The sequence below is a fragment of the Mustela nigripes genome, chromosome 3 (genome assembly GCF_022355385.1).
Source record: "Mustela nigripes isolate SB6536 chromosome 3, MUSNIG.SB6536, whole genome shotgun sequence".
Taxonomy (NCBI): Eukaryota; Metazoa; Chordata; class Mammalia; order Carnivora; family Mustelidae; genus Mustela; species Mustela nigripes.
Window position 1 is genome coordinate 189436380 of NC_081559.1, and position 72089 is coordinate 189508468.

Sequence of the window (72089 nt, forward strand, 5' to 3'; positions counted from 1 at the left end):
ACAAACTTTATGAATTAAGTGTTATAGTTTCCAGTTATAAAATAAGGAACCTGAATCTCAGAGACACCAACAGACTTGCTCAAGATCAGACCATTGGAATACACCGCTGCCTGCCCTGAGAACGTGCATCCTTTGCAAAGTCAGAGGGTCTGAATATGTACTTTTCTCCCATGATGACAGGATGACGAATGGATGGACCCCACCAGTTGTCCATCAGACTTTTGCTTTCTAAGACCAAGATGGCATTAGTGAAATGACAGTTTCCAAATACTAAAACAATGTCAGAAGATCAGTTGTTGATCTATTTAGGAAGGCAGAACCTGGGTGAGATACTGGTGATGGGAATGAGGGTTCAAGGAAGGAACTTCGGACTTGTTTGCACCCAAGGATGACATCTACAACCTTTTCAGAGGGATATGTCCTCTTCCATCTGCAGGTCAGAAGGGCCTCCACATCCCTTGGCACTGGCTCAGGGTAGATGTTCAACAGAAGTCTCCCTCCCACCTCCTGGACCCACCAGTCCTATAAAGTGCTAGTTAATATACCTGAAAATTCCCATGGCCACGGCCCGTTTCAGCCTCATTTCTCTTCTCCCTAGTCCTCTGCTTCCAGGACATCTCCACTGGAATTGGTCCCCCATGTTGCTGCCAGGCTAATCTATATCTAAATTTTTAATCTATCCATATCTATCTATCTTTATTTGTATATATTTTATATATATCTGTGTATATTATATATATTTATATGTATTTTATTCATTTATGCATATGTATATATATAAAGTCTTATTTATTAAATACATACTCATTCTGGAATAGCTGGAAGATACAAAAAATTATGTCAGAGAAAAAGTAAAATTAGATTTTAGACTATCTTCTTCTAATTTTCATGATGTGAACATTCTTATGCTAGCTGGAATTGTTGTTACCAGGGTCCCTGGTGTCCAATGAGATAAACACCAAAGGACAGAGCCAAATGATGAAACCAGGTTTTCCTCCCACTTCCCCCGCCCGGAGGGAATCAGTACCTGAGACATTAAAGTTAAATGTCTTCCTGCGTGTCCATCCAGAGAGTCCCTAAACCAGGCAGAGAAAGACTATTATTTGTTCAAAATATTTTCTTGAATTCATCCATGCAGGAAAATTGTATTTCCCACCGATAGAAGGTTTGGCCTGCTGGTTTGCTTTGGCCAATAAAATGTCAGTGGAAGTGGTGTGCACTGACTCTCTTGAATGCTTTAAGATATTTTCCTTTCTCTCTTTTCCTTCTGCTATAAGTTGGGTTTGTCCTGAACAGGGACTGCTTTTTAGCTCTGGAATGAAGAGGCGTGGAGCGAGAGGTACTGCATTCGTGGGCTGACACGAACACGACTTGTAAGCTAGAAATGAATCTTTGCGGTTGTTATCCACCCAAGTTTGGGAGAGAATGTTTGTTCCTACAGCCTAAGTGTAAGCTGACTGATACCCTTCTACTGTGTTGCACAAAACCTGCACGCTCTGGGAAGCTTGTGCAACTCAAGGAGATGTGGTAGTTACGGGGGTATAGGAGTAAGGCATGTTCTTGTGAAAGTGGAAATTAAGGAAGGAACCAAGAAGATGAGAGATGTTATTGACAAGGTGAGCCATTCTTTATGGCCTTTGGTGCACCAGGAACCCTGCTGAATGAGATCACAGGCACTAAGTCATTGGATCTCCTGTCAAGTTCTAGAAGGCAGATGTCCATTATTTGCAACATTTTAGATCAGGACATTAAGGGTATAGAAGTTAGTAATATATACACTCACTAGTCCAGATGGAGTAGAGGTGGGAATCACATCCAGACTTCTCAAACCTGCTCTGAACCTGCTAACTCGGGGCTAACTCATAGGGTGGACCCCTGGCTGTGTTCCCCTCATGGTTGCCCATCCAAAGGTGGGTCCTGGTAGAGACTGTGTGGGAAAGCAGGTGATGGTGGCAAGATCTGTTCGAGCGAGTCGCCCCACTGGTAGATCAGAAAGCACTGGTCTTCCTTCTTTCATTCTAAGGGAAATCCCTCCAAGAAAGGCTTGGTGAGTTAGTCACAGCTGCAAAAGTATAGATCTGCAATTAGAGGTGAGGCTGGAATGTGCAGAAATTTAAATGATATGTCATCATATTCTCAAGATTTTTTTTTCTGAATTTCAAAGGAAAGCAACTGCTATTAATTATAATTAGCTGGAGTGCAGCCGGAGGGAATCCCACTGGATCCAGCTTATGCAAGAGAGACAATTATGGATCCTGGGGTAGCTCCCAGAACCAGGAGACAGGAACTTGGTAGGGCCTCATGGGGTTTGGAAGCCAGAGCCTGCAACCCAGCAGGATTCTTTCTGGCCCCACTCTTGGCTCTGTCCCTCTTTGGGAAACGGTTCTTTCTTCTCTGTTCCAGCCCCATCCACCTGCCTCAGTTCTCAAGCTCCCACACCTTCTGTTTCAGCCACCTGGAGAGAGACAGCTTAGTTTCATTTCCAAAAAGCTGGGGAAGGACTTTGATTGGGTGCATTTTATCCCAGGGTCCGCATCAATCCACTGCAGCCCGTGCTGTGGTCGTGCTACACGGACGTGGAAGCTTGTGTGTTACTGGATTGATTACATGGGAGGTTCCAGGCGAGGTGCTGAGGGGTGGGGCAGGCAATTCTAGAAAGTCTCAGGACACATGCACAAGAGAGAAAATCTAGACAAAACACAAAATTATAATGGAAGCGGAGAACCTGCCTCTCAGAGGCAGCCAGTTGACATCTCTTAGCATATTTCTCTACTACATTTTTTCAAAATTATGAAAATACATTTCTACTACATGGTCGAAGCCAGATCACATATCCTAAGTGAAAGCAAGTTAACAGATACAAATTCTAGGTCTTCAGTGGAAGATAATACAGAAAGACGTTTAAGGTCAAAGTGTATTCAGCATTGATGGATTCATTAGTTTTCCCATTGAAAACCAAACCCAGGGGCGCCTGGGTGGCTCAGTGGGTTAAGCGTCTGCCTTCAGCTCAGGTCATGATCCCAGGGCCCTGGGATGGAGTCAGGCACCCTGTTCAGCTGGGAGTCCCTTCTCCCTCTCCTTCTGCCCCTCCCCGCTGCTTGTTTTCTCTCTCTTTGTCTCTCAAATAAATGAGTAAAATCTTAAAAAAGAAAACCAAACCCAAAGCAAAACACAAAAATTCAGAATGTTGGCTATGAATTTAAAAGTTGCAATGCATATACTTATACCAAAGAATCTTTTTAACACCCTAAACTTAACATACCGCCCCACCCCCGGTTAACTCTTTGTGACCTCTGGAATAAAACCCAAATCCTGACACAGCAAATGAGGTCTTCTGACAGCTGGCGCCTGTCCTTTTGCCCTGCCTCTCCCCTGAAACTCGAGGTGGGTTCTTTGTTGGTTCATTTATTTACTCACTCATTCATTACACATTTACTAAGACAGTCACTGGAGGTACAGAAATGAGTAAGACACCTTCTTTTGGCTCAGGGAGCTTGCAGCATAGCAGCAGGAGAGAATGAGTAATTAAGAAATATCTACAGGTCGGTGAATGCCAGGTAAAGGGAAGCCCCGTGGGCCTGTGACCCAACCTTTACAACCTTGTGGATTTCTGTAGGGCAAAAGTGGGGAAGGCCAGTAGTAATTTGATCTGGATCACAGAACCAAGAGCTGCTCAACCCCAGCCTCTTCCAATTCCAATTTTTCTAGCAAATCAGCTCCTAAAACTTTACACCACCTCGCCTGGGAATCTGGGCTTTTCATTGCTGTCCATCGCTTTAGACTCCTCCAGCTCCAGAGGAGACAGTGGTGTGGGAGATGGGGCAGAGCCTCTGCCTCGTGGCCCCTTCCTCCCCTGCCTTCCTGCACCTGTTCCAGCTCACACTGCTCCTGGAGCTGACCCCCTCCTCCCCCATTTCCTCCAGCCCCTCCACTCCTTGCTCACTGCCCACCAGCGTCACTAGCTTTAATGACACAGACCTGGCTGCCAGTCGGTCTGGGCCATTATGCAATTGTCAAATTGACATTTCACTTTTCCAGTTGTTGAGTTACCTTCTGCGTGTGTAATTACAAAAAGGATCTTTTTGCTTTTGGGTCCGCTGCTTATTTAATAATGGAGCCACAGTAGGAAAATGTGTCTAGTCAGTGAAATTAATTACAAGGAACGCTTAATGTCTCTGCGGAGGTGTCTGCACCCAGGTCACGCCGACTGTGGCCAAGCAAAGAGGCTCCTAATCCTCCTAAGGACAGGGGGCGGGGTGATCGTGTCGGGAGTGAGGCCGGTCCCTGGAATCTGGCATCAGATGGGAGTGTAGTGTGTATATGTGTCTGCATATGTGTGTGTGTATGTGTTTGCACGCCCATCTGGGTGTGTGCTCATCTGTGTGTCCATGCAGGTATGTGTGGATACGTTGCCTGAATGCTTATGGGCTTCAGGACATGGACATGTTTGCAGGCAGGTGATGGTGCATCGCAGATGTTTTAGGGAGGGAAGAATTCGTTCATTCTTCCCTCTATTCACCAACAGCAAAGCATATTGGATTCTGACTCTGTGCCAGGTTCTGAGCTGGTACTGGGGATCTGACAGTAAGTAAGGTGGAGATTTCCACCTTCAAGCAATGCACATGGTCGGGAGCAGGATTTCTCAACCTTGACCCAGTTGACATTGTGGGCCAGTTAATTCTTTGTCGGAGGACGGGGATGTTTTGAACAGGTTTAGCCTGGCCTCACCCAGTAGATGCTGGTAACAACCCCCCACTCCCAGCTTTGACAATCGAACATGTCCCCCGACCAACGTGAAATGTTACCTAGGAGGCACAACTCACTCCCGGCTGAGCAGCACTGGTCTAAATACGGCTGAAGCAGGTGCTTTTGCCAGGGTAAAGGGAGTACTTGATTCGAGATTGACACCGCTGCTTTGGAGCAGAGGCCAGCATGACATGTTCTGTTCTTGTCTGGGAGGGGTTGAGGAAGCATGAGGAGGAGGACAGGGAGGTCATATCCCCGTGACGTTGACCAGTTGGCAGGCCGTGCTCAGCATGCGGGCTCTCCCCTAGAAGGCAGCACTGGATGGCTCAGAGTGCGCAGAGCTTAGGTGCAAACCCAGCTCCCGGCTGCGCGCTACTTGGCGCAAGGTGCAGAGAGCACTTCCTGAGTGACTCAGAGAACCAGTGTCCCCCCTCGGGGGGAGCCTGGGGCGGGGGTACAGAGCCCAGGGAGAGAAGATCAACATCCCTGGGGTCCTGGGGGAGGGAAAGAAGGATGAAGGTGGGGGAGGGGAGCAAACCCTGGAGGTCCTGAAAGGGATTCTGATGTGGGTGACTTCACGGGGAGGGGAGGGCTGCTTGCAGCCACCATCTGGACAGCAGTTTCAGACAGTGGACTCTCCAGGCACACCCTCCTGTTTATTACAGAAAAGAGAAAAGCACACGGCTCATAGTAGGCGGCCACGAGATCAAGGCGGCTGTGCGTCTTCCAGCCCTCCCAGTCCTGCCTGCGTCCGGTGGCGGCTGTCCACGTCCGCTGCGAACCATGAGGTAAACTTGCCTAATGACAGACGACTGGAGAGTGGCCATACGCACCTTCCATTTCATTTCAGGCTCTCTTTCTGCCTCCCAGCCTGTCTCCACCATTAAGGGCTGCTATAGCCCTTCCCTTTTGCTTCGGTGACTCCTATTTTCTGCATACACAGGCGATGACATCACACCAGGAAAGTCTCCCCTCAGGCGTGTGAGCGACAAGGTCACCAACCGGGACCAGAAGTCAGGGGTCACCCTTCAGTCCTGGGAGCGGGGGAAGGATGGGTTCTCAAAGGGTGGGTTCTCTCCGGCAAAAAGGACTGGACTTCGTTTTTGTTTTCATTTTTACAACCCAAAGATGCCTGAGATTCCAAAAAGAAGTTGGGCCGAGCATCACTCACCGTGCCCTCACGGAGAACGGGCTCCTATCTAATCGAAATAACACTTTGGTTTTACATCTGGTAGGTGGATAGGGTGGGCGAGAGAGGATTTCTCAAGGAGACCCTCGGCTTGGCTTTCCATTTCTTTTTTTTTTTTCCCTTTCTTTTTTTTTTTTAAGAGAGAGAGAGAGAGAGGTAGAGGGAAGCAGGCTCCCTGCAGAGCAGAGAGCCCGATGTGGGACTCGATCCCAGGACCCTGAGACCATGACCCGAGCCAAAGGCAGCGGCTTTAACCCACTGAGCCACCCAGGCGCCCGACATTTCCATTTCTTCAAGTCCCTGTGCCTCTGTGGGGTCCCATGGGCATGGTGGTGGGCCATCCATCCTCCGTCGGGGGCAACAGCCCCTTTAGGGCTGCTGAGAGCCCAACAGGTCACTTGGCCCAGAACAAGGACAGGGAGACCCCGCAGGCCTGTGATAGCTGGTCTGTGCACGGTGACAGACCAGCCTGTACCACAGGGCTTCCTGTCTGCGCTGCCCAGGGACCAGCGCCAGAGGCAGGCATTCACTGGGCGCTTGGATAACGCCACCATAAGTGAAACACGCTCATCTAATCTAACCCACGCCACTAACTCTCCTTGTGATCTTGGGAGCACCCCACTGCTGCCCTCTGTAAAGTGGGGACTTAGTATAGACCTTGGAGCATTTTGAAGATTCAGACTTGAAAGGGACTCACAGATGAGAGAAGAAGATGTTAGGAAGCTGCCTCTCGGTTACTATTTCTCGAATATTCCGAACGTGAATGTGGAGGCTCAGAGTGCTGCATCCCCCACGGGCTTTGTTCAATTCTCTTAGTTAGCTATGCTGCCCGAACATACATTATCCCCCTGGGGCTCAGGAAAGCTATTTGCATCTTGAGTGAAAAAAGAAAACGCAGCTTGTAAATATTTTAATTTTCCCCAAACTGGCCTTTGTGCCCATAAATGTTGCTGAGAATGTCCTAGGGTGTCACGGCTTGGAGACAGTGTTTGGAGAGAGGGCAAGCTTGTGGAGCCGAAGTTTATCCTCTTTAAGTCAGATGTTTGCCGACCTCTGGTTCTCCATTCCTGGGTCTCCGTCTCTCGGGGTCATTCCCAGGGACCGGGCCCCTCCCATTCTACCCACCTGGGCAGAAGTCATGCACAGGCTGTGGGATGAACCCTCTGGGTTCCGATTTGGAATCTTAGGACTGGCCGCTCTCATTGTCAATGAGAGTCCTACCTGGCCCTTGACAGGTCTGCCTTTATGCATTTATCTTTTCAGTCCATGAATATTTATGAGGTGCCGATTCCATACTGGGTACTGTAGGGGGGGCATGTTAGTGAGCAAAACAGGTGAAAAATGAATGTCTGCGCAAGGAGAGCAAAGACTGGTGACAAGCCATCCTGGAAAGCCCTTCCTTCTTCACCATTTCTTTGTAGCCGTAGCCACGTACCCTCTCCTGGGCAAACGCAGCTTCCTTCCTTCTAGCCTGCCCCTAGCCCCAGCGCAGAGCTCCTTCTGGACCACTGATCTGACCCCGCCAGGCCTTGTTGCCATATTCCAAGAGCTCCTCCTGGAGGATGGTTCAAAGTCTGCATTCTTGGCATGCCAGTCAAGGCCCTCCATTATTGGGTTTCTGGGTCTGTCCTGCTGTTTCTCAGTCCTGGCTCCTTCCTCTATATTCCCGTGACACTTCCTATGTGTCTCTGTTCCTGGGTTCCTCTTCCTGTAGCAGCTGCCAACCTCCGACCTCGAGGACGGATACCAGTACCTTGGCTGACTCCAGGAGGCAGATATCTACTCCCCAGCTGCGGGGCTGTGGGTTTGTTGGGGTCCTGGTACGACATCATGGACTGGGTTTTGCTGGTGAGAAATACCTAATACAGGGGGTCAGGAGGCAGCATGACCTAGTACGTTGACCAGATTCCATTGCTGACTAGTTCTGGGGTGTCTGTGGATAAGCCAATTCAACTCCTTCGTCTGGGAGGAGGGGCTAATGACCCCCACCCGGAATGAACCTCAAGGACACCAAATTGAGTGACTTTCCCAGTGGGTCGGCAAAAGGGCTCATTTCTTCATCACTGCGATGGAAAACAGTATGGTTTTGAGGATGAATACAGCTAATGTGTAGTCTTCGGCTTATAGAAGGTATTCTATAAACAAGAATTAATATTGCATAATTTTGCATGCTGTCCTCAATGGCATTTTGCATTCTGCAAGATTTGTCTGAGCCTACACAAACCACCGGATCCTTTAGGAAAATCCTTAGCACTTCTCCACTCCCCACCAACTCCCCTGCCAAGATTTTTAAATTTATTTATTTGTCACAGAGAGAGAGAGAGAGAGGGAGAGAGAGGGAGCATGCGCACACAAGCTGGGAGAGCAACAGGCAGGGAGAAGCAGGCTAAATGATAGGCAAGCAGCCCGACTCAGGACTCGATCCCAGAACCCCAGGACCACGACCTGAGCTGAAGGCAGAGGTCCAGCTGACTGAGACACCCAGGTGTTGCTGTCCTTAGCACTTCTTTTGGGATCTCCTAGTGTGTCCAACACTCATAAGAGCCACCCTGATTGTGTCTGAAATAAGAAGACATGTCTTGTTACTCATTTACTGCAAGTCAGCCCTCGTCTGAGCTAGGACTGGTTCTGTGTGTGTGTGTGTGTGTCTTCTTACATTCTGGAAACCTCTGGTGGAGGGACAGATTTCTTTCCCTGGCTGCCTCTAGCCCACCACGGGGACCCCTGAAATTGACCCCATCCAAGTTCATTAAGTCAGCATATTCATTCCCAAGTTCCATTTAGATTTGAACTCAGCCAGGACTCACAGACCCCTCCAGGGCCCCAGGCTCTCTGAGGCTTATGCCTTGTGGGCTTAGTGGTCCCATCACCCACAGGTCCGAGGTTCTTTGTCCTCATCAGACGGAGGAGGAAATGGAGCGGAGCATAAATGTTCCGCTTAGAGCAGGCCTTGCTCTTCCAGAGAGGAGGCGGGGCAGACGGGAGCATCAGGGAAGGAGTAGTAGGGCCCCTGCCCCTTGGTCGGCAACCCAGGAGCACCCAGAAGGCTGGATTCGCAGCCAAACTGAGCGTATTTTCTGGGTGGGAATGACTCGGGTCTCTTCATTTCTGTAACCGAAAAAAATGCATTGGTTTTCTCACGGTGGTGATCACGGTTTTCATTTTTTCTTTGAAAAGGCTTCTGGAGCAATAGCCACTTGAGGAGATTTATTGCTAAAATGAAAACTCCAAGAAGGTGAAATTAGAAACTATCTGTTGGGTTTAGATGTCATTTCTCGCCAGGGAGCGGGTCTGCTGCTGGGTCTTATGGGTGGAGAAAAGGAAGGGGCTGAGGGGGGCACCCCAGCTCTGATGAGCACAGGTATTGGCAGAATCGTGGGGCCTTTCCCGGGCCCCCTGCACACACACAGGTGAGAAGTTACACATTTTTTCCTACCCCTATCCTCAGGCTTTTGTCCTGAAAGAGAATGGAAGGCTCAAACAAAGCCAGCAGGTGTCTTGAAATAGATATGCTATATAATCCTGAAAAGAGAGATAGTGGTTGGCCTTCAGGAGAAAGGGAGAGGCATGAGCAGAGAGAAGCTTCTGGAAAGTGGGTGGGGGGGGTTGGTGAGTAGGAAACAAGGATGAGTGATGGGGTCTGGGAGTAAAAGTCTTGGGGGCAGGGGCGGGGTTCTCCGAGGGAGTGCTTTCCCCTCCTGCCCAGAGGCGTGGCCTCAGAAATGTCACTTGCCGTGCCTCGGTTGACTCACCTGTCCAAAGGGGAAGCCATAATAACACTGACTCACCAAGTTATTATGAGGGCTCACGAAGAGGGTGTTTCAAAAACATAACCTGTTAGAACAATGAATGCCTGGCTTATGAAGTGTTCAAAAAACATTAACTGTTGTTTAAGTGAACCGTATATCTAAGTAAGGTTGATGAGAGTCACGAGTGCTTCAGTCCAGAATGGCTTGTCATTTGCAGATCGTCCCAAGATGACTATTTAAAGAATGTTTACTGCGTATGTCAAATTCTGGGAGCTCCTAGGAGAATGATAGGAGGGAAGACTTGTATCTGTTTGAAAGGTAGACGGATATAGTGTTATATTTTTAAAAAGTACTCTGAACTCCCCAAAATAGGGATCAAATCATGCCTTTTAGTAAAGGAGTGCCATTTAAATATAGCCAGGAGCGACCTTTGCCAGCTTTTAATCCAACCTCTGTCTTGTTTTCTGGTTACAGTTGAGGAAAGAGCCCCAGAGAGGCAAAGTGGCCATGTGGACACCAAGCCAGTGGGTGGCCGGCCCAGGACCAGGCCCTTGGCTCTCTCCCCTCTTAGAGTTTGGTAAATGGGGGATCTTTTCTGCCCCCTAATTACAAACATCAGGGAGACAAAAGGGAAGTGCCGGCTGGAAACCACACGGAAATCTATTCTCTTGATGTCTGTGTGGCTTGATATATAAAATAAATTAACCAAATGAAAATGAATTTAAAACACACACACACACACACACACACACACACATATAAGTAAGCTATTACTAAGTATATGAAAGTGCCCACACATAACACATACGAATGTGATAAGAAAGACTAAATTGTAAGTAACCAAAAGGTTAACGGTACTTATTATTCCTGAAAATAGCAAAAAAAATCAATCATACAATTAATATCCATTTAGCCACGACTGTTTCCTGGGCAGAGTTGGGAGCTTCCTTATGGGGTCCTGGAAGAGGTGTACTGAAGTGTGTTTTGCAGGAAATTGCATTCTTTGCCAGCCTTTTTCAGCTCTCTGCCCTCTGGTAAGGCTGCAATCCTAACTTCTCTAGTGCCGTCCTGTGACTGCCCTGGGTCAAGGTCACATGAGCAGAGGTGATGGTGCTTCTGTGCCAGGGAAGTCACATGCCATGTTTCCTTCCCACTGCCAATCAGTGGCCACAAGGGACAGGGGCTATCCCCTGCACTGGTGCTGGCATAAAGACAGTATGGAGCAGAACCCCAGGCCCACCCTCGAGGGACATCCTGCGTAAGAGAGAAGCAAAACTTGGGAGTTTTGAACTACCTAGACCGTGCATTGTTACACATCATGGCCGTGTCTGTTCTGACTCAGACACGGGCACTAGCCTTCTATTTTGTGTGTCTGGCCCTTGACCACATCTGTATCGACCTTGATGATGTTTCTCTCCTTCTCTCCCTCCCTGGGAACAATCCCAGGAGGGTTTGTCACCAAGGGTTTGTCACTTAAGGCTCATGGGCTTAAGGTGCCTCCTGCACATGTTCTCCCTGTCCCCATCCTAGAAGCTGAGGGGAAGCAGACGCAAAGCCTCGGTGTGCTTCGTGTCACTTCCTCACCAAGGTCATTGCAAATATCTCTACTCTGATCCTGCCAGCCCTGTCCTCAATCTCATTGTTCTTGTTGTCTGTTCTATAGGTACTGTAAGCATTTTCAAGTGTATTCTTCCCCATGCCCTTGACCTCAAGCACTGTTGAAAACAGAGAGGTAAAGGCATGCATATTGTAATTTCCCGCATGGGAGATAGAGTTTGTGAAGGGATTTCTGAGGTTTCTTAACTTTGCAGGAACCTGAATTTTCCAGGGATGTGTTGTGTTTCCATAGTCAAGTATATTGATGCATCTTCTTCATGGTCAAGGTTGCTCTATTTGAATCTGGGACACAGAGAGTTAGCACCGGCTGCTCAGGAAGGGTTGGGCCAACTGGGAACCATTAATGAGACAGCCCCCTTGGTTCCAGAGATGGTGTCCTGGTTAGGATGGCCCCCAAAGCAGAAGGACTGGGAGGAGGACTTATATTTATGTGATTCATTTGGACGATGATCACAAGGAGCCCTCAAGGAGTGAAGATCCAGAGGGAGACAGGTCAGAAGGAAAAGCTGCCCTGAGCTATGTCAGGACGTTGCTGCTATGGGCAAAGGGTCCCCTGCACCTCCTGGACCTTTGGAGAGGCAGACAACTGCTACTCCAAACTGTCTGCAGGGAGGGCAGGAGGCTCTTGGCTCCCACGTCTCCCCTTCCTTGAAGGTGCCCATCAGGGCTACTCACAAGCCTTGTGTACCCGCTAGGGAAGTGTCCCTGTAGGAGGGGTGCGCCTACAGTTCGGGACTCCCTTTGTAGCTCAAGGCCAGATTCTGCCACACGGAGTGAACTCTAGGCGAGGCTGGAATCGAGTGTCAGGGTGAAGCTGCATCTGCTGCGAGCTCTGCCCTGATTTGCCACAAAACATAAATGCCCGGGGTGCCTGGATGGCTCCCGGTGTTAAGTGTCTGCCCCCTGCTCAGGTCCTGATCCCAGGGTCCTGGGATCGAGACCCACATCAGGCTCCCTGCTCAGCGAGGAGCCTGCTTCTCCCTCTTCCTCTACCCCTCTCCACCTCCAGTAGTATTCTCACTAGCTCTGTTCTCTTCCCCCGCCTCAAATAAATAAATAAATAATCATAAAACAAACAAACAAACAAACTTACCTGCACAGTATTTTGATACAGCACCATCTTCCTGGAAAGGGGGGCTAGCTGTCAGCGCCTCACTGGTGTGGCTGGATGTGGGAGAAGCTGGGGTAGTGCTGGCTCTAGAAGGTGGTCCCTCACCAGATAAATCTCAGCTGCTCTCCACGGCTGCTCCCTCCACGCCCGAGGTATGGGGGTACACGACAAACACGCGGCAGACGTCTTGGGCACTATTTTCCTGGCATTTCTCTACCTCTTACCTGCAGCCCCCTGAGACCAAAGCCAGCTTCTGTACCCCCCGCACCCCAGGTGGGGGCCTGCTGCTCTGGTGCAGAAGTCACCCGTTGCCGGAAATGTGCTCTCCTTCCCAGGGAAGCGCTGGAGCCGCCCGGAGAGGGAGGATCCGAATGGCCGCGGCAGGGCCTCTGATGTGCTCGTGGTTCTTCCTGCAGTCTGCCGTCTGTAGGAGAGAAATGGATTTTTAAAATAAACAGGCTTTGTGTAAAATGTGTACAGAAGAGCTGTCAGAGCTCCTTGTCTGCAGAGATGCTGAGGCTCAGGACCAGGGTTCCCCTGCACCACCTGCAGGGGCCCTGCCAAGCCCCTCTCAAACTCTCTGAGTTCCTCTGCCTGGAGGAGGACATGACTCTGGGCGACCATTCTCCTTGAGAAGCATTGAATGAGGCTTTTCTGGGCAGGGGAAGGCCGTGGGTGCTTTTCTGCCCTTGGACAAGGGCAGCGATGACATCCCGTGAACATTTGGACGTGTGCGCTTGTGATACAAAGGGCGACAGTGCCCGGACCCGCGGGGGTCTTGGTTGATCACAACTGCAACGGGCTCGTCAGGGTGATCGCACTGTTCGCGAAAGTGGACTAGACGGAGCTCTAAGTTAACCCATGTAATTTAGTTTTCTGTGTCCACTCCTTGAAGCCTTAGAACCCACTTATGTAATTGCATCCAATGCAGGTATTGCTGTTAAGGTATTTTGCAGGTGACATTAACATCTCTAGTAGGCTGACTTTAAGTAAAAGACATTATTCTTAATAGTGTGGGTGGGCCTCAACCAATCAGTTGATGGCTTGAAGAGCAAAAACAGGTTTCCCAAAGCAAAAAATATGCCTCACGACTACAGGCAACTCACCCCTTGTCTGGTTTCCAGCCTGGTGACCTGTCCTATAGATCTCAGACTTGCTAGCCTCTGCAGCAGTGAGCCATTTCCCATATAAAATCATAATATCTATATATGTATATACATATATGTATATGTCTACTTATATCTTAATAGATGATATTTGTATCATCTATTGCTTCTCTTTCTGTGGAGAACTTTGATACAATAATCCCCGCTCTTGTATATTCTCCTCCCTTGAATTTGGGTGGTGTCTGGGTCATGATGATACATCTTTCCTAGGATTATGGCTAAAGGCTTTTGCCGACATAATTAGGGTTCCAGATTAGTTGACTTTAACATCCAGAGATTACTGGGTGGGCCTGACTTAATCCCACAAGCTCTTTAGCTCTTGGTTTGAAGGTCAGACACGGGCAGTCCAAGATTTGAGAAGGATTTGATGTACCATCATGGGCTTAAGGAAGGAAGGGGGCCCCATGGGGGAAAGTGGGTGGCCTCTTGGAGTTGAGAATGACCTTTGGCTGACAGATGGCAAGAGAGGGGGTCCTTAGTCCGCAACTAAGAGGTACTGGGTTCTGCCTTCAAGATGGAATTTAGAAGAAGACTTTTCCCCAGAACCCTTAGATTAGCATTTGGTCTGACAAATGCTTTCTTCTTAGCCTTGGGATGCCCTGAGCAGAGAACCCAGACACTCTGGGCCCAACTTGTGACTGGCAGAACCATGGGCTCATACATGGGCATTGGTCTAAGCTCCAAGGTTGTGGTTCTGTGTCACATGGCAACAGAAGGCTAAGCTAATACCAAAGCGGACACATCTTGGGTTATATTGGGAGAAGCAGACTTCTGATCTAGAGTGATGAGAGTAATCTGGGAGCTTTGTTTCAGCTCTGGGGGCCAGGCTTTTGGAAGGTCATGGCCAGATTAGAGAGTGAAGGGGCATGTTCTAGGAGGGATGGCTGGGGGACAGTGACCGCTAATGGTTGAGCAGGGTGTACTGGGGCATGCTCACTGGCTCACAATATCTATAGAACGGTGACGTGCAGAACCCCTTCCAGCTTGGGTGCCTGAGCAAACAGCAGCCAGGAGGAACATATCTATGGGCCTGAGAATAATGCAGCAAGTTCCTTCACATCTGACCCAAAGGCAACACTTGACTATGCAAGACTGTAACCCTTATAAAGTGCCCCACATACTTCTGTAAGCTTCCTGGGATCTGACAAATGATTCTGTTGTCCATATGTTGCCAATGTCCTTGGATTCTGGACTCTCTGTCCAACAGGCACTGCTACCTTTTCTGAGGTCCTGGCATCCCCCCTGTGCCGAGTGGACAAAGGCATGGGCAGGTCTTCATGCCCCCCTCCAATCGCCCCTCTCCTCACATCCTTCCCTCTCCCCCTCCTTCTTTTACAGGTCGGCAGCACTGAAGCACGTTATCCTCTGACTATACAACCTTTTACAATTTGTATCTGCTTAAGCAATTTAACTCAAATCAGTCGGTGCACTGAACCCCGGGCTGCCATTGTTGAGCCTCACACGTGTCAGGCATGTGCTAAGCACATGACACCCATTGTTTGAGCAACCCACCGTGTGCCTTTGAAGTGGGTATTATCACTTACAGATGAGCAAATGAGTCATGTGCGATTCAGTATGTACAAGGCACAGTGGAGAAAGAGAAGAAAAGATTTAATGCACGGTTGATTGCTCTCAAAGACACATAACCCAATGAGAGTTAAAAAAAAAAATCACAAAGTGGTAAGGCAGACTCTAAGGACAGGGATATATATGCCTTGAGTGCATTTCCTGTTGTTCCCTCCACATCCTACCTCCTCTCTCGTTTCTCCTAACGGTCATCGTGGGTCTTGCAACTTTGTGCGCCAGCCCTCCAGGAAACTTCCAGCATCTACCCTGCACCAGATACTTTGGGGAACACAATTGGCTTTCTATCCAGTTTTATTTAATCCCCGTAAGACTTCTGGAAAGAGGGGGCATACATAGATTACTAAGTGATTAAAACAATCATCCTGACGTCCAGTGGCCAAGCAGGACACCCAACTCGTAAGAGGCATTCTAGTGGAGAGGGATAGGCTGGGCTGGAGGACAGAAGTCCGTGCCTGTCACTTCTCAAGGTGAAAGCTTGACAGGTCATTTCACGTTTATAAAAGGGACCTGGTACTATTTTCCCCACAGGCTGGCCAGAGGATTAGGGACATGGTACTGACATGTGGTTAGTTTTCAGTTAACATGAGTGCCCCATAACAAGCATCTCATTAACAGTGTTCATTGAGTCTTGCTCTCTGGAAAATCTCAGTGAACCAAAGATGAGGGTAAGTTGAGGAAATCATGGTCACAGGTTAACATTTCCTCTCTTTCCAACAAACACCCTATTGAGGGTGAACTGACTCTGGGCGGTGCAGAAGGAGAAAGCAGCCTCCATCCCTGTCTGGTGGGTCTCTTTTCCACATCAGACAGACAGACTAAATTAGCAATTAGCATCGGACACCTCTGCGCTGCTGAGGATGGCTTTCAATTAGCAGGCAGCTGCTACACTCCCATTAGTTAATGTCACCATTCCTGCATTTCTTCTGAATGATAATTGCAGTATGTACCAATGCATATTTTTAACTGTTCCCTTTAAAAAAAAAATGGAAAGAATGTCATTCTCTTTCTATAAAAGCTCAGCTGCTGTATTGTTGCCCCTATAAAGAAAAAAAAAAAAAGGAAAAAACAACCTGGGACAATTCTACCCTAGCAAGTGGCTGCAGGAAACCCCAGGGCTCTCAGTCTGACAAGAGAGTGCTGTGCGTGTTTGGAACCGATTTTAGCAGCATGCAGTGTGTGTGTGTGTGTGGAGGGGGATGTTTATGAGGGCGCAGACATTCCAGGAATACCAGCTCTAAATCGTTTACGGCGAAGTGTTTCCCAAATATTATTCTGCACCCCTCTCCTTGCGGGGATCATAAGCTGTTATTAGGGAATGTCCACAAAATAGGGAGCATGGGCTTAGGAAACCTGTTTATTTTTGTTTTCATTTTATTTTAAGCTTTTTATTTCGGGATATTTTGGATTTACAAAAAACATTGTGAAGACACTGCAGCACATTCCTTTGTGCTCTGGCATACACCTATGGTACGTGGAACTGAGGGAGATAAACTATAGAGCCATTACCAGATCTAAGAAATTGATTTTTTTTAAAATTTTTTTTTAAGATTTTTATTTTTATTTATTTGACAGAGAGAGATCACAAGTAGGCAGAGAGGCAGGCAGAGAGAGAGGAAGGAAGCCAGCTCCCTGCTGAGCAGAGAGCCCGATGTGGGACTCGATCCCAGGACCCTGAGATCATGACCTGAGCCGAAGGCAGCGGCTTAACCCACTGAGCCACCCAGGCGCCCCTAAGAAATTGATATTGATGCCATGCTCTTAACTGACAGACATCATTTGGAGGTCAGCCATTTTTCCGCTCACGCCCTTCTTCTGCTCTCTGATGCAGTGCAGAAGCCCACATTGTGTTTAGTTGTCTTGGCTCTTTGGGCTCTTCTGATCTGAGGCGAGTTCCTGAGCTTTTTCTTCCATGTTCTGGACCATTTTGAAGGATACCAGGCAGGCATTTTGTAGAATGTCCCTCCACTTAATTCCATCTGATTAGAGTGTAGATTTATTGTAGATTTTTGAAAAGCTATCGCAGAGGTGAAGTGTCCTTCAGGCTTCATGGTGTCAGAGGAGCAGGATATCAATGTAAGTTGAAGGGAACTTCAACTTCCCAGTGAAGGGAACTGGTCAAAACGGCCAGGGTTCTCCGGCACAGAGACATAACTCTCCCTCCCCACTCCCCGTCTTACTCTTTGGAAACAAATCACTAAATAAAGCCCCAAATCAAGAGGAGAGGAATTTAGTCTCACTTCCCAGCAGGAGGATGTGATCCATTATTTGGAATCCTTCTGGAACAAAGATTTGGGTAGTGTGGCTTTAAGGGCAGATCTGTCTCTGTGTGATTTTTCGTTCCCTAACTCAAGCCCTCTCTGCACTCAAGCCCTCTCGGCCTCAGGTTTTCCTTCCACGAAATGAGAGGCTGCACAAAACCTGTTAAGGGGTTTGGTGAGCTCCAGCTCCACCACTAGCTACCAATAATGGTCTTTCAGAAGTTTCCTCAGCTCTGTCACCTTCAGCTGGCCCGTCTACAAAATGGAGTGTTTGGGATATTGAGAGAGCAGCCGGGAGGCGTTTAGCACAGAGCGTGTGTACGGGGACACGGAATAAATTCCAGCCATCATTTTGAGCAAACGGTGGCTCCATAATAGGCTAGTCCAATTTGCTCAATAATAGTATCAAAAGGGTTCACAGAATTATTTCCCCGCTACGTGCTTGAAAAATTGTCTCCCGTCCTTTCGAGCTCTGTTGCAACAGGAGACTGATAATAAGAGCGTGAGTGCATTGCCCACACCCAGCCTCGCCATTTGGTTGTGCACGGCTGCAGTTGTGGTGAAGAAAATAGAGCCCACGTTGAATGTCAGGTGGCTAAAGCTCTGAATCGGCTCTCCCCCTAGGCAGTGCTCCTCTGGGCACCTGGGTGGCTCAGTGGGTTGAAGCCTCTGCCTTCAGCTCAGGTCATGATCTCAGGGTCCTGGGATCGAGCCCCACATTGGGCTCTCTGCTCAGCAGGGAGCCTGCTTCTTCCACCCCACCTGCCTCTCTGCCTACTTGTGATCTCTGTCTCTGTCAAATAGATAAATAGTGCTCCTTTGTCTGTCTATGCCTAGTTTCCGTATCTGTTAAAATAAGCCTGACCATTGCAGCCCCTAGCTCAGGGATCACCGTCTGGCCAGCGTTCAACTCTTGAGCTATGTAGCTAGACTTACGCATCATAAATTGCTCGCTGCAAAGGAAGAGATGGGCATCCAACCCTCAACTCTGAAGAAGCATGAAGTACCGTGACATCCAAAGTGGGTAGCGGAGATCATAGGAGTAGCTTGGTTTCAGGTAATAGAAACAGTGTCCATACTAAGAGACAGTGAAGGTTCTGGAGGGTGATTAACATTTCCCTGTAAAAATTAAATAAATGTACGAATAGAAAGACGGAAGAGCTCATTAGGAAGGCATATATCTGTCGTTTGGTATTGGTGAAGTGGTGATAAAACTGGTATACTCTTTTTAAAGTATTTTAATTCCAGTGTAGTGAACATACAGCATTTAATCAGTTTCAGGTGTACAGTCTAGTGGTTCAGCACCTGCAGACATCCATCCCACACGTGCTCATCACAATAATCACGCTGCTTCATCCCCATCACCTCTTTCCCCCATCCCCCACCCACCTCCCCTCCGGTGACCATCAGTTTGTTCTCTCCAGTGAAGAGTCTGTTTTGTGGTTGGTCTTTCTTTTTTTTAATCCCCCTTTGTTCACTGTTTTGTTTCTTGCATTCGACCTATGAGTGAAATCATACTGTATTTGTCTTTCCCTGACTGACTTACTTCATACAGCGTTATACTCTCTAGAGTCATCCATGTTCTTGCAGATGGAAAGATTTTATTCTCTCTTTGTGGCCTAATAATATTCCATTGTGTAGCTATATGCCACACCTTCTTTATCTGTTCTTCTACTGATGGACATTTGGGTCACTTCCACGGTCTAGCTACTGTAGATAATGCTGCAGTAAACATAGGGATACATATCCCTTCAAATTAATATTTTCATATTTTGGGGGGGTTAATACCCCGTAGTGCCGTTACTAGATCGTAGGGTACTTCTAGCTTTAATTTTGGGGGGACTATCTGTATTGTCTTCCATAGTGGCTAAAACTGGTTCTGTCTTAACATGAAGGTGTGCACATACATCTAGAGAGAAGTCATAGGACGGCTCATAGACTCTGATCCTGTTCATGGAGCTCAAACCTCAAATACTTTAAGTGGAGAAAATAGCAACATGCGTGGAGACATTTACTGTTGCCTTCTAGATAGTGATGAGAGAAAAGGACATAATCTAACGGGAACGGATAAGAAGGGCCATTCCATAAATCACTCCGTAATAAGATGCTAATTATAGGAAGTGAAGCGACATCCGAAATACTCCTGGTAGATTGTTTAGTGAAAATAGTAGTAAGAATGTGACACGCACACCGTGTTGGAGCTGTGGAAACACATGAGCGTGTGACAGATTCCAGAAGGAAAGGTGCAAAAACAAACACATACTCCTGTCACAAGAAAAAGTAATTAATGAGGTAAGGGTTAAACACAGATTCTTTGATTTTAAGAGTTCAAGCAAATCTTTCAAGTTGAGAAAAACAGAGGGGCTCAAGTTTTTCGGTGCTTTGGAATACATATCCAAATCCAAAGGCTCCCATGAACACTTTCATAGAAATATTTTACCAGGCTCCCTTTTCCATTACGTGCCCCGTTAAACTCCTAAATAAAACTAATATAGTCAATAGAGCCATTTTTAAAGGAGGAAGAGAAACAATTTCAGGACTCTCTAGAAGGAGGGAAAGAAAGAGCCTTTTTTTCTCTTCATTCTTCAGTGGCTTGTTAGAGTCTCTCTGAGCTTGTGTTATTGAAACCTGAGGGTGACAGGCATTAAGGCAAATCTATTGCTGAGCCCGGGTCTTTAATGAGTGCATTGATCAGAGGAGAGACGCAAGAAAGCACAGTCCGGCGACACCTGAATGAATATAAATTTAGCCCCGACTGAAGATCTTCCACAGTTGGCTGGGTCCCTGCTGACAGTGTGAGCAGGAGGAGAGAAAAGCAATTTCGGTCTTCAGTCTTGATTCTCTTCACGCTGTTGGCAGTTTTTAAGAAGAACAAGTTATGACTATTTTACCTCTAAAAGCAACGGGAACTTGTCAAAGATTCCCTCCCTGGAAGTGACAATCGAGAATGACTCTACTCCACAACTATTTTGATTCTGAAATCCATCTGTTTGCCTGCAGGAGGAAGTACTTTTAAACCATTAGATTTGTCCAGAGATTGGACCAGTTACCTCAGTAGAGAGTGAGTTCCCCATCACCAGAAGAATGCCAAAGAGGGGGAGGTTGGCTGGCTGGGAAGGTTTTCAGAGGGGCTGGGGCGTGGTACAGAGACTTGGGGAGTGGGGAAAGGATTTGGTATTGGGTCACCTTCCAGATCAGCCCAAAGTCAGGTTTCTATCTTTCTAGAAAACCAGCCAGTGGAATGATAAGGATCACAGCGTTCAGGAAGCCGACAGATGGAGTTTTGGATTCTGACTCCACTATTTATTGTATGATGTTAGACAGTTCCCTGTCCTAGTGTGTATATTCCTCAGTCTCTCTGTTAATCAAGTGGGGATTCAAATGTGACCTACTCCCGGACTCGTCATGAGTTTGTATAAAATAATGTGTGAATATGATGTGTTCACTACAGTGGTCAGATTGTAACGTGTTCTCAATAAATGTTATCAGGATCATGATTATTGAATGATTTTCATTACATTTGGTGATTACGCATCAAACCCTTCTTAGGAGATTGGTCCTTTTATCTATGTTATCTCATCTAAACTTCTGATATGGGGTGACACATGTCCTCCAAATTGATGAGTTGAAGTACTAACCTCTATTCAGGATCTCAGACTGTAACTGTGTCTGGAGACAGAGCCTTTTGACAATTAAGGTATAATGAGGTCATACGGGTGAGACTTAATCCAAGGTGAGCGTGTCTTCATAAGAAGAGATTAGGACACAGACACACGTGGAGTGAAGGTCATGTGAAGATGCAGGGGAAGACGGCCATCTACACAGCAAGGAGAGAGACCCCAGGAGAAACCACACTGGTGACATCTTTCTAGACCTCTAACCTCTAGAATCGTGACAAAACTAATATCTGTCGTTTAAGCTACCCACCCTGGGAGCCACCCACTCTGTTATGGCACACCTAGCAAATGTAATAATAATATAGTCTTCCACCACCCTGGAAGGGATGGATGATTACCTTCATTTTCCAGAAGAAGACACTGAGGTTCCAAGAGGGACAGTGACATGTGCAAGGTTACACAGCTTCCTTAAGCAATTGTTGTTTCTCGAGTGTCACATGTAAGGTGACGAGTTCGGTATGTAGCACACAGTAGAAGCTCAATAAAAGCAAGGGCCTCCCTTGTGACCGAGCTGGGACTCACACTGCCTTCATGACTCCCCTTCTTTCTATCATTGGCCCCTCTTCTATCTTCCCTGAAGTGCTCTCTTTCTCACCTGCTGCCCCTTGTGTGTTAAGACTACCGACTGCTCTCTCTCTCCCCTTTCTCTCCCTTTAGACTTTGGCACATCAGCACCTTTTTGATTTCTGCAGCCTCTTCAGAAGTATTTTTGACACAAACAATAGTCCCGGTTTTGCCTTTTCAAGAGTCCTCAGCACAATCGAAGCAGACACTGGTGACTCATTTTGATCATTGCCTTAAAGCTATTCCCTCTGTGAGCCCGGACTTGACAGGCCTCACTGTGCTGTGAAATCTTCTACTATTTTTATGCCTTTTAATCTATCTTTTAATGGCCTCCTTGTTTAGAACTCCAGGCCCTGGATTCACAGAAAGCACGTTTTCCAGAGCAGGGAGAACAAACTTGGCCTGTCTTAATCAAAGGCTCAGGGAGCCCCAGTCTGGGGTCCTTATCCAATCCTCAGCTTTTCTAGTACATTCCCTTATGGCTTCCCTTTATAATGGCCTCAGCAGGGACTCTCTGCCTGCTTGGCAGGGCTGCTGGCTGCCTTCTCCTCTCTTAATAACTGCTGAGCTTCTCTCCAAGGCAGGAGGTTGTCAAAATGTTTCTTAAGGGCCTGAGTTGCTCAACCGAGTCACTGTTATTGGAGGGTTATTATGAAGTGACATGTCAGGGTGAACGTCAGGGATGGGGTCAGTCATTCCCTTTGGAAGTCTTCCCAGGTACCTTTGGACCAGGCAGAACTATGGGATTCTCCCTGGATTTCTTACAAACTTGGTACATCTCTTTGTTTTATGTTCCATTTAATGGAACAACACTCATGGAGGATTGACGGATGCATGCCATTGTATTCACATCAATGTCTTTCTACTGGACTCTACAGTGACTCTCTGTGCCTTATTGGGAGTTTAAGGTGGTGGACACAATACTCTGACCTTACGTCTCACTCCTCTTGCCTTCTGAAGATCCAGACCAAGAGAACTGCATAAGGAAGAATAATAGCCTAGTGGGAGACAAATCAGTATTATTCATACAATAGGTGTGCGAGCAACTTGTATCTTTACTGCTGGGATAGGGTTTGGGTCTCCTGTGGATGCCCCACTACTCTAATCTGGAAACCAAATGCTGTATCCAGGTCCCAAGATGGGCCCTGAGACCTTAACACCACCAGCAGAGTGGATGAAATTTCAACAAGACTTCACAGGACAATCCTATCCAAAATGGCTTTTCCATAGAAGAGAATATGAAAGAGAGACAAATCTTCAATCTGGGACTGATGGACTTAAGGTTGTGGCATATCAGCAGAGCATTAACTTCTCCGAGTGATTTGGGAGGTTTTCAGGAAACCTCCTTTTCCCTATAGGAAGAATAGGAAGATATAGTTCCCCCCAAATACAGTAGTAGAAGGGGAAACAGGCAGAGATTATACAAGGGCTCAAAACCCATCACAGACACCACAGCTGGATGGACCTTCAAGGGCATCATGTATCTTAATAAGATTTACCCACAATTTTTGGTTAAACAATAAATAATGTCTATAGAATTCCAACTATGTAAATATCAGTCCTTGCTAGGCAAAGTAGTATGCAGTTAGGTAGATTATGACTTTTTTTTAAACCTGGAGTTAATAATTGCCTTGATTTTCTATTATGTTCTGTGTACCTATTGCTTTCTTTTTCAGTGTTCTCATCTTCTGTCATGTGCCTGTCAGTAATTCCCCAAAAACTTAATCACAGTTATACACTCTCAGTTTTATTTTTATGTTTACTGGAAACCTGTCTCCTGCATCACTATAGCTTTCTCTTTCAATCTGAATAGATCCCTTTCTCAGGTTGGCACACAATGGCCATCCTGAGATTTCCCTTTGATTGTCTCATTCTCCTGAGCTGAATTCTCTGTCCCTTGGATTCTGGGTCTTCCTTTTCTATTTTTTTTTTTTTTCATTTTAGTAAGTGTCTCTTCCAGTATTTTTCTAAGAAAGAACATGCAGAAGGACATTTTAACTTATTATATTATTAAGTTTTTAGTCCTGGCAGGTCTGAAACTCTTTTCATTTTACTTCAAAGTTGATTGATAATATATTTCTAGATTGGGAAATATACTGTGGGTTGGCTCAACCAACAGCCATTTCATCCTGCTTTTGCTATGCTTACCTATAAATCAGTATGGGGAAAGTTAAAAATACATTGCACAAACTTCCAGCCATGATGCAATAACTGGTATTGGATTATCTCTCCTGCTGTAAACAAACATAAAGCTGGAAATAAAAATAAAAGAACTGCTCTCAGGCAGTGGGCAATCAGCAATGGATTGAGGAGAGAGAACAGAATTTCTGGGAGAACAGAAATTCATGAGGTGAAGACCATGATCTTCCAGCTTTATGTCTGGGACATTCTCTTGACTGTGGCATGATAAGATGGAATCTAGACGGAGTCTGTGGTCCTACTGAGCTAAAGAAACAGAGATCAGAGTTCAGGATTTTAGGTAGATGGAATCCCCAGGGTAGGACTTTGGAGGGGAGAAGCCTAAGTAGGAAAGGAGCCCCATGAATTGATGGAGGAGCCCCTGAGATGTTGTGCCTGAGGTTTGGCTGTATGTACACAGAGCAAACCTCCCAAGCCTTATCACAGAGCAGCTGTTCTAGCATTGAGAACAGAGTAGAGTTACTAGAGGTCAAGGAGTGCTAGAGGAACTGGAGTTTTTGCCTTGCTGATTAGAGAAATTCACTTAACACACCTGACATCCAGCTGAGACACCAGAAAGAACATGCTTTAAGAATAAGGATCCTGGGCGCCTGGGTGGCTCAGTGGGTTAAGCCGCTGCCTTCGGCTCAGGTCATGATCTCAGGGTCCTGGGATCGAGTCCCACATCGGGCTCTCTGCTCAGCAGGGAGCCTGCTTCCTCCTCTCTCTCTCTGCCTGCCTCTCTGCCTACTTGTGATCTCTCTCTGTCAAATAAATAAATAAAATCTTTAAAAAAAAAAAAAAAAAAAAAAAAAAAAGAATAAGGATCCTGCCATGGACCTGCCATGTTGAGATCCTAGCAAGTTAGAGGGGCTTGGAAAAAACCCTTTTCAAGGAAAATAACTTTCCACAGATCTGAATGAACAAGGTGTGAAACCAACCTTTGCGAGTTCAAGTGATTAACCAGTAATAAATGCTTTGTCATTTCAGAGGGTGATAACTGAAGCCAGACTTTCTATTATGTCCTTTTCACAATGTTCACTATTCACTACATCAAAAACTAATGATGTAAAAAAACAAAAAAAGCTAATGATGTACTATATGTTGGCTAACTGAATATAACAATAACAGATGAAGTAAATTTTTAAAATCTATAAAAAAAAATCAATGAGGGGCCCCTGGGTGGCTCAGTCAGTTAAGCAACTGCCTTCAGCTCAAGTCATGATCCCAGAGTCTTGGGACTGAGTAGCACATCAGGCTCTCTGCTCGATGGCCAGCCTGCTTCTCCCTCTCCATTGATTGTGCCCTCTTGTGCTCTTTTTCTCTCTCATATAAATAAATAAAATCTTTAAAAAAAAATTAAGGTTTCATTAGACATAACAAAAAATAGGAAAATGTAAGCCATTGCAAAAAAAAAAAAAAAAACACCCCCCCAAAAAAACCCACAACAGTTAATAGAAACCAAATCCAAGAATCCAAGATAGTGCATACATTACACTTAGCAAAGACTTTTAAATGACCCTTGTATGTATGTTCACATAAAGGAAAATTTGATTTTAATGGATGAGCAGATAGATTTTTTAATTTTTTTAAAAAAATTTATTTATATATTTCAGAGAGAGAGAGAGCACATGAGGGAGAGCATGAGCTGGGGGAGGGACAGATGGAGAGGGAAAAGCAGACTCCCCACTGCGCAGGGGTTCTGATGCGGGGCTCAATCCCTAGACCCTGGGATCATGACCTGAGCCAAATACGGATGCTTAATGTTCCAAGCCACCCAGATGCCCCCAGACAAAAAATTTTACAAAAAAGTATAAACTATGAAGAACTGAATGAAAATTCTAGAACTGGAAAGAATTTGTAGAAGCATAAAGTTCACCAGAGAGATTTAAGAGTAGATCAGAGAGGGCAGAAGAAATAATCAGTGAACTTGAAGATCAACTGCCCAATTGAAAGACCCAGAGAAAAAGAGTATGAACCCTCGGAACTCTGGCTGTCTGTGTGTGTGCACATGGGCACACACCTGTGCAGCTGTGCCAGTGGAGACAGGACACTGGGTGGGGGGCAGGTGCCCATCTCAGTGTACAGACTCACCACTGATCCAGTCGTCTAGCCTTGCAATTCCCTCATGGGTATGCGGTGCCCTGTGGATAGCATCTTGTGGTGGTTTTATAGGGTAACTTGACTCATTGCTCCATGTTCTGCTCCACTGCTAACATATCTGCTTTTCTGCTGTTCATCTCACTTTCTCCTTTATGACCTGAAGTTAACAAAAACCTTCCTTCGAAGAAACCCTAGAAGGATTAAGTGAGGCGGTGCTGGTAAGGGGCCCAGTGTAGTTCTTGGCCCCCAGATCACTGATGCTAAATGATGTCTACTTTCACTCTCCCCCACCTTCTCGCCCTCTCTCTCTCTTCCTTACCCCCTCCCCTCCCAAGCATTACGCATTTGTCTATTTCAGCCACCTCAGGTTGCTTGGGGACAGCAGTTTGTAATTACTGCAGCATGGTGTATAATGTCTGTGGCAAATTTATTTCCTCTCATATTTCTTGTAAGTGTTGCTGATGCAGAATGAACGCCTCAAATCACTCAGAGGCAGACAGACGAGACAGAAAACCCGCCGGTAATAAGGCTGGATCAGGAGGAACATCTTTTTTTTTTTTTTAACAGTTGTCTTTTTTTGCCTTAAATTGTGTGGCCAGTTAAAGTTGTGGGAGATAACTCTCTGGCCCTTTCTTGGAGGGTGCTTTTCACCAGGAGGCTCAGTCCTGAGCTCAGAGCGAAGATGGGGGATTTGTAGCCTGACCTTAGTCAATGCAATGGCCTTGGTGCACAGAGTATGTCAGAGGCCAAGAGGACATGGGGTGATGTAGTCTAGCTCTTCCCAGGGGAAGGACACTGCATGATCCAGGCCACAGTGTGGACCTGACTTCTGGGAGGGCCTAGAGGTCAGGCGGCTGGGCCTGGGCTGGAACACAGGCATCACCTGGTCCCAGGTTCCAGCCAGCCCACAGGGTTCAAGAAACCATCCGTTCCTGTTCCTCCCCTTCCTGCTTCAGTCCAGGACTGACCAGAGCTCTCAGCCAGTTGGTGCTGATTCTGTTTTTATCTTTAATTAATTAACTCAGCAAATGTGTGTGATATATTTCATGGTTCCAGGCATCAGTCCAGGCCCTGGAGACACAGATAAATAAACCTCTGTCCCTTCCTTCAAGGTGCTCATAGGTAGCCAGGAAGTTGGGCACAGAACAGGCTCTTTCCTGTGGTTGGTGGCAGAACACAGGGCAATCTGGGGAGAGCAGAGAAAATGACCATCAAGCCTCCTTGCAGTGTGTGGGGGGGTGGTCTCCATGAATTTCTGGGTTCAGGGCTGCTTACACTGAATTTTTAAAAGAGAGGGAAATTGAACTCATCAGGAAAGAATCAAAGAAGAATTAGAAGGAGCTCATCCAAGTGGGAAAAGAACTGGAGTTGGATGGTGGAACTTGGATTTGAACTCAGGTCTGCTTGAGTCCAAGTGCCAAGCTGATGTTCTACCAGGTGCAGGATACGGCCCAAGTTCAAGTCCCAAGCCCCGCCCCCCCCCCCCGACAAGTTTCCTACACGCAAAACCACAGAACTAACTCTCAACAGCTTCACGGACTTCATCAGGGGCAGCTCATGCAGTGCCCAGGGTCCACGCTTTCTGCCTCCCTCCCACTCAGTGTCCTCAGGGAGACCATGCCAGAGTGGTGACCGGGGCAGTGGCATCTGGAAGCACAGGGATCCCAGAGGTTTCAAAGTGCTTTGTCACACCTGAAACCTCTCTGGGAAATGACTCACGGGATCATCACAGCCTTTGGGTGGGCACTTGCCTGGAGCTAGGCGATGGGGAAAGTCCTTTACAGCTTAAGTTCCCATGGACCAGATCCTTAGAGCGTCCTCAAAACAAGTGGATTTTGACCATGCGGATTTTACCCATTTTTAAGGTAAGGACATTGAGGCTCAGGGGAGTTGAAGAGAGCTTCCCGAGTTTACTCAGCTGGTGAAGTGCAAGTAAGGCGCACAGGGCGACTCCAGAGTCCTGACTCTTCTGCAGCATGAACGCAGCGGGGGTGGGGTGGGTATTCTCTCTAGAAATCCCGAACCATTTCTCCAGCAAGGGTACACAACTGCAAAGAAAAGGAAACAAACTCCGTGAACTAAAAAATGTCCCTGGGATTTCACAGGGATGAGTGTAAAACCCCTCATGCGGACTTAAAAATTGTGTTGCCCTTGTCAGAGATGGGAGAGCCCTGGCTCGGAGGCAGATCAGGCCCCCACGGTCTGAGGTTTTTGGCCGTAGATGCTGTGACATAGGTTCTTGTAGCCACACACACGGAGCCATCGGCTAGGGGGTGGCCACTGAGGGAAAGGAGGTTGTCCTGAGCTGGGCTCTGCTCTGTACGCCCTCGTGGAGACTGCAGCTTTAGAGATCTCTGATCATGAATGACGCTGCTTGTGAGCAAGTGAGTCACCCGTCCCTGGGCCTGTGCAAGCATCGGCAAAAGGCACTTGCTGGGGAAACTGTGCAAGAAGCGGTGGGGCAGGTAAAGCGAAGCCTAAGGGGGGAAGAGACTGTCCGGAGATCTTGCAGGGTTTTGAGGTTGGCATCAGGGTTAGGTGTCTATGTGCTGAGTCCTAGTGGCATAAGGAACGTGGAGGGAGGTGGCATGCAGGATACTTAGACTCTGAGGAGCACCAGACACCCACCCCTCAGACCACAAACGTTCCCTGTCGCACTGTATGTGACCTGGTCCAGGACTTAGGGAGTGTCGGGTTAATCTCGCCAGGCAGCAGGTGTTGAGATGCCTTCTGCGTGCTGGGCTGCAGACTCCAGCATTTTCCTTAAAAATCTCCAGGACAGTGATCTCTGAGCTTAGAAGCAGATGGAAGCAAGATCCCCTCCGTTTCCTTTGGGATGGCGCAAGGTCTGGAATTCATTGCTGGTGTTGGCCTTGACTGATGGACGGGGCGGCGATAAGAGGCACATTCCTGGGATGAGGAATGTGCACCACCTGGCAGGAGTGGGTGGAGGGTGCTGCCAGAAAGGGGACTCGGGTATGAACCAGGTCCCTCGGTGCATAGGGAGGTTCAGCAGATAAGTGAATGAAGACACCTGCGCGTTCGCCATCGATGGGGGGCAAAGATCAGCAGCTCCAGGGTAGGGCAGTTGCGAAGGGTCAGGTGTTGTAACCAGGTTTTTCCATTTTGTTTCAGTGTGTTCTTTTTGCTTTTGCTTTTTTTTAAACTTATTTTTTATTTCCAGCATAACAGTATTCATTATTTTTTCACCACACCCAGTGCTCCATGCAATCCGTGCCCTCTCTAATACCCACCACCTGGTACCCTGACCTCCCACCCCCCACCCCTTCAAACCCCTCAGATTGTTTTTCAGAGTCCATAGTCTCTCATGGTTCACCTCCCCTTCCAATTTCCCCCAACTCCCTTCTCCTCTCTAACTCCCCATGTCCTCCATGTTTTTTTGTTTTTGTTTGTTTGTTTGTTTGTTTTGTTTTGTTTTGTTTTTAAACTGTCGCTTCGTTAACAGCAAACTGAATTCCTTTTTTTTTTTTTTTTAGATTTTATTTATTTATTTGACACAGAGAGAGAGAGAGAGAGATCACAAGTACGCAGAGAGAGAGGCAGAGAGAGAGGAAGGGAAGCAGGCTCCCTTCCTAGCAGAGAGTCCGATGTGGGGCTCCATCCCAGGACCTTGGGATCATGCCCTGAGCCGAAGGCAGAGGCCTTAACCCACTGAGCCACCCAGATGCCCCCTGAATTCCTTTTTAGAAAACACTTCCCCATCTGGGAGACTGTACATTAAGATGCCATCCCTCCCTCTGAGTAGGGTGGGCTCATATTTGAAACTAATCCCATGGAGTCATCACTCAGGGCTGCACCTTAAAGAACAAGACAGCTCAAAGGCAGCCAAGGAGACCATCCACAATGGCTGGTCTCGTTCAGTTGCAAAGCGTTTGCCTGCAACCCCTGAGCTGGTCTGGGCTGTCTGAAACACAAAATGCGCCTTCCATTTGGCCTTGAAAAATAAGAAGTGTATTGGGCTCAAATCACGGGAGAATCCAGGCATAGATCTTGATTCTTTGGATTTGGCTTATGGAAGGCTTGAGTCACATTAATTAAGAATATGGGATTTTAATCTTTTACGTTAGAAACCACTATGTTTCATTCCTGGATCATCACTCATTCGTCGTTGTCCTTCCCACTGCTCCCTGTCTGCCCGACACACACCATCCCCAGCGCCCTGTCTCCCAGGACTCGGGTCAAGGGAGGGGGGCCCAGTCAGCCTGCATTTGTCAAACCTAGATAAAGTGGGGGGACCTCCACTTTACAGAGAGTGGTGCATCTCCTCTCCCACTCTGCAGCAACCATCTCCAACCTTGTCTGGCTCCTCTTCCCCATTGTGAGCTACACACTCTTGAGACTGTGTCTCTATTGGGATGTCTGGAATGGACAGGAGCTCTTCTTGTATTTGCTTCATGACTGTAAGTGAAGGATGCAAAGGCATCTGGCCAATATTCTCTGCAAAAGATCTTCTCAGGTGCTACTAGCTACAGTCTTTTCTGGGAAAAACCATGGCAGGATCGTCTCTGGGACTCTAGCCCTTGATTCAGAGCTTGGATTTAAATGGGAACTCAATATAGGATTTTGAATTACGGAATCAATGGGCAATCAATCAATCAATTAAAGAGGGAAAAGTATGGGAATGAATCTTGTTGCCCAAACCTTCTCCACAGCTTCCACCCTCATCTTTGCAGAGGGCTGCCATGTACAGTTGTTCAGTCTGCCCACTGCATAAGGTTGCCAGTTCTAAAGGGGCACCATTTGCATTATAGACATGTAATAACTTTTCTCAGAGTATGAGCAGGGGTAGAGCTTGTAGGTCTCACCACTTAGTCCTGGAGCAATGGAGAAGAGACTCTTTGTCCATATAGTTGTGTGCATGCTTGGATCACATCCTATTTTAACCATGTTCTGGGCTTCGCTTGAGGTCCCTGGTCTCACCAAGACCCAGATCTCGCCCTTGCTGGCAGGGCGGTCTCATCAGGGAGGCAGTGGGAGAAGCAGGAAGTGAGTGCTGCTGGTTTGGGAATGGATATGATCTGATGGGCTTTCCTTAGCCCGGTCTGCTGCCTCCTGTGGCACTGGGGCCCCATCCAGCCCTCCCAGAGCTAGGCTGAGACCAGAGAGGGTTTCTTCTACTGATAAGGACCCTGAGCAAACACTGCCCAGCCCCCGCCCCTTTCCACATGAGTTGTGTTTGGGCTATTCGCTCTGGCCAGAAAGGGTATCTGCTCACATTCCCACTTTGCCCCAGGCCTGCATGAACTTCCCAAATATGCTATGCTAATATGCTAACTTCCCAAAATGTACTTAAGAAACAGGTGCCTGGAAAAAACATTTCCCAAATGTTTACCCCCATCCAGTGCAGTTCTATGTCAGTCTCAAGGAGCTGATCTGACTGTCTACAGTCCCTTTCTGGAATCCTGCATAGAGTTAAGAAAGATTACAGGGAGCACCTGTTTGGGCCAGCGACACGGCCAAGCTTCCCAGCTTTATCCCCCACAGCAGTTGCTGGGTGAGAGTGTGACTCCATTCTACACAAGACCACGTGGCTAGAAAGTGGTTCAGCGGGAACCAGGGGACAGCGGTGATGGCTGAGGTCGGTGAGATGCTGCCCGCCACAGTCATCCCCACAAGGACAAAGGTCACAGTTTAACCACAAAAAAACTCCCCGTTAACCCCCATGGGTTCCAGGAACAGCTGCGGCAGAATCCTGTGGTCTCTGACATCCAGCAAACCCGCCCTGTTTGGAATTACCCCAACTGCTTGTTGCAGCTTGCAGCGAGGGACAGCCAAATCCCCGTATAGACGTGCCAGAAAGACTCCCACAGCCTGGACCCCACAAGGCCTAGAGCTTGCCGATCGGAGAGTGGCTCAGCATTTCCTCTGCTTATGAACCAACTTGCTTCTGGCACCTTAGCCCCAGTGAAACAGAAGTGCTGACAGGTGGGCTCTCCACTGAAGGTTTATGAATAAGCAGCCTGCACTCCTTAGGATTTTATAATTATTTGTTGATTTCATTCACAAAAAAAGGTCTACGAAGTCAGACTATGATGTAGGTGTTCTTGTCTTCATTATCACCCTCTTATACGTACAGGAGCTGAGACATGCGCTGGCTGATGAATTTGTCCCTTGTCATACCTCTGGTTAGCCATGGAGCTGGGAGGTGAACCCAGGCAGTCTGGCTCTGAATTCTATACTTTCCCCGCCACAAGACATGCTTCTAATAGCAAGGAGGGGTCTTTGTTCACATTTCTGAGGGCAAGGAGGACTGGTGGCATTTTTTGAGGAGGCAAATGAGCGATGTGCTGGAAATGGAAGCTCTGATTGTTTGCTCAGGCAATCCTGAGGTGGTCAAGGTGGGGACTATGGGAAGGGGTGGTCTGGACACTGAACCCAGATGGGCATCCCTGGACCAGACGGGGCGGCCGGAACAGAAGCAAGTGTTAGCTTCAAGAGACCTCATGGAACTTGCTGTCACCTCTCCAGGCTTGAGACTTTAATTCCAACCACAGACCCTGGAATGAGGTAAGGGAGACAGCCTTCTGTAGAAGATGAAGACACCAGGGGGAGGGAAGAAATGTTATTTGCCTGGAGTCCTCAGCAAGCCTGTGGCAGAACCGATTTCAAAGAGCCTGGATGGCACACAATTGTGGACACAAAGGCGAGGTAGGCATCAGCAGCTCGAAGCCGGGATCCCAGGAGCACCCCTGCTCCCCTGCCTTCGAAGTGTTAGAACAGCGTATGTCTTGCCCCACCTGGGGCTCTCCCTGATAGACCCCGAAGGGGACATGCTCGTGAGTCTGAGAGGCACACCCTTGCACGGCGTCCCTTTGTCCTCGGGACAAATGTGAGTCCCAGTTGTTGTCTTCGTTTGCACCATGGTTCAGGAGGTCAGGTGATTCATCCAAGGTGATGTAGTCAGTAGAAGGAGAAGCCCGCTCGTGGCCCCTAAGGGAACAGCGTGGAAGCCAGCCCCAGCCGCCTCCCTCAGCCGAGCACCTCACAAGAACCGAAGCAAGACCGTGAAATCGACCCTGAGCATCTGTGTGTCATCTTTAAAAAGAAAGTAAGGGATCAGAGCGAAACAGCAGGACGTTCCGGGAAGTGGAGGGAGCTCTCACATGGCCTCTCCACTCTTCTGAGAGATGGCTCAGAGCTTGTCTGCCCTGCTTCCAGGCTCTTCCAGATGTTGGCTCACGCTGACTCGCCGCCTCAGGTGTATGCCGATGACAGCGGTATCAGGATCAAAGTCCATCATTGGCTGCTGCTGGCTAGACTGAAATCTGAAATGTGTGGAAAATGCCTTTTCTCCGGGGAGAAGGTGACATCTCCTCCGAGAGTCTCAGGGCCCTGGCGGACATGATCGTGGAGAAGAGAAGAAATCCCACAGGCCAGGTTATCCGTCTTCAGCAGTTTTTTTCAAAGAGTTTCGCCACCTCCCCGATGACCTCTGGGTGGAGGAGGCAATGAACGACCCCCTCAGAGGGAAAGGCTGGAAAATCTGCTTTACCAAAGATTGCAGAAGTGCAGGGAAATGCACTGTTAAACTCGATGCACATTTGTGCCTTTGCACATCTGTGTGCCCGTCTTTGTGTGTATGCACATGTGTATTTGCACGCGTGCATTGTATACACATGTGGAGCCTCAAGGAGAAGCTGATCAAGACAATACCTTAGAAACAGCCACTTGTAACGACTGAGAGGAGCGGCCTTGCTCTAGGAAGCTCTAAGCACCTGATTGTGCCATAAAATGTTATATGACCGTCGTAGAAACAGACAGGCATGGAAGGATTTTGAGGAAGCAGGGAACTCAAACCTGGCTCTGTCCCCAGCCTGCTCTGTGAGACCAGAAAACCCACTGCCTTCTCGGACCTTATTTTCCCCACACATAAAGCTGTAAAACCCAAACTGCCCGCCAAGGTCCAAGCAGATGCTGTGCCATCTGACCCTTTTTCGGAACCAAGCCACTCATCTCGCAGCCGCTAGAAGGGCCGGCATCTTGTCGCTCTCCAGAAATGAACAGGATCCCCTCAGCCGTGGTCACACTCTCCTCTCTGGGACCAGCCGGCAGTGGGCCACTGGTCAAGGCAGGGTAACAGCTGTGGGCCCTTGGCCTTGAGACAGGGTAACTCTGCAGGTGGACCCCAGCTCCAGAGCTCCCTGTGAGGCCAGCTGTGGCCTCTCCTGATCTGGGCTGTGCTCCTAAAATCCTGTTTCTCTTGCAAGCTGTGATCCCAGGAATCCTCCTGCTTGCTAATCCCCATCTCGGCATCTGTCTGTCAGAGAACTCAGACTAAGGCCCAGTGATCTGGCCCTCTGTGATGCCCCCCACCATGCCTCCCCTCCCCTTGCTTTCCACTCCAGACATGCAGGCCTTTTCCTCATTAAACTTACCAAGCCTGTCCCAGCCTTAGGACCTTTGCACATTCGTCTTCTATAGGAAAATGCTTTTACCATATAAATCTCAGCTAAATGGTCATCTTCTCAGTGAGGCCTCTGCCAACCACAAGTCTAGAGTATCTCCTGCCTTTACTCTTCATACATCGCTGTTTTATTTTCTTCAAGGCCCGTATCCTTGCTGACATCATGCTTATAAAATACCCAATTCTGTATCCTCAGTCACCCACTCTGCTCCTCCTTTGGAAGACCAGCTCCCTTAGGGGCAGAGATTGGCATGTCTGCCCCGCATCTCCGGTGCCAACCGGGGGTCCAGAATCACGTATGTGTCCCACGGGTATGTGTTAAATGAATGCTTATCACAGCTGTCCTAGAGCAGAGGTTGTTCTAGAATTTGGGACGTCCGTGACCTTAGATGGTGTCTTAGTTTCCTAGAGCTGCCTTAACAAGTGACCAGACACTGGTGGGCTCAAAGCAACTTCTCTCATAGTCTTGGACGTGAGAAGCCTGGAATGAGGGTGCGAGCAGGCCTGCACACTCTCTGAGCACCTGGCGGCCTTGGGTGTCCCTTGGCAAGTAGCTGTACCACTCACATTGCTATCACAGTGCCTCTCTCTTCACATGGCCGCTCCCTTTCTCTGTGCCTTGTCCTCTTCTGTCTCTCAGGAGGACACATGTCACCAGGTCTAGGCACCCTCCCCCTTCCCACTGAGATCCAGGATGGTCTCATCCGGAGATCCTTAGCTTCATTGGATCTGTAAAGGCTCTTCTTTGCAAATAAGCTCACTGGTATGAATTCCAGACATTAGGACTTGGATGTATCTGTTTTTGGGGTCACCAATCAACCCACTACAGGTGGGAACAAAAACCTGTCTTTAGGGGCGCCTGGGTGGCTCAGTGGGTTAAGCCGCTGCCTTCGGCTCAGGTCATGATCTTGGGGTCCTGGGATCGAGTCCCACATTGGGCTCTCTGCTCAGCAGGGAGCCTGCTTCCTCCTCTCTCTCTGCCTGCCTCTCTGCCTACTTGTGATCTCTCTCTGTCAAATAAATAAATAAAAAATCTAAAAAAAAAAAAAAAAAAAAACCTGTCTTTATTTTCATGAACTTCAAACTGGAATGTAGGATTTGTCTCAATTATGGAAGCAGGCAATGGCCACTGCATTGTGGACCATACCTGGGACTCAGTCACCAACTGATCCTCCTGTCCTTCCAAGAGGTCAAATTTCCCAGACCCCCAGCTGGCCCTTGCTATAGAATGTGGGGAAACATGAGTCCATGTGTTAGCACTTTACCAATTTATTATTCTGATAACTGTATTGAAGTATTATTGGCATCTCTCCAGTCCTGTACTGTTTATTTTGCGGGAGGGGGGTCCATGTCCCTGTGTCCATGTCACAAAAGAGGCTGCAAGTCCTTAAATGAATGGTTTCTGAGCTGTCTTTTATCTTTGGCCTTTACGGTGGACCATATATTTTGGTCATGTGTGTAATGGCATCAGAGACAAGAAAATGAGCTCCCGAAATGCTCGTCTGAGGTTCTGAGACACAAGAATGGAGAGTGGGGCCTGGGAAAAGAAAATAGTCTGTATAGTGCTTTGCATTCTCTGTACGGCACGGTCTTGATGGAGGCGAGGGCAGCAGCTGGCATGGGAAGGGCTCAGGACTTTGGCATCCTCCCGAAGAGGACTGTTGAGTTCTACATTAGAGCCCCGACCGCACAGCTGGCCGGTGAAGGTGCGCAACAGGAATAGACACGAAAAGGACTGTCCGCTTGATGGGCTGACATTGGCAGATCTCCAGCTCAAGAAAAACCCCAGAGCGGACAACTTAAATCTTTTCTAAAATCCTCTTCCCAGATTCCACGTACAAGTTAAGGCCAAAGCAACTCTTCAGACATAGGTTTGCTCTTCTTGGAGTCAAATGACCTTGGGCCACCCCAGGGTGGCCATGGGCTCACACTTGACTCCCCCACTGCCTGTATCTAGAATGGGTCTCTCCATTAAGGCATGAGTACTGACTATGCCAGGCCACCTAGACCGAGCTGGCCACCAGGATTATCCTGTTGGGGAATGGATTAGATGACTTGAAAGACCTCTCTGCCCATCCACCCAGAGCTCACTACTCACCCTGACATAGTTTGCAGACAAGGAAACTTGCCTTAAAATGGAGCTGAACACAGTTTTGAATAAAAATCCATTGCTCTGAGGATGCCTGGGTGGCTCAGTCAATGAAGCATCTGCCTTTGGCTCAGGTCATGATCCCAGGGTCCTGGGATCGAGCCCCACATTGGACCCCCTACTCAGTAGGAAGCCTGCTTCTCCCTCTCCCCCTGTCTGCCACTCTTTCTGCTTGTACTCACTCTCTCTCTGTCAAATAAATAAATAAAATCTTTTAAAAAATCCATTCTTTTTTGGGGTGCCCGTGAGCCTGACTTACAAGGTTGTGTGTCTCCAGTGTGTACCTGCCTGCCAGAAGCCACCCCCAGCAAAGCTTCCAGCATTGGGCTTGAAGCAAGCTGCTGTGGGCCACTACAGCCTGCCAGGGTCTCAGCATCTTGTGTGAGACAGACCAAAAACACTCTGGCTCTTCCCCCCTTTCAGGGTCCTGAGGGGCTGGGAGGGAACAGGGACTGGGAACTCCCATGTGAATCTAAAGAGCTATAGGGATGATTTCATCAGCGTCTGTCATGGATCTGAGCTTCTAAGCTATGTAACAAGAGAATGACATTGAGGTTTTCACAGCAGCTGCCCACCCTGCTGAGCGGGGCCAGCCCGATGGGTTTGGGGGGTGGGGCTGGCCCTCCCAACACTGCCGCTCAGGGTTGTGATCATGCCCATTTCACAGGAAATGATCCCAAGGTCCAGAGAATTAATTCAGGTGCCAAAGGCCCACATTCTGATCAGAAATCTGCAAAGCCAGAGCATAACCTCTCGAGTTCTCCCTGGTCTAACTGCTCTGAAGGGACTTGTGCAGATGGAAGCAACTATTTTGGGTTTGCTCTGGTGCTTGTGTTATTCTGGTGTAAGAAAGAAACATTAGCCTTGGTGTCAAGAGTCTGGGATCCTGGGATTGAATCCCAGTATTTCCCCCAACATGGAAGTGCGAGGGCTGTCGTGGCTTTGGATGATTTTATTCTCTCAGTCTGCTTTTGTTTGTCTTTTTGTCTGTTTTTTAGTAATCTCTAAAAGGGATAATAGTACCTGACCTTCATGCAATTAATTATCCAGGGAAATAACAAATGTGAACTTGTCCAGGTCATAAGAGATGCCAATTTCTTGTTTCTAGCTTGCTCATTCATTCATTCATTCATTCATTCACTACTCATCCCTCCTGTGAATTCTGGTCTGCAGGATACAGTGGGTTAAATCCCTAGGGCTGCTGTTGAACAGAAACGCAGCTCCACTGCCCGCCAGCTGTGCAGAGCAGGCATGGCTATTAGCCTTTGTCAGCCTCGCCTTCCCGTCCGTCACAAGAACACGTCTGTGCCAGCACACTTTAACCACTGGACGTGCAGGAACGCTCCAGGTCTTCTCAACAGTCTTCCGCGTGGGCATTTCAGGATTCCCTTACTACAGGTGAAGAGGCAGAGTTACGGGGCGGGGGGGAGGGGTGAAAGCCTTGGCCCAGTGGTGCCTGGCTGGCGAGCGCTGGAACTGGAAATTGATTCTGTTGAAATCACACTGTGCGCTCACGAAGCCGTTGCGCTATTTCCCCTCCTCGAGGCACCGCAAGGCGGAAACCTGTGCAAGGTGTGGACAGTCGGGTGGCTGGCACGCATCCAGAGTTCCACGAACGTCAGTTTACCCTGTAGGGGGAGACTGCAGGGATCACAGAACAGGCCCTTGGGGCGGGGTCCCGGGGTCCTCCCTCTGCTCCATCGCTGCCATGTACAAAATCTTGGACAAGAGTCTCAGTTTCCTGAGCAGCAAAAGAAGGCAAGAGGAACATCCTCCATCTGAGGGCTTCTGCGAGCCAGTGCCAGGGAAAGTGTCAGAATGGGAACTGGATCGTTGTAAGCACCTTACAAGCGTGGGCTTTTATTATTAAAACCCCTCGCCGCTTGCTACTTGTGTCCTACTTAGGAGTACACACGTTCCAGATCTTTGCCTAGCCTGTGGGATCCGGGAGGACTGCGGAGATGTTTTATTCACCGTGGCCTCCCCGCAGCCCGCAGCTACCACACAGCACACAGTCGGCTTGGGGTGTTCGTTAGAAATAGGTTGATTTGAATAAATGCATGGCCAGGGAGGCTTTGGGTCCTGTTATCTTTGTGGTACAAGAGGTTCAGAGGACCTATGCATTGATAAAACTGTGTCTAAGCAACTCGCTCACACAATAGGCTCCAGGGTAAGCGATAAATATGGAGCCACTGGGTACAAGCAGGCAAGGGGGCAAAGTGGGGAAGCCCGGGACGCAGTGCCCGTTTACACCTTTTCTAGCTCTGACACTGAAGCATTTGTCATTCGTCTCTCCATTCATTCCATCACCCACACCTGGGCGCGTCCGTTTCTATTTATTTCCTCAAGAGAGGGGCAAAGCTGTACATTTAATTCCTCCTTCCTCTCTTCCTTTCTGAAAGCAGAGAACCTCAGTCACATGGTCATGGAACACAGGGGCGTCGTCTGCCTTGGGGAGAAGCCAGGCTGTGCCCTCAGTCCCTTCTTCCCTCTTCAGCAGCTTCCTGCACTTCAACCTCCAATTCTCTCTCCAACTCAGTCCTACCCTCGGGCACACCCGCTGCCCAAGTCCCCGTGCACACCTGCTGCCTTCACGGAGGTGATTTCTCTGCCCGCCTCCTTTCCTGCACTCTGGCCTCTTGTAATCCATCCTCTCTCCTGCAGACAGAGCCCTTTCTGAATGTGACCAGTTCTCTTTCCTGCTGGAACTGCGTCGGGGGCTCCCACCCGCTGTGTGCCAGGCCTTGTAAGGAAGGCCCTGGGCACATGACTGTGACTGTTTCCAGCAGACGTCTATAAGACCTGGAGTGAGGACACAGGGAGCCTGCCATGAATGTCCCCTTAGAAATGTTGTGAGGCTCAGAGATACTGCATTGAAAGCACCTGGCATCTAAGGTTCTGATAAGTTCCATTTCTGAGCTCACTTGCTGCAATTCTCAGGGGTCAGTCCCAGCCCGATGAAGGATGCTACAAGCCTCAGGGTCAGACCCATCAGCTAGACGCATCCAGGGACCTTTTGAGCCAACACAAGGGCAGACCAGAGCTAAGGTCTATTGATCCAGCAATGTCCTAGCGAAGACAGAATGTCCATCCTGATGTCTTAACAAGCCTTAGGGAGGGCCTGGCAGAATTTTGCTTTAGTAGGAAGATACAATGGGTGGCTGAATCCACTTATTTTCACTGGGTCCTGTGCCTGGAATTATCTGGTCCTAGGGCTGAGGCTTCCATAGCTGAAGGCATGAAGGAACCCCCACTGGGCCCGGCAGGTCCTTTCTGTTTAAACACACACTTCCCTATAGGCCTGGACTAGTGTCCTGGGGAAGGATAAAAGTCAAAATAACCTGCTTTCTGTTGTGTATCTGTCATGTCCCAGATGTTGGAGCAGACACTGGGTACTCAAGCATTTAATTCTCATAGTTGTGCTTGGAGGCACTGGTTTTCAGCTGGGGGTGATTGCTGACCCCCCTCCCCCCCAACATCTGTCAACATTGCAGAATTTTGATTGACAAGAACCACATAATTGGGGCACATGTGTGGCTCAATCAGTTAAGCATCTGCCTTTGGCTCAGGTCGTGATCCTGGGGTCCTGGGATCGAGTCTAACATCAGGCTCCCTGCTTAACAGGGATTCTGCATCTCCCTCTGCCTCTATCCCTACCCCAGCTCCTGCTCGCTCTCTCTCTCTCAAATAAATAAATAAAATATTTAAAAAAAATCCAAAACCCCACATAATCATCTTAATGCATGCAGAAAAAGAAGTACTTGACAAAATCCCAAACCTGTTCATTATAAAAACATTCAGCATGCTAGAAATAGAATTTTATCAACCTGATGGAAGATATTTACCAAAAACCTACAGCTGACATCATACTTAATGGTGAAAGACTGAAAGCTTTCCCTTTAAGATCAGAAACAAGAAAAGGGCGGCTATTTGCACCATTTCTATGCAACATAGTACTGAAGGCTCTAGCCAGGATAATTAGGCAGAAGGGAAGGAAGAAAAGAAAGCAGGAAGGAGAGAAGGAGGGAGGAAGGAAAGCAAAATGAGGAGGGAAGGAAGGGAGAGAGGAGGAAGAGGAGGAGTGAGAGAGGGAGGGAGGGAGGGAGGAGGTACAGAGGTAGGGAGAGAGGGAGAAAGAAAAGATATTCAGATTGTGAAGGAAAATAGAAAGCCATCTCTATTGGCAGATGACATGATCTTGTAAAAAAAAAAAAAGTCCTAATTAATCTACTAAAAGACTACAAGAACTAATAAATGACTTCAAATTTGCATAGTAGATTAATATAAAAATTGATTGCACAAGTGTCCCTTGTTGTTTGAAAATTCACATTACAGGACTTTGCTTTTATGGAAGACCAACGCTGGTACTGGTTTGGTAATGGAAAGAAATCTGAAGAGAATTTTCACCTTTGCAAAAAGGGAGCAAGCACTTATGGAGGCCATGTACCCCTAAAGTTGAGAGTGGTGCCCCCCCAGATCCTTCCCTGGGAACCACACTCAGACCCTCAGCATCAAGCCTCAGAGCTTCAACCTGTGCCTGTGAGCATCTATGCTTCATCTCCATTTATGTTATGTAGCCATTACCAAGATGTGTCCTAAGGGATCAGAAAGCCCAAGAGACATTATTTTTTGGATCTGGGAATGCTTGAAAGGTTTTCCATATAAACTAATGATAAACACTCCTTTGTTGTACACCATTTCAGCTTATTGAAGGTTTTCATAGGAACCGTCTGCTTTCAGATAGCAGGGAAACCTGTATTTCTCTGCACTAGTGATGAGCATTCCAGAAATGAAATTAAGAAAGCACTTCCACTTGCAAAAGTACCAAAAGATAATAAACTACCTAGGAATAAATTTGACAAAAGCAGTATAAAACTTATACTGTGGAAGCTACAAAACATGGGTGAAAGGAATTAAATAAAATCTAAATAAATGGAAAGATGATCTATGTTCATGGATCAGAAGAGTTAATATTGGGAACATGGCAGTATACTTCATATTGGTCTATGTATTCAACAAAATCCCAGCTGGCTTTTCAGAAGAAATTGACAATCAGATTTATATGGAAATTCAAAGGGCCCAATATAGCCAAGACAAAGTAGAAGTAAAGAGGAATGAAGTTAAATAACTCACATTTCTGAATTTCAAACGTTACTGCTGTTGAATGGTATACTGAGGTGCATTAACATTTTCAGGAGTTTCTTTGAGCAAGCATCGGTTTGAATTGGGCAGTATCAAAGCAAAAGTCATTGGATAGGAGCTAAGGGAGAGTTCTTAACAAGGAGACAAGGAAGAAGAGGAAGCAAATTATTTGGCAATAGCTCGAGCGGTTGCCATATAGGGAAAGCCTAGCTGACTGGCTGTCCTTCAGTTGCATCATCTTGGTCTTGAGTACACTGGCTCTGGCATATGTTGTGGTTTGCATATGCCCGCTCCAATGCATTCAAGACACCTCAACCTACCGGGCTTCTTGTCTAATCAACATGACAAACCTGCAGAGATTAAGGCACTGTGGTACTGGCCCAAAGATAGATGTAGAAAACCATGGATAGAAGAGAGAATCCACAAGTAAATCCTTACGTGTTTGGTCAACTGACTTCTAACAAGGGTTCTAAGACCATTCGGTGAGGAAAGAATGTTCTTTTCCACAACAGATGCTGGGGCAAGAGGATGTCCATATGCAAAGGTAGGAAGTTGTACCCCTTCTTCACATCCTACACAAGAACTTTCTCAAAATGGATGATAGGCTTAAATGCAAGAGATGGAACTCTATAAGTCTTAGAAGAAAATATAGGAGTAAATCTTCATGACCTTAGTTTAGGCAAAGCTTCCTTAGATATGAAATCAAAAGCACTTTGATGTCTTCAAAATTGAAAACTTTGGTGATTGTAAAACATCATTAAGAAAATGAACACATCCAATGGAATGGGAAAATAGATCTGCAAACCCTGTATCTTAGAAAGTACATGCATTTAGAATATATAAAGAACTCTCACAAGTCAACAATAAAAAGACAACTACCTTTGGGAAATGGACAAAGGATCTGAATAGATATTTCTCCAAAGAAGATAAGCAAATGGCCAAGAAACACATGAAAAGATGTCAACATCCTTCATCACTAGAGAAAAAAAACAACACCTCAGTATAATAATACTGCTTCACATGCACTCAGATCATGACAATAGAGAATAAAGACAATAACAAATTTGGCCAGAAGAAGGGGAAATTGGAATTGTTGTACAGAGCTGGTGTCAGAAGCCACTGTGGAAAGCACTGTAGTAGCTCCTCAAAAGGTGGCACAGAGCTACCATGGGACTCAGCAATCCCACTGCCAAGTATATACCTCAGAAAAATGAAATTTACATCCACATGAAAACTTGTACTTGCCCGTCTGTATGACTATTCTTCATAATAGTCAACATGTCAAAGTAGCTTCAGTGTCCATCAACGGGTGATGGATAAATAAAATGTGGTGCCTCCCTACTGTGGAATATTTGGTCATGAAAAAGAATGGGGTGCTGACCCACACTACAGTGGTCTGCATGGTGCATACAGGGAGGAATCCTGAACACGTTCTGCTGCATGACAGAAGCCAGTCATCAAGTACCACATATTCTATGAATCCATTTTTATAAAATGTCCAGAACAGACATATCAATAGGGACCAACAATAGATTAGCCATTGCCTAGGGCAGGGGGAAGAGTAGGATGGGTGTGAAGTGGTAGCTAAAGCATGCCACGTTGCCTTTAGGGGTGACAACAATGTTCTAAATTTGATCATGGTGATGATTGCCCAAGTCCAAATACACTAAAATCTGCTGCATTGTATACTTTATATGAGCGAAGTGTGTGGTATAAAAAATATGTCTCAGTAAAGCTGTTAAAACTAAAATTCAGGGGGCACCTGGGTGGCTCAGTGCGTTAGGCCTCTGTCTTCAGCTCAGTTCATGATCTCAGGGTCCTGAGATCGAGCTCCGTATCAGGTTCTCTGCTCGGTGGGGAGCCTGCTTCCTCCTCTCTCTCTGCCTGCCTCTCTGCCTCTTTGTGATCTCTATCAAATAAATAAATAAAATCTTAAAAAAAAAAAAAACAACTAAAATTCAGGCTCCAGATTCTAAAGCACATCCAGGTTGGGCATCTGGGGACAGGGACTCTGGGTAAGTGCCACTATGGCAATGACACCTCTGGGGTCCCCTCCTCGCATGAACTGCCTCCTGAATTTGTTTATGGTCAAGTTTAGGTTTCTCCTGAGGAACTGGGGCTCTAGTACTTACTCTGTGCACACAGCATGGTGTTCTGAAACCAGTGGTGGGCTTTGGAGCCAAATGAAATTGCAGTTACTCCAAACTAGCTTTGAGTTCGACTTAGCTCTGTGGAAGCTCCGAGGCACTGGCATGTCACTGGCTGATGTGGGATATGATCACATTCCTCTGAACATGCAGGAGAAAAAAACTGCAGTTTCCAGACAATGTGAGAGGGCTCAGCAGGTGGGGTTTTGAAGGTGGAGTTCGTTGTTACTATAAATATTGGGGAGCAGGTGCCCCTTCAGATCACTATATTTATATCCTTTGGAGTAAATACCCAGGAATGCAATTGCTGGGTTGTAGGCTAGCTCTATTATTAACTTTGTGAGGAACCTCCATACTGTTTTCCAGAGTGGCTCCACCAGCTTGCATTCCCACAAGCAGTGTAAAAGGGTTCTCCTTTCTCCCCATCCACATCAACAACATCTATTTTTTTCCTGACTTGTAAAACTCTGGGAAGAGCCTAGATGTCCATCAACAGATGAATGGATAAAGATGTGGTATCTACACACAATGGAATATTACTCAGCCATCCAAAAATGGAAGTGTTACCGTTTGCAACTATGTTAGTGCAACTATGATTCTAAGCAAAATAAGTCAAGCAGAAAAAGACAATTATCATACAATTTCACTCGTATGTGGAAATTAAGAGACAAAACAAAGGATCATAGAGGGAGGGAGAGAAAAATAAAATAAGATGAAACCAGAGAAGGAAAAAGTTAAGAGAAAAGTTAAGAGAATCTTAACTCTAGGAAACAAACTAAGGGATGCTGGAAGGGAGGCAGGTCAAAGGATGCGGTAACTGGGGGTTGGGCATGAAGGAGGGCACGTGATGGAATGAGCACTGGGCGTCATATGCAACTGATGAATCACTAAACTCTGCCTCTGAAACTAATAAGACACTATGGGTTAATTAGCTGAATTTAAATAAATTTTTAAAACAAATAAATAAATAAAGATGGAGTCCGGTGTCTGGTCCAGAGTGAGTACCAATACTTTTCTCTTCATCCTTCTCCAATATAGTGGAAATGCTGGCATGGATCTGCAGAGACCGTGTTGAACCCTGAAACAAGCTCATCCATTCTCTTATAACAATGCTAATGATAAATGACAGGCTCTTTTTGAGATCTTTCCTGTTTTCTAGAAGCTTTGCACATCTAACTCACTCAGCACTGCCTTAGCCCCTTGCAAGGAACCTGGGACAAGGAAGCAGGAGGCGGCAGGGGCCTTTGGAGGGTTTTCCGGACAGCTGAGCCAGCCCGAGCTGTCTCAAGGCTTTGGTGCTTGCTAGACTTGGCCCAGAGAGGGCTCCATGTCCTCACTTTGATCTCCGTCCTCCCTCTGGGTCCAGGCAGCGTCCCCATCTTCCTTGGCACATTGTGCTGGCTGGAATATGCTGCTCTGATAAGTCCATTTGATGCTCAGTGTCCTTGGGAGGTCAAGGAATCTGGGGCCCAAGTGTCATCTGTCCAGTGATGGAAACCAGATGCTACCAAGGAGACAGAGCCAAAGGGAAAGCAAGTTCAGTGGAAGGGTCAGGCACTCAGATCCGTCCTCCTCCCCTGGGCAGCAGGCAGAGGAAATGCCGTCAGCCCTGTTTGGGCCGGATACATCTCCCTCACTTCCTTTAGATCTGCATTCCGAGGTGCACCCTCAGCCAGTGCTAAGCACCTACTGTATGCATCCCAGCTCTGCCCTAGGAGGGACCTGGGCGGGGTGGGTAGGCAGGCACAGGGAGAGGACTAGGGATCTACATCTGGTGCAAGCCCCTTATCTTGTCACAGACGGGAAATAGAGTTTGGGAGTTGGTGGCAGTCTGTGGACCCCACTGAGGAGCCCTCCTCTCAGCCACCATGGTCGCGAAAGAACATATCAGCACGTGATTGTGAAAGCTTATACCCCATCTCGTGTATTAAGTTCTGTTACCTGCCAGATACTGACCTAGTGTTTTTTGTACATGATCTCTTTTCATCCTTAAGCCAAAATAATGGTTTTGCTGTTGTTGTTGTTGTTGTTTTAGAAAGAGGACCTTGAGGCTCTGTGGGGCTAGTGACCAGCTAGCTAGCCGCACAACAGGTCAGTGTAGCCACACAGCAGGAACGGCTGATCATTTTGTCCCTTACTCTGCCTGTTGCCCATGGTAGCTATTATGTGTCCCATGGCAACAGGGCCAGGTCCTCTTTGTGGAATGGGGCCAAGGCATCAGCTTAGGAGCTCAAGTCCCAGAAGCTGAGCTCAGGCCCCCAGGTTAACCAGAGTAAAGTGAAATACGTGAGGTTGGGAGGGGGCAGCCATCAGAGTTGTTGTAACTGGGGAGCTGGAGTCGGCTCTGGGAGGTCTGGGTCAGCCTTCCTTTTGTCCAGTATCCTGTGTGGCTGGAGCTGTGGGTCACTGAGGTTTGGAGGTGGATCCCAATTCCGCTCCTTATGAGGAGTGGTTACGTCTGGGAAAAGTTCTTTCACTGCCTTGTGCTTTTTTTGCTCATCTGTAAACTGGAGTCTAGTGCTGGGAAGTGTAGTTAGTTTATTTTCTCAAAATTCTCACTGGGAAGGCAGGGTTTACCTGGAAGAGAACAGTCGAGGCATAGAGAGGGTTTAGAGAAGATTTTGGACAGCTATAGAAGATAAAAATTGATGACTCCTCAAACTCAACACACACAAAACAGACAATCATACCAAAAAATGGGCAGAAGATATGAACAGACACTTCTCCAATGAAGACATACAAATGGCTATCAGACACATGAAGAAATGTTCATCATCACTAGCCATCAGGGAGATTCAAATTAAAACCACATTGAGATATCACCTTACACCAGTTAGAATGGCCAAAATTAGCAAGACAGGAAACAACATATGTTGGAGAGGATGTGGAGAAAGGGGAACCCTCTTACACTGTTGCAGGTTGGTGCAGCCTCTTTGGAGAACAGTGTGGAGATTCCTCAAGAAATTAAAAATAGAGCTTCCCTATGACCCTGCCATTGCACTCCTGGGTATTTACCCCAAAGATACAGATGTAGTGAAAAGAAGGGCCATATGTTCCCCAATGTTTATAGCAGCAATGGCCACGTTTGCCAAAGTGTGGAAAGAACCAAGATGCCCTTCAACGGACGAATGGATAAGGAAGATGTGGTCCATATACACTATGGAGTATTATGCCTCCATCAGAAAGGATGAATACCCAACTTTTGTAGCAACATGGATGGGACTGGAAGAGATTATGCTGAATGAAATAAGTCAAGCAGGGAGAGTCAATTATCATATGATTTCACTTATTTGTGGAGCATAACAAATAGCATGGAGGACAAGGGGAGTTAGAGAGGAGAAGGGAGTTGAGGGAAATTGGAAGGGGAGATGAACCATGAGAGACTATGGACTCTGAAAAACAATCTGAGGGTTTTGAAGGGGTGGGGGGTTGGAGGTTGGGGGAACCAGGTGGTGGGTATTGGAGAGGGAATGGATTTCATGGAGAACTGGGTGTGGTGCAAAAACAATGAATACTGTTATGCTGAAAATAAATTAAAAAAAAATTGATGGCTCAGAAGTGACAAAGCAGGGTCAAGACCCACCATCCTCTCCATCTAGGAGAAAGGAAGTGTCCTTGACCTTGACCTTGAGTGGCTGAGGAAGCAAGGATAAGCAATTGGCTGCCGGGGGTCGTAGTGACAAGTGACAACTAGTGGATGTCTTTGGAGTTGCCAGATAGGTGAGGGGAAGCTCAGTTGGCTCCAGAACCTCTGAAGCCCTCACACTTCTTCCTCTGTTTCCATCCTACTCCTAAGACTTTGAGGTACCTAGGCCTGGCAAGCCTAGCTGGGGAGACACTTACCTAAACATTTTTTCCTTTGCTGTGGAGACACAGGGCTCCTCCCCCTCTCCAGGCACTGTGCTAGTCCTACAAAGATGTGCCCCAGAGGAATGCTTGGTGTGATTTAAAAAAATGAGACTGAGCAAACCAGAGCAAGTATAGTGCTGTTCATGGCGGAAGTATGAATAAGGAAGGCTTCCTGGAGGAGAAGGCAAGTTAGAGGAATCTAAATATGCATGTTTGCTTACCTGGCAGTCAGAGATAAGAAAGGTGTGGAAATTATTATAGTTGTTCATTCAAATATTGCTGGTTCTCTGCTGTCTGGCTACATTCCCAGACCCTTCACTTGCTTTGGCCAGTGAGATGTGAGCTTCATGGAAAGTTCCAAGAGATAATGCATGGTGTGCTCATGCTCTCTTCTTCCTGTTGTTTGTGATCTGTAATAATGGAGAGGAAGCTTCTATAGAGGCCTGAGTTGAGGACTAAGGACAACGAACACATGTCCCCCTCCCCCCTAACTTTGATTATGCAGAGTGTGATTTAGGGGATGCTTGTTGCTGCAGCGAAAACTTGCTTGCCTTGACTGATGCAAATAAGCTTCAGTTTCCACCAGCAATGAAAACAATACAATAAAATACCTTGGGGGAGAAATAGCATCTCTTATCAGGTGAACCCTAAGAGTTCAGTATGGCTATTATATAAAGTATGATATGGAATGTAGGAGAGGTGGGCAGGCTGAATACTGAAGGCTCTCCTGAATTTACCCAGGAGCTCCATGTTTCCCTTTCTTGCAAGCCAAGGGGAGCCATTAAGAGTTGCTTAAAAAAAAAAAAAAAAAAAAAGAGTGGAAGCTATAATGTGGAGAATGGGTTGGAGGTGGACCCACCTTGATGCTGGAACATCAGGGGAGGAGTCTGTTCGAATAGTACAGGTGAAAGGTGAGGTGGACTCTAGTGAAGCCATGGCATGGGGTTGGGAAAGAGAATTCATCCAGCAGAATCTTTAAGACATGATGGTGGCTGAGGGAGGAGAGGGCAATTTCCTCCCAGACCTCTGCTCATCCGTCTTCTTGGCTCACTGTCTTCTGATCAATGCTTTTGTATTTGTTGTCTGTTTTGATGCTCAAGACTGCCCTCAAAATTCAGCTGGTCAAATAATATTTCCGCTTGACATATGAAGAAACTAAGTCTCAGAGAAGTGCATGGGCTGCTTAAAGATCCAAGGGCCTGAACTCAGGTCTCCTGCTAGCCAAGCTGGTCTCCTTTCTCCAAGTCTCTCTGACCTCACTTACTCAGATGTTTCAAGGGTAGAAGTAGGTATTTTGGGGAGCAGGGTGGGGAGCACCCAGGTAAGAGGAAGCTTGTAGGAGGTGGAGCTGTTGCTTTCTAGCCATACTTACCAGGCTGATTGATCTGTGAGTGTTCAAGCATATGCTACATACATAAAAGGCAATATGCTCGAAGGAAACCCCATATACCACAGTCTAGGTTTATAAGACTCAATGAGTGATTTTTATTCCACTGTTAAAGGCTTTTTTTCCCCCTTCTTGCTCTATCAAACTATTCCTTATGGGGTTTCTTAAAAGAGCAATCTCTGTCTCCCATGATGCTTTTAAAATGCAATTTATTGCACACATTTTATTAGCATTCTGCTGCTTAGGAATGCAACCCATGATCAAAATGACACACATCCTCTCATAGAGTTATGGCCGCTCAGGATGTCATTAGTTTAGTATTTCCAGTTGTGGTCATGGTTGTTTTAGACAGGAATAAAGTGAGACCAGTCCATTGTATGTTTTAAAATGGCTTAATTTCTCCAAGTCAAACTCAAGGTAAAATATTCTGTAACTTCACCGGCACAGAGGCCGGTAGGACTTGGAGAGATAGCAGCTGGGAGCCCTGGCTCCTCATTCTGTCCTTGACACCAAGCACCATACACCACTGAGACCCAGGCCAGGCTTTGCCTTCTCTGAGTCTCACTCTCCTTTTCTGGGAGAGGCCTTGGGTGGCACTTCTGTATTTATTCTTTTAATTATTCGTATCCTTACTTAATCTTTTTCAGCTGCTACACCATTCTCCCCAAAACAAAATATTATGCGGAAGTCCAAAACGTAACTCAAATAAGAGCAAGCAGCTCTTGAAATCCTGTGTTCCAGGCCGTGGTATTTCCATGGGAGACCTTGGGAAAGAAGGCTATGGGGGATTTTTGAGGCTTAGATGACCACTCATGTGGATTCTAGCTTGGGGTATGCGTGGAAGTTTCTCCAATCTCCTTCAGTTACTGAGTAGCTCTGAGAACTCAGGTAGGTCACACAGCTGCTTCTCCTTATCTGTAACAATTCATGTTGCACTTGAAGGGTTCTGACATTGGAAAAATCCAGCACATCCTTCCAATGCACACGTGTTTCATGTGCATCGCATTATGTACGTGAATGCTGTTTCTTCCTGAGCACTAAATCCATGCTGGGACTAACAAAAGAATTTTCATGTATTAGTGCATTGACTTCTTACAACACTACCCACAAGGTACTTGCATTCTCCTCAGTTTTTAGATGCAGAAACTGAATCTCAGATTGAGATTGAGGAAATTGTTCAAGGTAAAAAAGCTATCTGAGGGGTCTGGAGAGGCGAGGGGTGGGAGGTGGTGGGTTTGGAGAGGGCATGTATTGCATGGAGCACTGGGTGTGGTGCAAAAACAATGAATACTGTTATGCTGAAAATAAATTAAAAAAGAAAAAGCTAGTAAGTGGTAGATAAAGATCTGGCAGTTTTATACATAATTGGTATAGATCTTGTCTGAACACCCAGCCCAATCTTTTAAAAAGGCAGAAGCTCAATCTTGCACTTGCTCTTTGTATAGTCTGACACAGTAGGGCTGGATAATGTGGTGGATGGATTCTAGAATTGTCCCCATGACCCCTGCCTGCTGGTGTTCATTCCCTAGGGTGGCCAGGACCTATGGCTTGCCTCAAATGATCGAACACAGCAAAGGAGACAGGATGCATGTGATTACATTACAGAAGATTGTAGCACCCTGTTCTGCTGGAGTCTCCCTCTCGCTGGCCTGATGAAGCAAGTGGTTCTGTGGGGTGCCCACATGACCAGGAACTGAGGGCAGCTGAGGGTGGCCTTAGACTTCAGCTGATGGCTAACAAGAAACTGTCCCACAGTTGCCAGGAACCTAGAGCGTCACTAGCCAAGTAAGCTTGGAAGCAAGTCCTTGTCCTGTTTAGTCTCTGGATGAGAACACAGTCCTGACCCTGACCAATTCCTTATTGACAGGGGATCCAGGTAAGCTGTGTCTGAACTCCTGATCATAGATACTGTGAAAGAATAAGCATGTACTGTGTTAAGCTGATCAGTTGGGGGTAATCTGATGACACAGCAATAGATAACCAACAGTCGAACTTTCGATGTTTTTCCTTTTTGTTTTTGTAATCATCACTATAATCCAAAATAGCCTTCTATCAAAAGAAAAAAATTAGAGACAGTGGATTTTCAGACAGCAGAAGGGAGATGATTTGATGTCCAGAATCCAGGTCTGGCACGATCAGTGCCTTCAGACCTAACTTGCAAGCACTGGCTTCATGTTTTCTTGTGGGCACAGCCCCTTCACCCAGCCCCACACTGCCTGCTGATGTCCTGCTGAAAATGCTGTGGCAGAGAATAATGCATACTCTCCAAAGTGGTTTCCTGTTGGCCCATAACCATCCCACTCCTGTGGGTGGTAGCACTAATTTCTTTGAGGACCGCCCCCGCTCTCTGCTCCTGTAAATTATGTGGGATCTAGGAGGAGTCAGCACAAAATACTCATCGTGCTGCATGTCCTATTTCCCCAGCCCCAGAATGGGTTCAGGGATAAACACAAGACCCGAGCAGGCCAATGGGATTTATCTCTGGAACTCCCATGAGGCCTGCTGGGACAGTGACACCTGCTCTTTCCACAAGGACTGCTGTCCTCTGTGAGGTTCATGCCAGCATACGTAGGGTGTTGGCATTTTCCCCACTTTGCAGATAAGGAAATTGAAGCATACAGAGAAATGTAGTCATTTATCTCAAGTTTTCTACTAGTGACCATGGAGCTGACCTTGGAGCTCAGAACTCTTTGGTTCTAAAGCCAGCTTGGAGCTACTGATGGCAAAGCTAACAGTAACAAAGCTGTCCAGTCATCACTGGGATTACTCAGCAGGAGGCATAAATAGTACCTACTGGGCACTGCTCCGTGTTCATGATGATGGAGGTGGAGGGGTGAGCCAGTCCTGATCAGGCTTCCTGGGAACCTTCTGTCTAGTTAGTGGCAAAGATGCAGAATCACAACAGTGTCAAATAGGGTTCTTTGCACTTATCTTGAGGCCCACCTCCCCATTTTATAGGTCAGGAAATTGAGGCCCAGAAGGAGCTGCCTAAGACCTGCAGATGGTGGGTTCCAGAAAGTTTACATGATAACCAGGGCTGGGATAAGATCCCATGATCCTGGGATCGAGCCCGACACCGGGACCCTTGCTCAGCAGGGAGTCTGCCTCTGCCTCTGCCTCTGCCCCTTCCTCCTGCTTGTGCTATTTCTCTCACTGTCTCAAATAAATAAATAAAATCTTTAAAAATAAATTAAATTAAAATAAATGAATATGAAATGAATGAAATGAAATGAAATGAAAAAATTAAATTAAATTTAAAAATTAAATTAAATTAAAAAATTAATTAAATTAAAAAATAAAAATAAAAAAATGAACGAATGAATGAATGAATGTGGCTTTCAAACTCATATCAGGGAGATCATATGATAGTTGTCTTACCTATTCCTACTCCTTACCTACTCCTTACCTATTCCTTACCTGTTCCTACTCCTTACCTATTCCTTACCTGTGCCTCTCACTCCTACCTCGCACCAGTCCTGACCTGACTATCAGCCATGCCTCTGACCTCAGGATTCCCCCAGAAAGCCTGTCTTGATGCATTCCTACAGCATGTCAGATTCATCAACTGTTTATTCTTTTTTTATTTTAATTTTTTAATTTTTTTATAAACATAGAATCTATTTTTATCCCCGGGGTACAGGTCTGTGAATCGCCAGGTTTACACACTTCACGGCACTCACCAAAGCACATACCCTCCCCAATGTCCATAACCCCACCTCCCTCTCCTGACCCCCCTCCCCCCAGCAACCCTCAGTTTGTTTTGTGAGATTAAGAGTCACCTCTTCCACCTCAGCCGCAGCAACATCTTCCTAGGAACATCGCCAAAGGCAAGGGAAGCAAAGGCAAAAATGAACTATTGGGATTTTATCAAGATCAAAAGCTTTTGGACAGCAAAGGAAACAGTTAACAAAACCAAAAGACAACTGACAGAATGGGAGAAGATATTTGCAAATGACATATCAGATAAAGGGCTAGTGTCCAAAATCTATAAAGAACTTAGCAAACTCAACACCCAAAGAACAAATAATCCAATCAAGAAATGGGCAGAGGACATGAACAGACATTTCTGCAAAGAAGACATCCAGATGGCCAACAGACACATGAAAAAGTGCTCCATATCACTCAGCATCAGGGAACTACAAATCAAAACCACAATGAGATATCACCTCACACCAGTCAGAATGGCTAAAATCAACAAGTCAGGAAATGACAGATGCTGGCGAGGATGTGGAGAAAGGGGAACCCTCCTACACTGTTGGTGGGAATGTAAGCTGGTGCAACCACTCTGGAAAACAGCATGGAGGTTCCTCAAAATGTTGAAAATAGAACTGCCCTATGACCCAGCAATTGCACTACTGGATATTTACCCTAAAGATGCAAACGTAGTGATCCGAAGGGGCACATGCACCCTAATGTTTATAGCAGCAATGTCCACAATAGCCAAACTATGGAAAGAATAGATGTCCCTCAACAGATGAATGGATCAAGAAGAGGTGGCATATATACACAATGGAATACTATGCAGCCATCAAAAGAAATGAAATCTTGCCATTTGCGACAACATGGATGGAACTAGAGCGTATCATGCTTAGCGAAATAAGTCAAGCGGAGAAAGACAACTATCATATGATCTCCCTGATATGAGGAAGTGGTGATGCAACGGGGGGGGGGGTTAAGTGGGTAGGAGAAGAATCAATGAAACAAGATGGGATCAGGAGGGAGACAAACCATAAGTGACTCTTAATCTGTTTATTCTTTTTTATAACTTGTTCCCAACAGACTTTTACAGGAATATTACACCTCTTGAGGTTTTAAAATCAGTCATCCACCAGCTCAGAGACTCTAGGACAGGGGATTCTGCTCACCTAATTGTCCTGGGCATTGCTTCCTTCGTATCATATTTTAATCAATCAGAGACCAGGGTTTTTAAGACTCCTCCTATTTGCAGAGACATTAATCTGTCTGTGTTTTTTTAAATCCTGCCATAGACTCCGTGAATTAGAGTAAGAATGAGGGGCTCAATGCCCCCAAATGGGTCCCTTTTGCAGGTGGAACAACTAAGTCTCAGCGAGTCTGTGTCATTCGTGCTCAGACCTCTGATGAACAGCATCAGCTCTGAAACCCAGCCTCCCGGATCCTCCGTAACCCTAGAATCATGGCCCTTCCCTGCTGTGCTTTACACTGTAAATAAATCCCTTTCTGTGGGGCCAATCAGGAATGCTCTGTGATGTAGGATTGGAGTCGAGCCAGCAAGGATGGATTTATTCTGCACACGGTCACTTCTATGAGGCAAAAGTTTAGGCTCCCCTTTATTTTGACAACCTTGGGGCTTTGTAAGAAAGGAGAGGCACAGAAATACATAAATGACTCTATTTTTTTTTTAACTCAGTCTTACTCGCATTGTCTCCCTTCCCTTGGAGACTGTGTGGCTGTGTGTCACTGGGAGGATGGAGACTGCAGAAGAAAACCCAGTCAGGCCTCTTTCAGAGCCTCAGGCCACGCCGCTCTGCTCTTGGCCATGCCTCAGTGGCCCCATGTTACAGTTGCGGGATGAACTCTAAAAGGAAAACAAAGGGAAGCTTTGCATGTGTCCTTGGGAGATACATTTTCATCAGTCAGCAAAAATCAAATAATTTGTACAAATATTTGGGGAAGGACTCATCCCTGCCTTTAGAAGGGGGAGAAGTCAAAGGCCGGAGATGTTCGGTGATGTTTACTCTAAACTATCCAAATATTAGCACTGTGCTCCAGCTGAGGAGGGCAGAGGGGTAAATAAACACCCAATCCTACAGCCTCGTCATTGCCATGCAGAGTGCAGCGGGAGTTAGCAGTAGGAACAGACTCTCCCGGTGGAATGTTCTGGTTGATGTGGTGTGGGGGAGAGAACGTGACGTGTGGAGTCGGGCAGAGGGCACTTTGAATCCTACCTGAATCATTAGGAATCTGCAACCCAAATGAGGTGTTTCAGTTCCTGTGGACTTCGTTTCTTCCCCTATAAAACGGGGATGCGAAATTTAGCCAGAAGCCCTCTGGGACCGAACGTGCTGGCCTGTGTAATTGTTCCTAATACACCACAGGTCCTCAACATATAGGATTCCCCTTTCTACCTGCTTCCTCTAGCTGAAACCAGGCTCCCACTCACCCCACCCCACTCCCTGTGCTGTATGCTTTTGGGCCCTGGACAGTTGGGCCCCCAGACACAATGCCTGAGGGAAGCGCTGGGTAATAGCAGTTTATTTTAGAAGCAGCCCCGGGAAACAGGAAGAAAGAACAGAGAAGGGGACATGGGGAACAGAAAACCCATGGGAATGTGTGTCATGGAAGTGATCTTGATTTTGTTGGGCCATCTGAGATGTGTCCAGAATGCTTTCCAGAAGTATCCCTCTGAGAACAGAGGGCCAGTGCCCTGATCCACTGATGGAGGGTGACTCCTGGGACGTAACCTTCACCCCCCAAGTTCTTCTGGACTCTGCACAGAAAATAGGAAATACAGAAGCTCTTCTGAGTCCAGGCATTTCTACCATGGTCCACCACCACTGTGGTCAAAATCAGACGTGAGTCAAGGGGTTTTGACACCAGGACCCAAATCAGCTGCTCCATGAGACCTAGGACAGACTTTGCATGGCACATCTCTTGTCCCTTGGCTGTAGAAACTGAGATTTGACTCTGGCTGCAGTACTTAGTGGCTGAAATGTCTCTTTTAACATTTCAAGCTTCAGTTTCATCCCCAAACTGGGAGGCATCAGTGGGCATTGAAAGGGTTAACAACTATTCAAGAAGCAGGAGAGTGCCAGGGAGGAGAGAGAACCCTTGTGGGCTGTACTGTGTGTCCTTGTGGATGTGAAGGGCAGTGGCAAAGTGATAGTAGTGGTCTAGGTGGTGGTGATATCAGGAGATTGGAATTTGCTGGAGCCTGGAGATTTACCCACAATCCAGCCCACTCTAGAGCCCCATTCTGCAAAGTAAGTTCTGCAGATCAGCAGAAGCAGCCTTACCTGGAACCTGCTAAGAATTCAGACTCCCCACTCCCTCCTCCCAGAGGGAGGGATCAGAATCTACCCAGTAGTGAGATCCCCTGGCCATCTGCATGCCGCTAACTGAGAAGCCCTAGGCTAGTGGGAGGTCTCTAGGCTGGTGAGGATAGAAATGAGGGCTTGGGCACTCTTTAACTGGGGTGGTAGAGAGGGAGGAGGGAAAGGCAGGAGTTTCTAGGTTGTTATCATCTTTCCTTTTTCCTTCCAGGATCTGTGGGGCAGAGATTTGAAGCTATCCCAGAAGCAGGAGACTCATTGCGCCTGGAACTCTGGTTAGGCAAGAAGCTTTAGATTGGTGAGTCATTAGCACATGGTAAGAACAACTAGGATTTATTGGATGCCTTTGATGTGGAGGTAATGGGCAGGCCCTTTCCATGTACTGTCTCCTTTGATCTACACAACACTGGAAAGTGTGGTATGGTTATTAACCCATTTTACAGATGAGAAGGCTGTGATGTGCACAAGTTATTTTTTGACCTTGATCATTCAGGTAGCAAGCAGAGGAGAGAGAATTCAAAACCAAGTAGGCAGAGATGAGAGCATTTTCTCTGCCCAATGATGCTGTTTTCTACATAGAGAGACATGCAATTTCTAGAACATTCATGTCAATTGTTTACTAATAAATGTCACCTTGTATCACCTTGGTATTCTTAAGTAGAAACTAGCATTGTTGTTTTCCTTTTTTGCTGATAAGACACCTGAGACTCAGAAAGCTCATGTGAGTGTGGGAGCCCAATAGACAGCAAGTTGTAGAGCGAAACTGCAGACCTGACCTGAACAATACTACAGACCTGAACATGGCTCAATCCTCCAAATATTGTGATGTGAGCTGCCTATTTGATACCCATTTCCTTCCTCTTAGTTTACAAAACCCTGATTTTTTTCAGCATGGCAAAATACCCAGCCTCAGGCATTGAATCATGATTGATTGAAACTAATTACGACAATTCTATTAATCATAGCATGGCATTCTTTTTTTTCTAACCTCCCTTTAAGATAGAAGTGCTTTGGTAACGGATGTGATAGTTGGACTGACAACAGCCATTTTGCAACCATGAAGCAACTGGTAAGAATGGCGAGAAAATGATTAGCAGGAGATTTGGTCTCTCCTATCCTGACCAAGCTGTGCAACCAATACTAGGAGCTCTCTACTATTTTATTTTAGATTTATTATTTATTTTAGAGAGAGAAAAAGAGAGGGAGCAAGAGAGCACACATGGGAGGTAGAAGGGCAGGGGGAGAGGGATAGAGAATGTCCAGCAGGCTCTGCACTGAGCATGGAGCTCTATATGGGGCTCAATCTCACAACCCTGAGATCACAATCTTAGCCAAAACCAAGAACTGGACACTCAACTGACTACACCATCCAGGTACCCCAAAACTCCTATTTTTAAGCCAATATTAATCTCATTTCCTACATATGTCTGTGAACACATTCCTAACTAACAAACACATCCTTCTAAAAATGAGGTTAGTGGTTGTATTGATTCAATGATGCCTATGTGAGAAGAGTGGAGAACACACATTCAGCACTCAGTTATGGTGGCCATTATTATCTTACTCTGTGGCTCTGCCTGAAGGCTGAGAAGCTTTTCCCATTTCCCGGGCTTATGGTATTCTATATGGGTCTCCTCCAGTCAGAGCTTATCCCAAGCCAATTAGTCCTCAGGTTTGTTTTGTTTTGTTTTTCCTAGAGAAAGAGGGCACCTGTGCATTTGAGTTGGGGTGGGAAGTAGAAAGGGAATGGTAGAGGGAGAGAGAGAATCCCAGGCAGACTCCATGCCCAGTACAGAGCCCAAGACAGGCCTACATCCCACGACCCTGAGATCATGATCTGAGCTGAAACTAAAAGTCAGATGTTTAACCAACAGAGCCACCCAGACATCCCAACCCTCAGCATTTGAACTCATCTCCTTGTTGTCTGACGTGCATCATTTTGTCAGCCTCTCCCTAAGACTTTGCCAGATGAGGGTGGGAATGCTCTAGAGAGTCTCACAGAGAACACATAATGGATGTCTTCTTCTCTTCCAGCTGCTCCTGGTGTCTCTGAATGGGCTGTTCCTGGTGAATCTCAGACCCAGGATCCATTTGCAGAGTGATGTCAACCCAGGCTTTGTCCTTTGGGTGTGGAGGGGCCTGGGGAGCAAGAGTCTCACACAGGTAGAGTTAGACAGTGTTCTCCACTTTGGTACCACCTGCTAGAATGCTGAGTGGTAATTTGTTCCTCCAAATATCTGGTAGCTGCTTGCTTTTGAAACCTCATTTGTACTCCAGACATGTTTACTATATGATTGAGGAAATGAAGGAATGAATCTTCAACTGCTTTTTCAATTATCTGTAAAAATCTCCCCATAGAGCCCTCAGAATCTTTTTATACACACCATGCCCAGGTTCCTCCTCATTATCCTCTTCCTTAAATGGCAGATATTGGAAGAGAACATTCTTCCTTGGGCTATAACATCGCACAGGTTAGTATAGTGGCCAATTAGGAACAGTAGTGGTAACCAAAATATAGCAGCTTGATTAATGGGCGCGCTGCCCTTAAATTCCTAACTATTGAGCCATTGTGAACAGATGGAAATAGCTTTCTCTGAAACAACTCTATTGCCCCTTGTATAAGGAAATCAGCTAGCCCTTCAAAGATCACTGAGAGGTATAAAAGCACAAAAAATAGCATAAAATCAGAAAGGTGGAAAGAGAAGACAAAGCCAGAATGGAGAGAGATTGGACGGTTTCTCTAGTGGCACCTGACCGATGGTGTCACCAGCTCCCTAATGAGAAGAGATTTGAGTGAAGACAAATAAAACTGCAAAAGATATTACATGCTAAATATACTATACAATTCAATTTAATGATGTATGCTTTATTTTTTGATACCATTTATCCAATCTCAGGTCATCTTTTGGTGTCTTTACAAAACCCTAAGTAAAAGGAGACTTTAGATTGTAGATAATATGAATTGATCAACCTGACACTGAACGATGCCTTCAATGTTCTCGTTCGGTGTTGGAAGAACCAGCGAATAAATTCATGCTCCCAAAGGGTGTTTGGGCAAGGGGTCTTCAGGGAAAGGATATAGTGCACTATACCGATGGCCTCCACTCCTTCTGTTGGGCCATATGACAAGCATGGTGAATGGGAAGTGGGATAAAACTCAATCTTTCCCCTCAGATAGATGATATTCTGGGAGGGTAAGGCAGACATAACACCAGCATGAGCCCAATGACATAAATTTCATGGAAGCTTTGTGTCTGACTCTTTGGGTGGGGGTGGGGAAGATGAGAGTTTGGAAAATACCCATAGAGTTGGGGCCTTTACAATAGAATCTGGGAAGGAATGTTGGTGGTGTGACAATAGAGCATGGTGGGGGCCACTCTGCAGCCTTTGAAGGAGAGTGAGCCTGTTGCATTAGTCATTGGCCAGGCTGTCAAATGCACAGGACAACATAGGAGGGACAGTAGAGGCTGTGCCCTTGGAGAGCTGAGTTTTCTTGGCATGCAGGAGAGAATGATAAAAGATGGCAGTTGATGAGGCTTAGGAGGGGGATTATACCTACTCCTGAAAGGTCTTGTATACCTCACCAAGGGGACCTTGTGTTGCTTCTACAGGCTTTTAGTCATGACATCAACATGGCAAGATTTATAGTTGGACCTCCCAGCAGTTGCCCTCCTGGGGGACAGAGTGGAATAAGAGAACCAGGAAGGCAGTGATTCTTTGATTGCCTCGAGTTTGAAGAGCTTGTGGTCCCCAGAGTGGGGCTCTGATTCTCTAGGATTGCCAGTCTGGTAGGTGGGATCAAGAAGACCTTCTTGGCTGTAACCTTTTAGAAAACGTTGGGCATCAGCCTCTACTGCAGGATGATGTTCAGCTGATCCTTCTCCAACCACGTTGGCAATGTGCGAGCAGCTCTGGGCCAGGATCCTCAATATGGATCCTTGAGAAAGGGCAAGACAAAACTGAATCTCATGGGTCACAGGAGGAATAAATCAGGTCTTCTGACCTTGATGTTGCATGCTCTGTCCATAGATAGACATTGCCTGATAAGTTTTTCTTTCCTTGTTTCTTTCTTTCTCTCTTCCTCCATCTCTCCCTCCCTTCCTCCTTTCCTCTCTCACTCCCTCCATATTTTTCCATTCATCCATCATACATTGACTGAACAGCATGAGCCCACTGTAGTCCCCCAGGGTATCAACTACCTGATGTAACTCCTCCAGCCTCTGAGTTGAGTTCAGCAAATATTTCTTGGGCAGCTTCTATGTACCTGGCACTGTATAAGCCCTGGGGATCCCATGATTGATGAGATATGGGTCCTGTTCCCCAGATCTCTGTCTAATGCAAGAAACAGATGTACAAACCAGAAATTATAGTACACTGAGATATGGGTTAAAACGAGCTATGCACATAGCCCCTGGAGACTTCGTTTCCCCCATATAGTAAAGTAGATCATTTATTTCCACACTCTTTCCAATTCTGACAGCCCTGTGCACCATGCTCTCCGAGGGAAGGATCAGCACACACAGAGCTAGTTCTGTTAGCCTGCATTAACGCCCAGGTCAAGCACTCCTGTTCTTCACTGTCTGCATTTCAGAATTCCTCATTAAATAAGGCAGAAAAAGCTGTGAAAAGTTTATATTTTAAGTCTGAATGCCGTATGAAATAGTAATAGACCCCACACAGAACATTTCATTTGGAATTAAGGGGTTCTCTTTGTCAGTCTATCAAAAGATGCTTCCTGGATGTGCTCAGTGCCTCAGAGGAGTGCATAATGAAACATTTCCAGAGAGGTGGTGAATATTTACATGAGGTAGTAAAAGTTTGATTCACTCATAAAAGAATTCAAGGAAGAGGAAATTTAAAAGTATTGACATATGCATAGGACAAAATAAAATAAACATTAAGGAGATCAGATGAAATGTTATAGTGATTATCTCTGGGAGGGGGGGCGTCACCTGATACTTATTTCCTTTTCTATATTTTTATATATCTTCCAAAAGTTCTGCAATGAACATGCATTGCTTATATTTTTAGAAGATACAAATTACTTTTTTACAAAACTCTTGATGATTTGAAGATTGAATCCTGTTAATGAGCTTCCATCTGTCCAGACCTTTCCTCGAGGGGATTGTGAATTACCTAGTGTGAAGCTCTTTTGTTCCTATAGTGAAACTTCAATAGGTTTGAAATGAATTTATGAGCCGGCGTCCTAAGGAGGCAGAGATGTTATCCTCTGTGCCAGGTGAGAGGAGGGGAGGAAATGCCCGGTTTCTGCAGAAACCACCGCACCCAGGACCTGAGGTTCACCAGCCGCATGAGCCTTGAAGGGCACTCTGCACACGCTTGAACAAAATAGGTCAGAAGTCCAGCCACGCTTGCTATCACAGATAATAATAATGAGCAAAGACAAACGTCTATTCCTTCCCTGTGCTTTCTCCATGGCCCTCTCTCCTCTATATCCCTTATGTGTTAAGTTAGTTTGATGATGATTAGCAGAATGAACAGAGGGGACAGGTTCAGAAACATCTGGGGTTGGGGGTTTCAATTTTCCGGGCTTCGTTCTTTATCCCGTACAAGACTCATACTGCTGTGCTCTGTGAGGAGCTCGTCAGAGGCTGAAGCTTACTCCAGTGAACCAAACTCCCTCACTGACTCATTTGTTCATCCACAAACATTCCCATATATTTAGTTTCATTCTCATGTTAAAGAGCATCTGATGCTCTTTTTGGGGGATGGTGACCTACAGTTCCCCTATTTCATGGTGATCCTGCAAAGATCCCAAGCCTGATCCATTGGGGACTTCTGAAAAGACCTGCGGATGAGGGTCTCTTCAACCGAAATCACAGATGTGTGTACCCATGTTCTTTGTCAAGCCTACATCCAAGAAGGAGGCACAGCAGGCTGGGAAAGAGGGGCGGGGTGAGGGCGGGACTTGCACTTCCTCCACTGGAGCCCTGGGGCCTTTTTTTTTTTTACCCCAACCACTGTGACTGCAAAAGACTATTTTATGTGACAGGAAAGCTGGAAGGAAAGACATCAACACAGTAGCACTGAAGACAAGGTGATCTTTATTTCCTGCTTCATTTTGCCCTGCATTTTAGAAAGGGTTTTATAAAGATCATGTTTGAGCCACTCTCTCCTGAAAGCTCTCAGGGTCCCCAGCGCAGGAGCCTGGGGCCATCAGAGGGCATGAGTCCCCGATTTGTTGAATGTAGGAGGCGCAGATCCCACGGTCTGGCTCACATCCCACCATTCCAACTCCCTTCTCATTTGCCTTCTCTTGTAGACGAGCTGGAAAATTAACAATTTTTGTTTCCCAACTTCCTGTGATTAGCCACTCTGCTCTGTCCTGTCTCCCAGCTAGTGTGGCTGTCATCTGCCCACAGTGCCCCATTGGCAGTCATCTTGCATCCATGAGGCACCAAGGACAAGGAGGAGAGTCAGCACACGGGAATGGCAGTCTTCCTGGAGGAGACTGGGTCCCTGCCGGCCTCACTGAGAGCTCACACTGGCCTCAGCCATCTACCACTGGGTTTCTGGTATTAGGAGAGATAGAAATCCTGTTTGTTTCCATCACTGCAATCAGATTTCTGTTAACAGACAGCAGATCTCCTATCCGATGCTGTAAATGGTGAGGAACCCTAAGCGAGCCAATGGGGGCACAGACAGGACATTGGGAGGGCATCAGTGCTGAGTCTGGTCCCAGGCCCAAGCTCAAAGTCAATATTCCTGGTGTCCCTGGACCTACTCCATGACACGACCAGCTGGGGTTTCTGGTCAATCCAGTGTCTGGCCTTTTGTCTACAAGAAGTTTTTGTTTCCAGGTCAACAAAAAGGATGCTAAGGGTAAATGTTGATATCACCCTCACAGATGAATGAAATGTTGGTACCTGGAATTGCAGAAATGAATCACATCCACTTGAACAAAACCATCCCACTGTCCCAGTGAAGAACACGGACTCGGGATCACATAGCAACTCATTGTGGAGGGAAGCAGGGGTCCTGATACTCTGACACCAAATGCCCTCTGTCCCTATCTCTGCTGGAATGGTCCACTGGTAGTCAAGAGGGGTAGAGAATGAACTAAATAAGCAAATAACTTACCAAAAAAGACAATTTTTCCCCTGACCAAGAAGAGTCTTTATACCTCTGTCAGTAGGAGGTAGGAGGAAAGAAAACCAGCCATTTGGGTTGCAAATAATCAAATAATCAAAATAATTCCTCTCGCATGGCTAGATCTTGAAGTTTTCCCAAGCACTGCTAACGTCACATTTTACGTGGTCCTCATGCAACCACATGCAGTGAGGAGATTTAGCTGTCCTTTACCAGTGGAAAAACCAGTCCTCCAAGCACCCCTGGTCCAGTATCCCTTGTCATGGAGCCATCACCCTGGGAAGAGTCTGAGAATGTTTGATGAGTCTTAGGATCCGACACAGGAATGACCAACAGACCAAGGGACTTCTGGATGAGAGGATATTCTGAAAAGTATGTGATTCAAGGTGCCTCGATGGCCCATTCAATTAAGTGTCCAACACTTTTTTTAAATTTTTTTTTAATTTTCTTTTTCAGCACAACAGTATTCCTTGTTTTTGCACCACACCCAGTGCTCCATGCAATCCGTGTCCTCTCCAATACCCACCATCTGGTTCACCCAACCTCCCACCCCCCGCCCCTTCAAAACCCTCAGATTGTTTTTCAGAGTCCATAGTCTCTCATGGTTGAGGGAAATTGGAAGGGGAGGTGAACTATGAGAGACTATGGACTCTGAAAAAAGTGTCCAACTCTTGATTCTGGCTCTGGTCATGATCTCAGGGTGGGATCGAGCCCCACATCAGCCTCTGTGCTGGGCGCAGAGTCTGCTTGAGATTCGTACATCAATCAATCAATCAATCGATCAATAATAAATGTGAGTGATTAGATTTTTCAAATCACATTCTTCTTACCCTCTTCAGTCATGGTTTAATTCCAGAGTGGCTCTGTCTTCATTTCCAGTTGAGCTTGAAAGAGTTGAGCTCTGCATTTTTATTGTTCTTACTGGCACTTGCCCATCCCCTCCTTCCTTCCCTCTCTTACCAAGGATAATATACTAACATCCACTTGTCTATGGGAAACTACAAAAATCTGAATTCTTTTTGTAAAATGCAAAGAACATTTTGTGAACTCTTCAACGGCTGGGCCAAGGGGTGTCTTTGTCTGAATAGGAGGCTACAGAGGCTGACGAGGGAGAAACAGAGGACATCAGTGGGACACTGGTGATGCCCACAGGGGCTCAGTATGCTCCGCAACATCTCTTTAATGAATTCGCTGGATGCACCAGGCACTTAGAACCTTTTCACTTCCTTGCCTGCTTAAATAATTAGGGCATAAATAAAATAGGCACTGCTTTATTGGTGAGTTGCTTTTCTTTTTCTGCAGGAAGCCATCATGTGATCTAATACAGCCTGTGACATTTGATACAAATGCAACATATTCCCTTTCTCGTCTGTCTAATCCTGGCATTTCCTGGACATCACCAAGGTTATTGATTCTTGGACCAGTGCAAATGTCGATGGGATGTGTCACACTCTAAGGAAATGTCATTTGGAAGAAACAGATCAATACAGTTGATTAATCACATTATAGAGAAATCCGGGATAGAGAGCTGGGATATTTGGGTGTGGAGAGTGGATGACAATAGGGAGGCAATGTGGTGGGGACAGCACCAAGGCTCTGTCCCACTGTCTAAAGGGACCCCTGCACTCTTTTCAGATGATAGAAAAGGTAGTAGCAGGTGTGGGAGCAGGACTAGCAACAATGATGACGATGAGGAGGATGTCCTCCTCAGATAGAGGAGACAGAGTGTGGAAACAGAGCTGTTTCGACTACATCTGTATCTTTGGGGTAAATACCCAGTAGTGCAATTGCAGGGTCATAGGAATCTCCACACTGTCCTCCAAAGTGGCTGCACCAACTTGCATACCCACCAACAGTGTGAGAGGGTTCCCCTTTCTCCACATCCTCTCCAACACACATTGTTTCCTGTCTTGCTAATTATGGCCATTCTAACTGACGTAATGTGGTATCTCAATGTGGTTTTAATTTGAATCTCCCTGATGGCTAGTGATGATGAACATTTTTTCATGTGTCTGTTAGCCATTTGTATGTCTTCATTGGAGAAGTGTTTGTTCATGTCTTCTGCCCATTTTTTGACATGATTATCTGTTTTGTGTGTGTTGAGTTTGAGAAGTTCTTTTTTTTTTTTTAATTTTATTTATTTATTTGTCATAGAGAGAGAAGCGAGAGCAAGCACAGGCAGACAGAGTGGCAGGCAGAGGCAGAGGGAGAAGCAAGCTCCCCACCAAGCAAGGAGCCTGATGTGGGACTCGATCCCAGGACACTGGGATCATGACCTGAGCCGAAGGCAGCCGCTTAACCAACTGAGCCACCCAGGCATCCCGAGAAGTTCTTTATAGATCTTGGATATCAGCCTCTTGTCTGTACTGTCATTTGCAAATATCTTCTTCGATTCTGTGGGTTGTCTCTTTGTTTTGTTGACTGTTTCCTTTGTTGTGCAGAAACTTTTGATCTTGATGAAGTCTCAAAAGTTCAATGGCCAGGGTCACCAAACTGTGGAAAGAACCAAGATGCCCTTCAATGTATGAATGGATAAGGAAGATGTGGTCCATATACACTATGGAGTATTATGCCTCCATCAGAAAGGTTGAATACCCAACTTTTGTAGCAACATGAATGAGACTGGAAGAGATTATGCTGAGTGAAATAAGTCAAGCAGAGAGAGTCAATTATCATATGGTTTCACTTATTTGTGGAGCATAACAAATAACATGGAGGACATAGGGAGATGGAGAGGAGAAGGGACTTGAGTTGAGGAAAATTGGAAGGGGAGATGAACCATGAAAGACTATGGACTCTGAAATACAATCTGAGGGTTTTGAAGGGGTAGGGGGTGGAAGGTTGGGGGAGCCAGGTGGTGGGTATTATGGAGGACATGTATGGCATGGAGCACTGGGAGTGGTGCATAAATAATGAATTCTGTTACACTGAAAATAAATTAAATAAAAATTTAAAAAAACTCATAGAGCTGTTTTGTGAACTATTTGAAATAAAAACTAGTTATTTGTGAACTATTTGAAATAAAAAACTATTTGAAATTAAAAGCCCTAGGTTTAGGGCACTGCTAGACCATTCTTATTACAGAAATAAATGTTAGCTATTATGGTTCTAGTTATGGGAAACTCTCAAATGAGAAGAAAGAACAAGTGCTTTGAAGAAGAGTTAGACAGGGGAGACCTCTGTCCCTGGAGCATGAGCAAGGCGACCCTCAGCAAAGACTGCTGGGCTTGGAAGTTTCTCCTCTCTAAAGCCAGACTGAGGCTCCATTCACCTCTGCTCCCTTGGATGCCATTCCCTTACTCTTGGGGCACTGACTTTGACTCATGCTGTTATGGGCAGAGGTGGCTCTTCCCTTCTCCAAGGACATGCTGTTGTCTAAAGGTCTGGGAGACAAATAGTATTTTGCATCCAATGGACAAAGGGTGAACAGCATTCAAAGATTCCCTTCATTCCTCCTTTGGTCAAGAGGCCACTGAGAATAACAACAGTTTAACTGTCATTGTCATGGGGACTGAGACAATGCCTGCAACCCCAGCACAGTCAGTAACATATAGGAAATGTTCCAGAAACATTTATGAAAGAAATGAACGGAGGAAGGAGGCATGGAGGGAAGAAATGTCAGGTGGTTGGGACAAGAGATGACTGAGACTGCCAGACCCATGAACTATGTGACCTTGGCCACAATTTCTCTCTGCTCAGAATGCTGCCACTTTGGAATTGACTCTAAGACATAAAAAGAACAACAGATGTGACAAATAAGCTCATTTTCTGTTCCAGGTACGGTTGTCTCATAGTGTGATCTCACAATGATATCAACATGTTCTCTTATGCGGCCTCTGAAATTGACAAAAGTTGATGAGGAGAAAGGGTTTTTCTTCCCTCCAAGAAACATTCAGGTGTTAAACCTATAGGTCTTTCCATCTTCCCTGATTATCTGTAAGGAACATCAATGAAAGACCTCGACCCAAAGCTATTCCAGTTTGGGGAAGTAGAAGTAAAGAAGATGCAAGTGTGGGGTCCCTGAAGCTGAGCGCACCCTGGGAATGTGAGGAAATCCCTCTTTGTCTAAGGATCTGAGTGTAGAGCATGGGAAATCGGGGCCTGGTCTGATCCAGATCTTTTTGCCTCTGGAGCCCACAGTGTGTGGCCTGGTCTAGAAACCCCAAAGGCAGATGCACTTTTGGAGAGGGGAGGGGGGATGGCCTCCAACAGCCAGAGAGAGGTTGCAGGATGGAGGGGAAGCCGCCTGGGCTCTGGCTGGAGCATATCCAGGCTATAGTCCTAGCTAGCTCAGCCCCTTAATGACTCCGAGACTCTGAGCCCCGCATGTGGCCAATCTGAGCCTCTGCTGTCTCCTCAGTGAAGTGCGATGGAAACAGCGCTCCCCCAGAGCAAATGTAGGCTTGAGCAGGATGAAGTGGGTAAAGTTCCTTGTAAGGCACCTCCAAAGAGCCAGAACTAGCTGCCCTTCAGTTCGTGGCCTGAGCTAGCAGTCCTGATAAGGCAGCAGGACACCAGAGAAGTGAGGCAGGGACTGACTGTCGCCTGGTCTGTTAGCAGAGGAGAGGACAGAAGTTCGGGGAAGAGTGCCACTCGCTCTACTGGCTCTAGCTCGCTCTGCACCTTACTCCCTGAGTCTGGACGGGCCTGACTCACTGTCTGGTCAGCCCGCTGCCTCTCCTGCCCCTTCTGCTAGCATTGCCCAGTGTCCCCACCTGTTCCTCAGCCCCATCCATGCCTTCTAGAAGGACTCAGCCTCCTCCCGGACCGATGATGTTCTTCTAGTTAATGTTTTTCTCTCCCACCTGAGTACAAACCCTGGGGGGTCAGGGTACATGCCTGGTGATGTCTGCTGAACCCCACAGCCCAGCACAGTGCCTGGTGCTTAGTGGGGGCTCCATGCCATTTTTTTTTGTTTGCATAAAAGATATCAGTGAGTGCACCTGCATGCACATAAAGGCATGTGAATGAATAAATAACTCTTGGGGGCATGCTTCAGGCCTGGGGAAAAGGTAAGATTAGGAAGCAGGGCAGATCAGGAAATAAGAGAAGAATGGAGGAAGCTTCCTCGCGATGGGCGTGCCAGGCTGTGGAGATTGCCATTGGCACTGAAGAGGGCAGTGTCCCTAGGTGGAATGGCCAGCCAAAGAAGGTGTAGCTTCTTGGTAATGTCTGTGCCTCCCTGTTGAGAGACCCTTTGCCATTCATGGAGCATGATGTCTGTGGACCAGAGTCCAGGAACTGGTGAGTGGGACTGAGAGGAACATTCCAGTTGTGAGAGGATCTGCAGGAAGATGGAGGGAAGCCCACAGTGCCATCAGACCCGCCATGGGGCACCTGACCCATTGGCGCAAAGGCCAGGGAAGCATGGCAGAAGCGGGTCCCTGGACTGAGTCTTAGGGTGTGTCGGAGTCCTCCTTACACAGAAGATGGGACCCAGGCTCAGGCTGGCTCAGGGCACAGACGGCTCACTCGATGGCAACTCCAGCAGCCCCAAGGCACCCAGATGCTTTGCGGACACTGGCTGTGGCCATGGGCTGGAGGACCTGGGGTCTGCGACTGGAAGAAGAGGGGCTGAGGAATGGGGGGGGTCTCTGAAGCGGGGAGCTTGCGAACTTGGGTGGTATCTGTGGAAAGGCAACTGGCAAAAAATGGGGCAAGGAGTGCTGAAAACCTGTGGAGTTTTCTCTCACACATGTTATTGGACACGAAGTTCCCACCGCCTGGATGCAAAGCTGGGTGGTTTCTGCTTCTGCCCCGAGTCATGGCTTTTTGTTGCGACGGACATCCTTGCAGAGGAGGCACAGGACTGCAGCTGGAGAGCTCCCAAACCAAACACAAAGAGGGCGAGCTGGGAAGGGGGTGATGCTCTGTGTCTCATCCCAGTCTCGTGAACCCATCCAGGGGAAGATAACTGCAGGGCAACCATTCTCTGTGCCTCGGCTTATCCATCTTTGAAGTGAGGGAAATGACATCCTCTTCCACAGGTGCTGGGGCAACAGCACGCACAATCCTTCTTGCACATTCTCCACCCGAAAGGGGCTTAGTTGCTGCTTCTCTTTCTACATCCCTGAGCCTTGGTTTTCCTCATTTGTCAAATAGTGAGGTTGAATTATAAGGTAAGAAGAATAAAGAAAGTCACCTTTTCTTAGACCTGATTTGATCAAGATGGTAAAGTCCAGGAGAGCTCCCATTTGGCCTCTGCTAGTTTCCCTGGGGGGCTGGTCTGTAATGGGTATTGGGATGATGTGGATGATAGCTAACACTTCTGGAACACCTTCTAGAATCCAGGCCTCATGTGTTCAGTGTGATATTCAACTTCCTCCTATAAAGGTAAGGCAAGCAGGTGTTCGATCATTCCATTTTTCAGACGAGGAAAGGGAGATGGAGAGGCTCACATGGCTAGGAAGTGACTTAGTTGAGATCCAAGATTTGGATCTCATGTCCTCACTTTCTGTCCTAAATCATCAGTAGAAGTTGGACTGGAACCATGGTCCTTGAGTCCTTCCATGGGAAGCTTTTAGGGTGTAGGGACTCCTGAGGACGACTCTAGCCCGCAGTCTCCCGAGCACACACTCCCTTAGGATACTCAGGGACATTCACAGGCATCAAGCACTGAAAGAAGCTGCCTCCACCTTCCCGAAGTCTCCATTGCTCTTGGAAAAGTGGCCCACCTGAAAATGTGTCTGGGTTCTGTCTCCTTTCCTTTCCCAATTGACCTTTCCAGCTTTTCTGTTCCCATTTCATGAAGGAAAGTCATCTTCCTCCTTCATCCTGAATCTAATCTCTGGGGCATCAGACAAAGAGAGGAATTCTGTAAATGCCAAGCAAAGCAGCTTCTGTGAGAAATGTTGGAGGTGGCATGTGAAACCTTATTTCATCGAGGTAGCAAACGTGTGCAAAGACAAGATTCAGTTCTCATTCTTCTTGTCTATTTATCTTCTATCTCTCTATCCATCTATCTTCTATCCATTCACACGTCCACATATCCAATCGCCCATCTCTCTTAAAACTTGATTTCAGGAAAGAGAAAGTTAACAGAACTTGTGCATTAACAGATCTATTTGAATTTTAAAATAAAGTCAGACTTTCCTGTCAGATAGAAGTTGGATGTGGCTGAGGAGTTTGACAATGAGCACTAGCTTTGACAATTAGGCTACGTGGCAGGTATTTTCCATAAATTAAACAAGTTGAATCAGAGCCTCCAAGGTTTTGACAGATTAGATTTAAAGCACTCATACAAGATTCCAGAATCATGCTGTCCAACTGGGCAGCCGCTAGCCACGTGTAGCTACTGAGCCCTTGAAATGTGGCTAGTACAGGTACTTGAGTATAAAGTATACACTGAAGTTCAAAGACTTAGTATAGGAAAAAGAATGCAAAGTATTTCATTAATATTTTTCATGTTGATTACATATTTAAATGATAATATTTTGAAAATATTGAGTAAAATAAAATATATTGTTAAAATTAATTTTACCTGCTTCTCTTTTAATTGTAGAGTCTAGAAAATCTTCAATGGCCTATGAAGTTTTCATTGCATTTCTACTGGATAGTGTGATGTGCCTTGGAATTATTGTAATATAAAACAAAATTTTTATATGTCTATCAAAAGTGTTAAAATAGTACATGATTTTCAGAATTCTTTTAGAATGTACACAAGCAAAAAACTCCTTTTTTTTTTTTTTAAACAGGTGGGGACATATTGACCTAGAGAAAGAACATGACTTACCCAATTTGGAGGCTGTGTAAAAATTCTATAATGGCCATGGAAGATTCACTTGCAACCTGTAGAGTTGGACAGAGTTCTCATTTCTTCACATCCCCACCACATTTATTCACAGGCTCCTTTCTAAACTCAGCCAAGAGCCTATCCATGGGTTGCAGAGTTGAAGCTCAACAAACTTGATTCCCAATGAGTCATGGAATGTTGTGGCCACCACAAGAATCCATCAGCCCCTGTGGTGGCCCCTCCAGGCCATTGGGATGCCTGTAATCCACAAGTAACCATCAAGACAGCCAAGTTTGGACCCATTTATAAGGTAAAGTAAAATATCTGCCTCTTTGGTTCACATATATAGGCTTTGGTCCTTCCTCTATAAAGCCCTAGGAGCAGAGAATCATAGCTTCAAGGCAACTCAGAAATTCCCCAAAGCCTCCCATTGCTGAGCCTTCTCCTTGGGGGTGTGGCACCTTTACTCATCCAGGAGATCAGAGCAAAAGTCTTAGAGTCTCCTTGACTTGTCTATTTTGCTTGCCTTCTGCACCCAACCCATTGACAACTTATCGGTTCCACTGATAAGTATCTACCAAGGACACCATGGCTTCTTACTTCCTCTGCCTGGTGGCCTGACCCAGGACACCTTCAGTCCTCAGAAACTTTTATCAACCACTCATAACTGTCTCTCTAATTCAGCCCTTCCCATTCCAGGCTAATGGGATACTCCACCTACACTTTGGGGTGGCTTATAGTGTCTATGTGCTCAGACCCTCCTCAGCTGCATACAGCACTGAGGTAAATGTCAGAGGAAGACCTTCCCATGGTCTAAGGGTCTCATCCTGGCATAAAGGGTCTCATCCTGGCATAAAGGGTCTCATCCTGGCCTGGAGACTTCTCATAACTCAGCTTAATTACAATGGTGGCTCCCCCCTCAGGAATGCCCTTTTCCAGCCTGGTTCTTCCAACAACTCTGCTTGAAAGCACCTGGTGGTGAGGACTTCCCCACCTCCTTCCATAAACTAGCACCTCCCCCTCCCCTGCTCTCCAGTTCCAGTCACCTTACTCTTGAGCTCAGTTCCTGGGACTTCCTGGAGCCACTTACCACATGCTTGGTGACTTAAGAGAAAAGATGTTTATTCTTTCAGAGTTATGGAGGCTAGAAGTCCAAAATCAGAGCATCATCA

The 72089-nt window shown here is 46.7% G+C and overlaps 1 long non-coding RNA gene across 6 annotated transcripts; it reads left to right on the top strand.

Moving 5' to 3' along the window:
• Positions 1–3473: 3473 nt before the first annotated feature.
• On the top strand, positions 3474–58930 carry LOC132013287 (uncharacterized). 6 transcript variants are annotated; one of them, XR_009402969.1, is made up of 5 exons: positions 3474–3557; positions 5412–5534; positions 56287–56373; positions 57075–57144; positions 58110–58930. It is a non-coding gene; the product is annotated as an uncharacterized LOC132013287 (long non-coding RNA). The 6 variants fall into 6 exon arrangements; XR_009402967.1 differs by having other exon boundaries at positions 57079–57144; XR_009402972.1 differs by lacking the exons at positions 3474–3557; positions 5412–5534 and adding an exon at positions 56013–56178 and having other exon boundaries at positions 57079–57144.
• The last annotated feature ends 13159 nt before the right edge of the window (positions 58931–72089 follow it).